Source organism: Triticum urartu, chromosome 3A (assembly GCF_056163025.1).
Source record: "Triticum urartu cultivar PI428250 chromosome 3A, HENAU_Tu73, whole genome shotgun sequence".
Lineage (NCBI taxonomy): Eukaryota > Viridiplantae > Streptophyta > Magnoliopsida > Poales > Poaceae > Triticum > Triticum urartu.
In genome coordinates this window covers 743,328,700-743,400,788 of record NC_141875.1, presented here as the reverse complement: position 1 = coordinate 743,400,788, position 72,089 = coordinate 743,328,700, and the positions used below count along the sequence as shown (strand labels likewise).

Here is a 72,089-nt window from a genome sequence, read left to right as displayed (position 1 = left end):
CCAATCATTTCAGGATTCTTTTCATCACTAGCTAGCTTGTACGTACTACGAACAGTGACTATTCCATTTTTTCGGCTGCCAAGCAATACAATCATCCCGATCTTAGCTTGGGAGTCGAATTCAGAAAATATCAGTCGCATCTTCATGTGTAAAAATGTGTGTTGTTCTTTCCTCCTTGCAAGTATGTTTTTCTTGGTCTATCAATTCCACTACCAAACGGACTCACAAGATTGTCAGACTTTTATGAATTTTAATATTTCTCCTCAGAATCCAATTGTCTCTCCAGTAACGAACGCTTTTTCTATTCTTAAGAAGTTCCAACCAACGCATGATGCCCTGCCAACTCGGCAGGCACTATGAATAAATGCCGTGTCAAGTAGATTAGCCCCATGGTAGTATTTTGCCTTAAGTACTTCCGCAAATAAATTGTCCGGATATGTAACAAGTCGTCAAGCTTTCGTAGCAAGGAGACACTGGTAAAAAACTTTAATTTCCTTGAGACCCATACCTCCTTGATTTTTGCGTCGTGTGAGTTTCTCCCAGCTCAATCAATGAATACGTTGGCGGTCATTATCATCTCCCCACCAGAAAATATGTTGTCATGTGCATCAAATCCTCGCAAAGGCTTGCTAAAATCTTAAAAACACTCATTCCAAAGGTGGGGATCACTTGCACCAAAGATTTAATTAGTGTCTCCTTGGCACCAATCATTCATTATTTTCCTTTCTTTCTTGTAGGTTGACTTGAATTTACCCTTAACTATGCTCCCTGCTGGAACTAGCAAGCCCAAATATTTATCCTCAAAACTAACTGTCACCACATATAGAATATTTATTACCTCCTGACCATCCTCTTGAGAGTGTTTGTTTCGTCAAAGTATAGAACATTTGCATGTACTGATCACTTGGCCCTTGGCTATCTCATAATTGCTCAGAATGTGCTTCGCCTTGCTTGCTTGATCGTTGTTTGTTTTAAGAAATAATAAGCTATCATCTGCAAAAATAACAAGTGTGAAATACCAGGGTTTGACGGGAAAAAATTTAGCTCTTCTATTTCATCCACTTCAAGCAGGCGTCCAAGAACATCTGCTACAAAATGAAAGAGATATGGCGAGAGTGGATCACCCTATCTCAAAACACTCGCAGGGGAAAAACTCGACAGCAGGTTCCCACTAAAATGGACCTAATATTTCACTAACTTGACACACCTCATGATCTATTGCTTCCATTTATCAGCATGGACTAACCCTCTCATTGCCCCATCAAGATATTTCTAGTGGACCCTCTCATAAGCTTTTCTGAGGTCTAATTTATTAGCCCAAAACTTACCTTTTGCATCCAAGCTTTTCTGAATATGATGTATACATTGTGAGGCAATCAAAGCATTATCTATGATCATTCCCCCTAGTATGAACGTGCTTTGAGTTTGGTCATGGTGTAGTGGTCACATCCTATTTACCACACATTTTGAGGCAATTTTGTAAAGTATGTTACATAAGCTGATAGGTCTATTGTCCTTAAGACAACTTGGGATTTCCTTCTTCTGATAATATGACCGTATTATTAACGCCCTCCCACATGACTCCTGTTTTAGAAAACTCTTCTGGCCTGGATCACCTCTTCTTTCAGAATATCCCAATGCTCAGGTTAATGATTTTTTGTTGTTAAGATCTTATAGTTTTTTCACTCTTAAGTTCATGATTTTTTGTTAAGGTCTTGCAATCTTTTGTTGGTTCACTTATTAATAAATGGCATTGGCTAGATGTTCATCGACTGAAAAAACATTAGGGTTGATCACTTTCTTTTTGTGAAGATGAGAAAGGGCCCCGGGCCGGCCACGGTCAGGTGTGGTGCTAACACCATATCTGGACAAGTATGTATACTACTATACTACGAGTACATGCAGAACTTTAAACCGTAAGATTCAATGTGTGCTAGGCCCGATTAATGCCTACTGGTGGGACTAATGCGTTGGTCGGTGGTTCTGGGAGTTTTATCATGACTCGATTGATGAACTAAAGCATGAATACATGATTGAACTGGCAAAGTAGCAATCAACATTTTTCCAACAAAAGTCCTCAGAAAACTATCAAACACTAATTTCAAAATCCCGGAACGTCGAAACCAATGCAAAGTCATGATTTTGTCAAAAAGCAGAGAGCGTGAATATGACCAGTGATTCACACCAGAGAACAAGGACGATAGGACAGGGCGACTGGACTAGTATGCAGAAATCGCTGAAAAAGAAGTGCAACTATGTGATGAAAGTTGACTTACAAAAAATAATTACATAATTTAGGTGGATTTACAAAAAAATTACATAATAATTTTTAATGCAGAATTAAAACTGATATTCATTTTGAAGCAAATTTTATTGCAGCGGGTGAAATAAGCACCCTCGCTATGGTCATCTCTCATTCTTGAAAAGAATCAGTTAGTTTTTTATTCAGGTTGAACTTTTCGAACACGTAATATTTTAATAATCTCTGCTGCGACTAGGAACGGTTCATGCCTTTGGCACTAGCTGCAGCTATGCCACCACCTCCCGTCAAAATGTGGAATGCAGTGCATGTTTGTTACATCTCACCTCAGGCATGGGTGTGTCCACCACAATGAGTCTTTCATGATACATGCATAGGAGTACTCCAAGTACATGCATGCAACAATTGCTAAACGGGAAAAAACAAAAGTCAAAGAAAATAGAAAATAAGCACTTCAAGAAGAAACGAACTAGAAAACAAGAAGCGCACAAAATGCACAAAATTTACACAGATATTGCAGATTTTATCATATTTAATCATAAGTATAGTACTGGAATTTCTGCTAAAAGATGTGATCTATGATGTAATGAATTAGTGGCATTGGTATTACCCGTTAAGGGGAAAGAAAAGGTAAAAAAATAAAGTGAAAAGAATATTCATAAGAAGGAAATGAGCAGCATTGGTATTATCCCTTAAGAAGAAAGAAAATAAAATAAAAACTACAACCAAATCTAAATAATGAAGTTTTGAAGAAAGAATAAATTAGTGGCATTGGTACTACTATTTAAGAATAAATAAAACAATAAAATTATATACAAGAACAAACATATAATAGTAAAAATTTCACAAAAAGGAGGTTTCCTAAGAACAAATGAATTAGTGGTGCTAGTAGTACCATTGAAGAAGAAAGAAAGAGAAAGAAAAACAACAAATGCAAATAATGAAGTCTTCTAAGAAAGAATAAATTAGTGGCATTTGTATTGTGATTTGAAAAGAAAGAAAGTGAGAAAGAATAAAAACAAATACTAAAAAATGCGCACAGTTTACAGAGAAATTGCGCTTTTTATGATAGGCAAGAATAATGATATAATAGTAGAACTTTTGCAAAAACTAAGTTTCCTAAGAAAGAATGAATTAGAGGCATTCTTGTTTCACTTAAAATGTAATAAAGGCTAAAGTGAAATAAACAATAACATTACCCTTTATGAAGAAAGAAAGAAAATGAAAAGGAGCAAATAAATATTGAAATAAATTATAGAAAATTTACAAAATAAATTGTTCTTTTGTATAATATACAAGAACATGCATATAATAGTGGATTTTTAGCAAAAAAAATTATAAGAACGACTGAAGTACTGAGTTTGGGGTTACCCTAAAGAAGAAACTGATTCCACTATACAATTGATCTGGATGTGCACTTGACTCGCTAGGGATGACGATGTTGGACTCCAGATGTAGGGCTTGAGCATCTTGGGAGCCTTGAACTCGATTTTGGAGCGAGCGAAAGGAGAGGTCTGGTTGACGTGGTGTTTTCAGGCAGTACAAGTACAGGTGCATTTCATTATACATTCAGTGTGTTCCATCAATGTTACCAGAAAAATGAGGCCAGCCTCATTTTTAGGAAATCGTGGATAATTTTTTTTAACATATGGTTTAGCCTAAAAAGTTTTGATATACATGAACATTGTATTCACATGAATGGACGAAAAAGCGCGGAAGCCGGTGTTATTTATTTAGAAACATCTCCTAAAAATAAACTTGAATGTGTTGAAGGAATTGTTTTGGAAAGTTTGAGAAACTGAAAAAAACCTCAAAAGGACTGGGAAAATATCATTGGAGACCATCTCCATTACTCCTCCCATGCGTACCAATGTTAGATGACTCCTTTCGAGCATATTGACCTTGAATAGACAGAAATAATTTCTTTTTTTAAGCGCCCGCATCACCGATATTATTTTCAAGGGAGTTGGCTACTCATTCGGTTGTATCTGTCTTCTGTTTCAATGTTCAAGCAAGAAAGGAGACTGCACCTTCAAGTTGTTCTTTATTTTCCATTAGCTTGTGTGCTTATAAACTGGGTTGTGTTGCAAGCTATGCTTCTGTATTGTTCCACCATTGGTCTTTCTTTCTTTGTTAGTTTAATGGAAATTTTATTGTTGGTTGTATGGATGGACAGTTGATGCCTTTGATAATTAAAAGTTGGCCTCATCCCGAGCCTTCGTCCTGAAAAATGATTTTGGCGAGACAGAAACTACTACTGGTTCAATTGGCGGCATTCTTGTTTCTCTCTCTTCTTCTCACTTCTCCACAACCACAAGTGTGATCCACAACTTCTCCATCTTAACAACCACTTCCATCCTAGCCTTGAAATAACCTCTTCTTCTAAAATCAGATGGCCGAGCATCCCAACACAATTTTTATAGTAAAATTTCCTCCATCATGAAAAATGGCACGGAGTTATTTCTTCATGAGCCTAAAAGACGAATCATAACTAAGTACTACTCCTCTCTCCCATGACCTTCTGACACAAGAAAATATAATTTTTTATTCATGGATCTCTAACAGGAGCGCGTACCATAGCTTTGACACATAGCAGACCCATTCATGGCACAAGAAATCTTCAATGCTTTGTGGCAATGAACACAAATGCTAAACACGGTCTGGATGGTTTTGGTCCTCGCTTGTACAAAAATATCAGTGCCACCACAAAAGCTAAGATCCTTGATCTCTTCTTAAACTATGTGAAACTAATCAAATAAAAATAGAGAAAGTCATCATAGAAATAATATTTCTATTGTTCGATGATGTATTGCGTGTAGATTTTTAGAAAAGTCAAACTTTGCAAACTTTAACAAAGTTTATAGAGAAAATATTTATATCTACAATACCAAATATATTAAATATGAAACTACATCTATTGATATATGTTTGACATTCTAGATGTAAATGTTTTTCTCCACAAAATTGCTCACGGTTTGTGAGGTTTGACTTTCCAAAAAGTCTATATGCACTACATTATGAAACGGAGAGTGTATGTATAACTTACTGTCTTATTTTATCCAATTTTATTACTGTTAATTGGTTCATTTCTTGACGTGTTTACATCCTAGTATGTCTTAAACCATTGACCTTGATTGAAGTAAATGCCTCCTCAGCAATTCTGAGTACATATTGGCCAATTCCTGCACATGTATTCTCTTCAAGGCTGCAGCTCATAACATGTACATACCGTGGAATCTGTAGGCCCGACTTTCCTGTATAAATACATGTTGTAGGTGTTAATGACGACAAATGCCCGCTTGCCAGACCGTCGATGGGTCAGGGCCTCATCGGGCCATTTTAGTGGTGGATGGTAATTCCCTCAGCTGAGTTTGATTGGAAGAAGTCGTCCCGCAGGTACTCGTACAGCTTGGCATGCACCTCAAATGGTACTCCAGTATGGATTTTCCAATCTGAGACGTCTTATGTGATATCACCTGGTGTAGCGCTCTGTCAACCTCATCTCATGGTGCATATATTGTTTTCGGCTTGCTGGTTGTTCCAGCGATTCAATTAAGCTTCACAATGTTAGCGTTGTTTCTTGTTGATTCAAAGGCATGGTAGAAGATGTAGATCTCTACTGCCACGGTGAAACTATGGCTCTCTTTCACTCACGATGGAAGAGGAATAAACCAAAGAAATCAACATTGTTAGGATTCAGTAGTAACATTATATGTACGTACATGTGGATTCAGATCGATAATTCATGTATCCGTCGCAAGTGCACGGTGCGGCAAGACGGTTGCTATGAACGGACTCAATACGGCTCATGGATGTAGGGAATGAATTTGCATGCAGCAAGCGGCAGTGTCCGATGATTTTTATTCCCTTTTTTCATGAAGATTTTCATTCCTTTGAGACATGATGTATTAGTTAGAGTCGTACGTGTTTGTCATATGTTGAGCTTGAGACCCACCAGATGTTTAATTTATATGATGTTTTAGTTTTTTTTTTGGAGCATCGACATGATGTACTCCACTCGGAGTCTGTTAGATGTGTTGAGTCTAAGATCCACCAGATGTTTTAGTTACATAGATTGAACGGGCATGATTTTTAAATTTCAAAAGGGCCACCAGATCAAGGCTAGTATTTTCTAGTTAATGTACGATTTTCTCGCATTGTCTTTTTTATCTTCGTAATGTGCTTATAGTGCATATATATAGATGTTCATATAGCATGCTGGGGTGTCACGTTGAGCCTAACGTTTGCATGGTCTAAGGGATGATTGTCTGTGAATAAAATCAACCTAATGTAATTAAGATTCTGTTCCACGAAAGAAAAAAATCAAACACCAAAGATTTTGCACATCGATCTCTGTATAATGATGCCAGCTCGGATATCTGTATTTCATTAAATGCCCGCAGCCAGCGACAGTACAATACAGTTTTAGCCATTAATTATTTGACAAAAAAGAAACGACATAAAATTTGACTAAAGATTGCATCCAGATGTAACTAGACGACAATACATGGACACAGGAAGCCGGCGTTCGTTTCCATCCCGGCAGGGAGCTACGGCGAGGGAGGCATCGCCATAAGCAACTCCTGTATCTCCATCCACATGTCATCGTCGAATCCGGGCGGCTGAGGAATCGCCATCTGCCTCTGATCCATATCGATCCCCGCGGCGAACCCCGGCGGCGGAGGCATCTCCTGCATATTCATCCCAGCGGCGACCCCCTGAGCCGAAGGCAGCTCCATCACAATCTGCTGCTGCACCTGCATATTGATCCCGGCGGCGATCCCCTGAGACGGAGGCAGCTCCATTACAACCTGCTGCTGAATATCGATCCCGGCGTGGACCCACTGAGCCGAAGGCACTGTCTGCTGCTGCATATCCATCCCGGCGGCGACCACCTGAGACGGAGGCAGCGCCGCCATCACCATCTGCTGCATGTCCATCCCGGCCTCGAACCCCTGCTCCTGTGGCGGAGGCACCAGAAACTGAAACTCCATCCCGTCGTTGGCGGTGCCGCTGCTGCTACCAAACTCGAACGTGCTGCCACCGAAGATCGTTGGCGCGGCCACCTGCGCCATGCGGCTCACGTCGAGGTGCATCGCCTCGAGGAGAACATCGTTGGCGCGGTCGGAGACGACTTCCTTCACCTGCATCAGCGCAGCAAAGAAGGCCGCCATGTCCTCGTCCCCAATGTCACCAACGTTGGGGCCGAACCAAGCTGCTATCTGGTCCCCCGCGGCGCGCTCCTTCGCCATGGCTTCCTCAGTGCGCTCGGCCCGCTTCTTCGCCTCAACCAGCTCCGTGCCCAGCTCGGCGAATTCCTGGTGCAGCTTCTCTAGTTTCTTGTCTTCGCCGGCAGCACCCTCCGCCGCGCCGGCCCAAGCACCCTCCCCCGCGCCCTCGCCAGCACCCTCCCCCGCCAGCAAGCGGTCGTCGGCAGCGACCTTCCCCCTCGCGCCAGCCCCCGCACCCTGCCCCGCCAGGAAACGTTCCACGACGGAGTCAATCGAAGGGTGGCCGAAGTAGAAGACGTTGCCGCCCGGCGAGAAGGCGAGGGCGGCCACCTCGGCGCCGGTCAGGACCGCCAGATCGCTGGCCTTCTTGAAGAACCCCGCGCGGCGCTTGGAGTAGCAGACGTGCCGCGCATCCTTTTGCTCGATCCGGCGGACGACGGTCTTCTTCCGGCCGCTGTCGCGTCTCCGGTTGGGCGCCACCATTGCTCGCTCGCTTGCTGGCTGGCGTCAGAAAGGGAGGAAGAGGAGAGGAGGTGAGGAGTGTGTGGCTACGTCCCAGGCTCGGGTGGTTTATATAGCAATCGGAGCCACGTACACTAAAACTCGTGATAGCCCATGAGATTGGATTCGATATGCGCTGAGCTGTATACATTAAAACTCACGCGTCAAAGATAACTACGTACTCCATGACGTACATCAGTAAGTAATTCGTTCGAACCAAAAAAAAAAGATCGAACGTGACAATAAAAAAAAGATCTTTCCTAGCAATGACTTGACAACAATATGTCCATGTACGTCAAAAAAAACATGACTTGACAACAATATGTCCATGTATATATTGTTTGACGCACAATAGCTAGCATTCCTAACAATGTACTCCGGGGCACATTATATTTACCTAAAAAAAATTGTAGTTGGGAAATTATTTATCTTTTTCCGGGGCACATTTGTTACAAGACAAAAAATGTATATACGTGCCTCCGATAACCATTAAAAAATGGCATACACGGCGGCACGTCTACGCGCTCGCCACATCAATCACCCTCAAATATATGTTAGCGTGATATTTCCCATTAATTATTTCCTATTTGTCTGGGTGAACCCTTTCAAATATATTAAAACAATTACACTATGTTTACGATGCAAAAAAAAAAAACACACTATGTTTAGCAGAGTGTATGTTTGGCCATGTCAAAACAAACCGAGCTGATGAAGCACTTTTTTATTGTTATAAATGGAGCACCAGTACAACGAGATTGCATATTTAGAGATATTATAACCGAGTACTCTTCCAGCCCTCTCACACCATTATCGTTTTCGACGGTCAGATCTACAAATTTTGGACTTTTTTGGTCGTTCGATGCACCTTCGACCCCACTAAGGGGGTGGTAGACGCCCTGGGACGATGTTCCCGTAACAAAATCGGCGACCTGCTGCTGTTTGGGCCAGTTGGGCCTATATCATCCAATTTCTCTCGGTCAATTTGTTGTAAAAAAAAACACAATCATGCGAGCAGCAAAAGGGGTAGGTTTGCGCTTCATCAGTCTGGATTCGCGCCTCGTCGTCCGTGCGACTTCTGCCGAGAGGGTTCTCGGGGCGATGCCAGGGTGATGTAATGAGAGAAGCGACCATCGCTATAGATTGAAGTCCAGCCGTTACAGGACTTCAATGACGCGTGATCCACGCCACTCACCTGCGGTGGATAATTATAGATCAGTTACCATGTCGATTTCGCGTCCATAGACTCCTCCATCCGGCTGTTCCAACTCCACCCCTTTTGTTCTTTCATCTTCTCCTCTTTCCCTTCTACCAGATCATTCTCCAACAAATTTGGAATTCATATTGTATTGATGTTGGTTTTCTACTCTCAAGTCCCAACTGAATGCAGAGTGCTCTCTGTACAGAATATAGATTGATGAGCTTTTTTTTTTGCGAGTGAGATTGATGAGCTATGGAGAGGCGACGACCATGGCGGGTGTGCGGCCACAATGGCAGCCGTGGTGGCGACTTGGCCAATGAAGCTGAAGAGAGTCAAGGAGATGTGGGCCTGAGCCGCCGGTGGTGGCCGTGGCTCCCGCATAAGGAGCTCCTTCACAACCCATGTCACCTTCTCGCTGCAAGTCCGATCTGTCTTCCAACCTGGATATTGTGCAAATTCATCCATGTCGAACCCTGATTGAACCATGAGGTGTCTTGTCCAGAATTAATGTATCTGTTTCAGATTCTAGAGGATGCAAGGGAGTAGGAGATTAGCACAACATGAAAAATTAGTAACCTCTTCGTTTTCTAATTATCTATGAAGAGTGTATGAACGATAGGGCATCACAAATGCTTGATAATTGTTCTCTGGTTGTTCCAAATTTTTGTGGGACTTATAGTGGATATAGGGGCTGTTTGACATATGAAAATCCATCCCCTGTAACTTCCAGGTTATACCTTCCCCTCTTCTGCTTTCAAATTAGCTCTTCAGGTTAGCACACGTTGATGTTATTTAGATCTGGTAGCCACAGTGGATCATTTGAGGGGTGCCGGAACTACATTTACTTTTTCAATGCATTTCTTTTCTTTTCATGCTATTACTGGATCCTAATGACACCATCATTCAGGCTACGTAAGGAAATTCTTAGTGTGCCAGTGAACATGAAGCAGCTGAGCATTCATGTGCTGCTTTCGAGTGTTATCAATAGTCCACCAAAATAGCTTCTAAGCTAATTCAGGTACACATGCAAATTTGATGCAATGTGAGAGGAGGGGGAATATTGGTTTGGTTGACTTGCATATACTTTAATACTAGCAAGATGCCCATGCGTTGCACGGAACATCACGATGCATTTGTATGAGTAGTTTACCTTGTGGGAGAGGGGTGTGGGTATCATTTTGCAAAATTACCATAGTTTCCTTCCTATCCATCAGATATAATTCGGACATCCTATATTGCGGGATGACAGGCACACCGTCATCACCAACTCTGTTTTTTTATAAGAGTAGAGACAAAACATGCAATATGCAGTTCAGATATTGATGAATAATAAAGACTATTGGTGTTCCTTATGAAGCAGATGCACAAATAACATTCCTAATTTTAAATAAGCCTGCTGGTGTTGTAATTGTCAAGGATTCATATTTCACACCATTTGCCATCTCTAGAGTAAACGCACTCCTACAAATCTCTGGCTTCGGCATGTTGTATAATCTTTATTTTCAGTCCTTTGGTTGGTTATGAAGTCCCAATAGTTAATTCTCTTTTTTGATAACTCAGACTTGCATTTGACATATCGCATAATATTCGGAAATCAATGCGAAACAAGCTTAAGAGTCTTGATAAGGTAAAACATGCCTTATCGGTGTCTATTGGGCATACTACCTTCACCATTTCATGGAAAAAACATAAAAGTGTGTCGCACTGCCGTCCTACAACATAAGGTAGTCATAAGAAAGGACAATATGTGCTACGCACAAGCAAAATAAATAGTTCTAGAAATGAATACAGCAGCCAAACAAAAAGTTGGTTGATCAAACTTTTACATCTTATCAGTTATTCGACATATATGAATTGTGTGTTGCAGCAGCTCCTTACCTAAAAATAAAATTAAAAATATATGTAGGATCTCCTGTACCATTATATTGTCAAAATGGATGGGTGCGGCAACATGCTCCTCTGTTCTTTTCCTGCAGTTTTCTTTACCTTTCTGGAGTTTAAGCAATTGAAAGGAAAACCAATTGCTTGCTGGAGTCAGCGAATTATATAGCACAATATACTATATGATCCATGAGCGTCTTAAATTTATGTTGCTATTATCACCAATGGGGGGTTTACTCTTGCTCATTGTAGTGATTATTTTGCTCCAGATCATGTGGTCAATTTTCATGTATATATAGGTACACATGAAATGCAGCACATAGGAGAGAATAACATGTTGCTTCATTAAGCATTAGCTCACAGTGTGTGTGTAATGCAGACATAGTGCATGCTGTTTTTTTAGGTCAGACATCGCATCTAGAAGTTATGGAGTATGGTGTTGCTTGTACTGAAATCTCTGTATATATCATTTTTTTAGTTGGATACCAGCTCCGGTTTCTGAGAATGTGAAGCATCACAATTTCCTTCAAGTATTATGGTTGGGTGCATTCTGTCCTCCAAGGTTGTAAGCCGTAACAAAACTTAGTTGTTACGATGGCAAGATTTTGGAAATCCAAATATCTGATATTTCAGTTCCTATTGTTGAAGCTTGCTCTTGTGAGTTTTTTTGTTTGCAGATTGTTTAACAATAACCATTCGACCTTCTTGCTTTTCTTTACTTTTAACCTATAATAGAAGCGATGGTACTATTCTAACCATATTCCAAGGCATCAGCAACGAACATTTCATAGTACAAATAGACCGGCGCAGCAGCGCGCGCCAACGATGATCTAGTATGCATCCAGATTGAACATCCAGATCATCACCTAGATGCATGATGCGTATAAAGAGAGATGGCAGAGCAGCACTGTCATGTTATGGCAAAATAATTGGAGAGAGACCATTCTCAAAGCTAAATTTCCTAGGTTGTTCTCTTATCCTATTCAAGAAGAAGTCACACAAGCCTACCAGGAATACCAAAAATTGATGTTATTGCTCCAACAGTACAACTCAATGTGAAATCTGATAAATGGACATACCCATGGAAAGCACCTAGTTATTCATCTCTACTGTTACGACGGAGTGTGTTCCGTCGCCCCCTCCCACCCGGGAGTTCGTTCCGTCGGCTCCACCTCCGACCCAGTTTTTTCCTCCCACGTTGTCGTCCCCCCTTTGGTTTTTTGTTAGTTTTTTGTTAACCCCAACCGTGTGAAGTGTAATTTAAACATTAGCATTGTACACGTCGTCGAAAATGATCCCTAACCTTTGAATCCCTGAAATCGGTACCCTGTCTTCTTTAATTCCGGTCATTTGTAACCTTGAGGCCGCATCCAAACAGGATTTCCCTTAGGTCGGGATAGCCGAGTCAGCTACTGCATGTGGAAAAAGTCAATCCACCTAGGACAGCCTCTACTCTCACTGATCAGATGGACCCACGTATCATCTCCATCTTCTCTAGCTGTCTTGATACGGAATGTAGGTGGCCGGCGAACCGCCGAGCGTTCGGCGACAACCTCGGCCTGTACCGCTGTACAGCACGGCTGCGTGTCGCTACCACCACAGCAAGGGCGAGCCAAGCGTTGACGGCGGGTTGGAGGAGCAGCTGCGCGTGTCCGCTAAGGTTCCCGCCAAAGGTGGCTGCTGCACGGTGTAAATGACGATGCTCTGTACGCTGCTGCGCCAGTGGCGGCGTCGACCAAGCAAGAAGGATTTTGAGCACCACATGGCCCTGCTGGGAGGTCTTGTTGGAACTCGCTGTCAGGATCGATCATATCAAACCATGACGAACACACACACACACACAAAACTTATAGCCAGGAGCTTGTATTGTCCCCTTTGTTTTTCTCTTTATTTCTTTTCTTCTTTTTCTCAATGATACAACCTCACGCTAGAAGCTGGGTATATATAAGACAAGCTAACCGAACTAGACGTACTTGCTTTGAGTCCAATCCGGACTCAGCCAGCCAAACTAATCTACGACTTGGACACGTACTAACCTGTTACTACAAGAACTAGTACGCACATGATCAGGGACTCCTAGTTGCTTGTATGTATACCACTAGGACACGTCCAATAGCTATACTCCTAAATACGAACCAATCTGTGGTTGGATGGTTAGAGGAATAGTGGTATCCCTAGCCCATCAGGGTTCAAGTCCTGGTGCTCGCATTATTCCTGAATTTATTTTAAGATTTTCGGCGATGCGCTTTCAGTGGGAGGAGACGTTTCCCTCAACGACGAGGCGCCTACGGTGACTTTGTAAATCTCAAGATGATATGCCGACTCGGTCTATCCGAGGTGCTCATAGGGGTAGGGTGTATGTAGTGCATTCATAGGGGTGAGTGTATGCGCGTATGTATGAGGGCTTGCATCTGTACTGATGTTCAAAAAAAAAAGATATACTCCTAATTAACTAGCATACTAGTACATGAACTCACGTACTAAGTGCCATCTTCTAACTTGACTCAAGATTATTGCTAACATTCTCTCTCTAATCTTGACACTTTGTCTTTGGTGCTCTTCTGATCTTGGCTGATTGACGATCATCCTTTGTCAACTCATCTACTTGCACGATGACAAGTCAAATTGATGGCCTTGATTGCTCAACAATCTCTTCCCAATTTTAACTTGATGAATTTACGGACCAATCCAATATGACTTGGACTACCCAACCTCTTTAGTAACCCGTGGAATACATCGCCCGGTGGACTTCACCATCCACCCTAACGCGATACATGCTGACTCCTTGTGGATCACACCACCCTGTGCACTAAACCATGCACTCCAGCCTCATGTAGAGACATGGCCCAAACCAATACCGCACAAAATAGAAACAAAAAAACTAATTGGAATAATCTAAATCAAATAGATACTTTCCTAAAACCCGTCTTGCATTAATTCAACAAACTCAAATAATATCAATCTTACCAAAATCTCAACTAAATCAAAAAAGTTTTGCATTCTCCTACCCATACTTTCACCAAATTAAACGTTATCAAAATTGATGTAAGGTATATGTTCGACAAGATTGATACTGAACCAATAGAGTACACAACCATTGCAACACACGTGCAATTAGCTAGTCTATTCAGATGTACAAGGTCCTTAAACATGATCTCCCAGACCATGAGTGCTCGGATGCTCAGAAATAAAAAAAAACTGTATGGCTTCTATTGCAAGATAGACCCAGTTCAAAAAAAATTCCTCTGAAGAGACTATACTACACCTTTTCTGTGACTACACGTTTGCTCTAGCCTTCTGGGACACCGATTGCTTCTCCAGAAAGATATGCTTTTGACCAGGATTACTCTACCCTGCAACTTTTCTCTAACTATTATAAGGGATACTGGAATATCTGGATACAAAGAAATTCGAAAATAATCAAGAACGAATCACCCAGTATAACTTCTGGTCGATTTCTTCTGAAGAATAACTTGCTACTAATATCTCATCAAATTAAGAGCATGCATGTGACAGAATTCAAAAACTGGATTGATCTTCATGTCGGCTAAAACCATTATTTAACATAATGGATTTGACTACAACTTAAATTGGTTGAGCCTCATGCTTTGTTTTGTATTATTCCTTTTAACTTTTGTATATACAATTTTTATACACGATACAAATAACATAGAACAAATTTTCTATGGTTCTGGCTTCAAAAGAAAGCCTTGATGCCTGGGGTGAATGATACGATGGACACCTAGGAGCCACACAGCATGGCCAACTCGCTCACCTGCTTGAATAACCCGGCCCGGCGCTTGGAGAAGCATACCTGCCCCAGCTCCTTGCGCTCGGACCACTGGGGATCTCCTGTCGCCGCCATGATTGGCCACCTAACATCATGTGCTCGCTCAGTTGCTCGGAGAAACGAATTAGAGCAAAGGAGGTAGATCATTGTCTCGGCGTCAGGGCCTCTAGCTTATATATCCACTGAGATCCTGGAGGCAATGCACTATTAGATAGTACATTAAAAGGACGATTGTATCTCCTTTGCACATGGCCAGACGATTTAAGCACTCTTCTCATATATAGTTTTCACATGTATGATAATAACTCAACAGTCTTCAGTGTTTCAGTGAAATTTTGACATAATTTTCATGCAAATTTTGTAATATTGCTATTCTAAGTAAGCTCATCTCAACATTGTCAAAGACTGACCATGATGATAGGTTCCGAGGTTTCGAAATCTTAACTCTAAAGAACGACGAACTTGATAGACGGTAATGAACCAACAATTTTTTCATAAATTAACTAGCTTGATTACACTTAGTCGATTGCTAGCTGGAGGCTCCTATCATGGTACAATAACAATAAAATAAAGTTGTTACAGAATATTTATGTGGTAGGGTGCTTCGCCACCAACAATGGACAAAGAAAGAACTACAAAGAGTATTTTAGGGAGGAAATATTATTGTTAAGGTGTTTCAGCACCCTATAACGTAAAAGCAAGAGGACAAACTTAGACAGAACTCCCTAGGTTGCTCTTTTAGGGAACGTAGTAGAAAACAAAAAAAATTGCACCTACGTGCACCCAAGATCAATATGAAGATGCATTACGGGTTGGGATCACGATCGTTACCATCACCGAGTTGCAGCGGAAGTAGAACATGTCAGTGTAGATCATACTTGGAATGCCTCCAACTGTCGATGAATGCTCCCGCGAACCGTCCATGAACAGTCCCTTGAACCAAAGACCGAAAGCATGTCCTCCCTACTTGGTTGCAAGCGTGCAGCGTTCTCGATTAGAGCTAACTAGTCGTCAACCCATACATCCCCACGGGCAACATTTATTTTGTTTGGCATTTTTGGCTTTAGAATTTTCCTAGAATTAAATCTCAGAACCAAATCCCCAATGGTTAAATTATATCTTACAATAATTAATTAGCACACGCTCAAAGAATACTTGAAATATATGTTTATATTATGTTATACCACACCGATTTTAGGAGCTTAATTTTAATATTGCATCAAAAATCATAAATGTCTCATTAGTCACCCTGTCTATACAAAATGACAGTTCATCGCCAATATTACACATTGTGGTATGATTCCTTTGATTCAATTACCATTGTTCTATCCGTAAGTACATATATACTCAAGTTATACATCTGGAGAAGTTTCACATTATTAAACATATTTTTATCACATATCACTTGGATTCACATATCACATGGTAGAAAAATCTAGCCGCAGGGATAAAATGATCTGCATTCCTTAATAATACTTCCCATTATAACCAGATAAGCTAGAAAATATTGTCGTGCAAAATTTATTTTACCACCATGAATTAACATGCATGTTTGAGTTGCTTGCGTTTCCTAGGAAGAAAACCACAGAATTCTTTTGGATGGCCTTCTTCTTGGGTTACTTAATCCATCACAATGCCATGCAAATTGGGGTAATAACAATATTTTGTACTGCAGAAATACGCAGTCAGCATGCCCATAAAACAAATTGTATTCTTACCCCTGCATAATTTGTGTAGGGTGGCAATAAAAACTAACCAGCAAAAAGACTAATTAATTCAGCAAAGAAGCAGCGATCAACTCAAATTTTGCCCTGGATCGGAGTCAGTATCAACATTCTGCCAATCAAAAGAGCAAGTTAGTTTTAAAACAACACAATGATATATTATCTATTACGAACTTCTAGATTTAATAATGGAGCGCCCCTACATAAAATATGATGATTATACAATTCTTATTTTCTTCAAATTAATATAATATAAGCTTGTAGACAGAAGAAAATAATTCGAACATTTGACTCAGGGCAATCAATTATATTAACATGATTTTCTGCGCATTCAAGCAAGGCTTGCAGCTCTGTCAGGTATATAAGAATTTTAGACATGTTAAATAAAAGAAAACCTAGTCATACGAATTTAGATAGAAAAATTTGAAAAATCTCCATTGCCAATTGCAAACAACACAATATTTCAGCCAAACATCAAATCTTGGGGCACGCATACTCTACTGCATGCTCAAACAGAAATTGGCTTGAACCGTGCATGCAAAATGCCAACAGAAAATTATGATTTCTGTTATCTATTGGATGCTTACGAGATTCACTATCCTCTAAATAGCTTGGTCCTCCACAAAAGATGTTCCTGCTGGGGAACAGGGGCGGAGCCACTGGGGGGGCGAGCGGGGGCCAGACCCCCCCCTATCGCTCGGGCACCCCCATCGATTTTCAAAGGGGGCTGGCTGTAGAACTTTTGTTAACTTGCGATCTAGTACTGGATCATCAAAGTAATAAGCATATTGATACAAGTAATCAAGCCTCAAGTTGGGAAAAGGCCCAAGCCTAGGAAGCAACCCACGTTGGCCCGTTAGTTAGATGGAAATGTACGTACTTTTGGACCGGATGCATCTGCACCTAGGGACCTGCACCTACAGATCTACTGGATGATCGATTAGTCCTTGCTTGACTGCCAGCCGTCGCCCCCATGCGCTAGGGCATCGCCAGCGTCCGGCGGCGTAGCGCGTGTTCGTCGACTATCGCCCCTGTGTGATAGGGCATCACCAGCGTCCAGCGGTGAAGCCGTGAAGGGTGTGTTCGTCGATCGTCGCCCCTCGCCAGCCGTCACCTGCAGCCTAGCTATCAGTCTATGCGCCAATATTATGATATCCCCGTGCCAGGAGATTCAGCTTTCACAATCAGGACACCCGGATCTAAGGTAATCATATTCATATTACGTTTCTTCTGTGGGATATCACATGTTATTACTTATTACTACTATTACAAGATCTGCATAAAATTCCTAGATGCTAGATGCTATTCGTCTGGATGGGTATAAATTATGTATTGGCTATATATATACATAATAACAACATCATCATATTTTGTTTATATACAAACTGCCGATAAAATATTCTGGCACAAATAGAAATTACAGAACAAGTTTGAATCCAAAGTACAATATGAGATTCTGAATTTGTTCCATGTGTTTTTTGGTGTTAGTGCTCATCCAAACTAATAAAAATCTACATGTTTTCTAAGTGGAAAATATATACTATCTCGTGTTTCTTTTGTGTGGTCACTAAATTAGAAATATATATATGATCAATGTCTTATTCGCCCCCCCCCCCCCCCCCCCTATGTTCAAATCCTGGCTCCGCCCCTGCTGGGGAATAGACTGGGAACCCATAGCCTGCTCCTTGTCCTGGTACGGGGTGCTCTATCGTTCTACGGTCAGATGTTCAGAACATGGTTGCGATCCACAACTGGATGACGTCAAAACTCAAGTTCTATCACGGCCAGAGGCATAGTTTTGTGCTAGTTGGGGCATGAGTCGAGGACTATTGATGGTGCTAACCTGCTAGTGAATTGGACAAAAAACATTAGATTAAAGATTCTTCTGATGATCTAATTTCTTCATCTTCATGAACTGAAAAGAATAAAAAATGGATCTTCCTATCTCCTCTTCACAAAGACATGCAAACACATGCTTCTAAATCCATGGAACTTTTAAGTAGTACTTGAGTATAGAAATACCAGAGCGAACATGGTTATTTAAACCACAAAGATCATGCGCGAACATGCAGCTGGTCGTCTGTATGTGTGATTCAAACACTACACACGGCATGCAGATGTTAACTATGTCATGGCATGGTTCACCATATTGGTGTTGTGTCCTATTTAGATTAATAATTTTGTAAGTACCTAGCTAATTAACCAATCTCCCTGAAGGTATCTTGATACTTCTGGTTGTGCTGTGCGGACACATCCATTACGAAACAATCAGTGATTCAAAAGAATGAGGGCATATGGAGGAGTTGTGAGCTGACCTGCTAGCCTTCGCCTGTAGCAGAGCGCTAGCCGTCGCCATCGTCAGATAGAGGGTTGCTGAGACACTTGAGTAGCGCTACCCTTAGTTGTGCTCCCTCCAACTCAATATCCATCACTCCATGACATACCCAGCACACCAGGGAAGTTTTGGAATCAAATCTCTGGAGAACACTCTCAAAGGGCACAATAAAAACTGATTGGGAACACAATGACAAAGATATAGCTGATTAGCCCTAGTTGTGCTCCCTCTGATCTACATGGCATATCCAAAGAGCATACTAGAGAAGATCTAGAATCGAATCCCTGTAGAGCACTCTCAACGGACACCATAAAAAACTGACAGTGAACACAATGAAAAATATACGGCCAATTCAATTACAAAAAACTAAAAAAGAACAATTTTAAGGAAAGTAGTGATCGTAGACGAACCTGAACTACATGATAAATCCAGTGAGTACACCAGATCTATGCTCCAACTCACTTGTTGCAATTTGAGAGGCAGATGGATTGAATGGGGGAAACCACATAGCTGATGGTGTACCCCCAACATATATAGCCGAAGAGAAGCAGCGGCGTGTTGAATCCCTGCAGGTATTTGACACACTGAGAGACCGGCAAGACTGAGAATGAGTCGGAAACGCACCGTATCAAGACGGTGTTCGCATGGAACTCTGCGTTGGCTTTGATGAAGTACGTGGATCAGCTTGGATAGGGATGGTGGAGCAGCCTCTAGAGAAGATGAGATTGCAGACTCGTCTAGGAAAAAAATCGTGCACTTCAGGGCCGACGTACTGCATCACGACGACGTTCGGCTGAACCTCATTAGGTTGTTCATGTATGCAGGTGGATCGGCTTGAACAACCATGGAGATCGCAGCCTTTGCCTAGGGCAGATTTAGTGTTAGCTGAGCCTATGACAGATAAGGATCATAAGATCGTACACTTCAGGCTACGATTGTATAGGTTTCCATAGATCGTTACAATGTTTTTTTTTCTTTTAGAATCGAGAGATAGAATTGTGGGCCTTTTAGCCAGTTTTTTTTTCTAAGTTGAGAAAAGTACTATAGGTGGATCTAGAGCGTAATAATATGGACCCATCAGATTAACAGAATCGAGAGATAGAATTGTGGGCCGTTTAGCCATGTTTTTTTTCTAAGTTGAGAAAATACTATACGTAGATCTAGACCGTAATAATACGGACCCACCGGATTAACGGCTCCTAATTACTGATTAACGTGGTAATTTTTGGGAGTCTATAATTAGTATAGGTATAGATAGATAGATAGATAGATAGATAGATAGATAGATAGATTGTAGCTAGAGAATTAGAGCGAGGAGATTAGAACCACACTGGGCTTCTAACTATCAGGATTAGAGGATCTAGGTCTAGCTCGAATTAGCTCAACTAGGATCAACTAGAACTATAACTAGTGGGAACTAGAGGAGGCTCCAAACATGTATGTCCAAAGACAAAAATCCTCTACTATATATAGGTTGGAGGAGAGGGGAGGAGGCGCAAGAAGGGGGAAGCTTTCCCTTCCCCCTTGGCATGCCAAAGACGGGGAAACACCGTCCAATTCAGTCCCCCCTTCCTTCCCTAAGTGGAAAAGCGGGCTCCTCCCTACTAGGCATAAGTGGCCCAAGTAGCTTTCCACTACTTGGCCTTTTTGCCCCGTTGGTATTAAATTAAATATAAAAGCCCTCTAACAATTATTAGATTCTTTTATTTATAATTTAACATCACCGAAAACATTTTCCACCTAAATATTACGCATCGGGAGTACCCCAATAAACACTGAAACCCTTCCAGTGACCTGATGACCCACATGTCGGTTTCAAAACTAGCGGATCTCGGGTAGGGGGTCCCGAACTGTGTGTCTAAGGTGGATGGTAACAGGAGGCGGGGGACACAATGTTTACCCAGGTTCGGGCCCTCTCGACGGAGGTAATACCCTACTTCCTGCTTGATTGATCTTGATGATATGAGTATTAGAAGAGTTGATCTACCACGAGATCGTAGAGGCTAAACCCTAGAAGCTAGCCTATGATTATGATTATTGTTGTCCGACGGACTAAACCCTCCAGTTTATATAGACACCAGAGGGGGCTAGGGTTACACAGAGTCGGTTACAAGGGAGGAGATCTACATATCCGAATTGCCAAGCTTGCCTTCCACGCAAAGGAGAGTCCGTCAATCTTGTATCTTCATAGCCCAACAATCCGGCCAAAGTATATAGTCCGGCAGTCCGAGGACCCCCTAATCCAGGACTCCCTCAGTAGCCCCTGAACAAGGCTTCAATGACGATGAGTCCGGCGCGCAGATTGTCTTCGGCATTGCAAGGCGGGTTCCTCCTCTGAATACTCCATAGAAGATTTCAAACACAAGGATAGTGTTCGGCTCTGCAAAAAAAATCCACACGCCACCGTAGAGAGTATAATATTTCCACAAATCTAATCTGCTGACAACTGTTCATAGCGTGACATCACGCCATGGACCGGTCATTATTCAAACCGTTTTTCTCAACCAGCTACTACACATATTGCGAGGCGGTTTTCTCGGCACGTCTTGTCGAAGCAGTGATCGTGTCCCCTTATCACGGGATTCTCATCAATACGGGTGTGGGTAACCCAATCGCGCCTGCTGGTATGACTCCTCGATTTTAGGCAAGTTTCGAACGGCCACGTGGAGGACGCTTGAAATTCATCCTCTTTATAAAGGGGCCAAGGCCTGTCCTTTTCTTCTCGCGCTCGATCCTTCCCTTCCCCCACCTCGAATTCCAACACCCAAGGCTCAGGCTAAGCGCTTCGGACCTTCAATCATGTCCGGATCCAACCTTCAAGGCCGGTGGATGGCCTCTTCCGTCACAAAGGAGGACATCAAGAAGCTAAGAGAAGCCAGGTATCTCACCGCCGAAATTTCGCACAGGCTGCCTGCTCAAGGGCAGGTCATCCCCACTCCCGAACCCAACGACAGTGTCGTATTTGTTTCCCACTTCCTCCGAGGGCTAGGCTTCAGTCTTGATCCCTTTGTTAGAGGGCTTATGTTCTATTACGGGCTCGACTTCCATGATCTAGCTCCAGATTCCATCCTTCACATCTCGTCGTTTATCGTCGTGTGTGAGGCCTTCCTCCCCATCAGCCCGCACTTCGGCTTATGTCTTAAGACCTTCAATGTGAAGCCGAAGATGATCGATGGGTGACACGCAGAATGCGGAGGTGCCATAATAAGTAAAGGCATCGATGCTCCATGGCCAAAGGGTTCCTTCCCGGAGATGTCCGACTTATGGCAACGGGAGTGGTTTTACATCACAGCTCCCCGAAGTACTAAGTGGGTGGCTGCCCCCGCCTTCCCTTCGGGCCCCCGCCACAACTGGCGTCATGGGTCAACAAGGGGCTGGACTGGGGGTCAATTAATGATGTGCTGACATTGCAGAGTCGCATCTGAGATATCCTCAAGAGAGATGTCAGCCTTGTCAAGGTAATGCAAGTCATGCTAGTTCGTCGGGTCCTGCCATGCCAACGTCGACCTCTCTGTATGTGGGAGTTCAACCCTGAAGAACCGCGGACTATTCAGCAATTCTTTGGCGTGACGCTCCAAGGGATGTATGGATTGTTATTCGGATCACGAATAAAGTGTCCGGACACCACCGAGGATGCGGGTCCAAACTTCAATCGTTCATATACCCACGTAAGTAATTCTACGACCGAACACGCCATCTTTTCGTTTGTCATAACATCATTCTGAAAAAACTGCTCTTGGCCAGGACTGGATAAGAAAGGCGAAGATGATCAGGTGTTCGGCCCCCCTTCCCGAAGGCTCACCGGATCATGTACTAGCCAGGATGCTTGAGCTCGCACCTTATCAAGTGCCATCAGGGGAAGATAAAGGGAGGAATAAAGAAGCCGAAAGCGAGCCTCACGCATTACTCATCTAAACCTGGGGAATTTGTGTCTCTGCGAAGGAGGATAACCGGGGAGAAGAATCTAAAATTCCCTCTCCCAAAGGAAAGAAGAGGACCGCCTCTGAAGACTTGGAAACGAGGGTTTCCAAACGAGTGAAGAAACCTTCACCAGGGGGCCCTACCCCGGAGGGCATCCTTACCGCACAATGCCCACAAGGGGATTAGCACTCCACTGAGCTGTAAGTGGACCAGAGTACTTTTGGTAAATATATCCTTCTTCATCTCCGAGAACAATAACAGAGACGTATGTCTTGTAGTTCAGATCGTAGCCCTTCTCGACAGAGTTTGTCTTCGGGGGATCTTCTTCCGGAGATGATGGAGAGCAAAACGCCTCCCCCTGTCTCCCCGCCTCATGAGGCGGACGACCCCGAGGTGTCGCCACGGAGGATTTCTCCTGATCCGCCAAGGCCGGAAGGTAACCCTTCAGCCACCCAAAGTCCGGAGTATTCGGCTCCTAAGGGGAGCAACAGAAAGAGTTCGGGACTGTCCGGTGCACGACCGGACGTACTGATGGGTCTTCTGGAGCAAGCGGCTATCTCAGAGGCGCATCGTACATTAATGGGTAAGGTGGTTGAAAGGATTTCATCCGCCAAAAGTGGGTTGCATGAAGCTTTTATGAGCCTGCTAAAAGGCTTTGAGGTACGAAAAGTAATATATATTTTTGACGGTACCGCACACGCTAGGTGTGCCCTATATAGATAGTAGCCCCTGAGACTCTGGTTGCTGTCTAGAGGCGGCAAACAAAGGATCATAGTCCCAGGTAATGATCATGCTGTTCACATGTGCAGGCGGCTGAGGGTCTGGTGGCTGGCCAGACTGGTGAGTTTGCCGAACTGAGGCGGCAGCTTGATATGGCAGATGCCGACATCGTGCTTGTGAACAAGCGGCTTGACGAGGCACGGGGTATATATTCTCCGGTGGTCAACAGATATTAAGAGGAGCATGATGCTAGTATCTATAACATCCTGTGACTGCAGATGGAGCTGCCGCCGTGGAGACCCTTCGGGCGGAGCTTGCCCGAGCCAAGGAACAAGCCAGCAGAAGTGATGCGGCCACCCTAAAGGTGGCCGAAGAGTTAAGAGCCGAACGGGCTGCTCATCGCCAGAGCGAAGATAAAATAGCCAAGATGGCTGTTGAGCTGAAGGATGCTGCCGCCCGGTATGAGCTTCTTGAAAAGGAAAGCCAAGCAAAAACGGTGGAACTGAAGAAAGCCATGATAGTAGCCAAGGAAACCCGCTCTAAAATCATAGCGGCGAAGGAGGAGCTTCGTCAAGCCGGAGATATCACGGCTGGGAAGCCCTTTTTGTTGCGGACGAAGTTTGGAGATCCGAAGTATGCCCCTCTGGATCAATTATGGAGTGTTGCAGATGCGTACTTGGACTTGGCAAGGAGTGTTGCTGATGCAACTGAGTTTTTCAAAGATCAAAAAGATCATGAAGTGGAAAAGTTGTTCTGGTCGCAGTTCAGTGCTCCAACGCGTCCGCTGCTGTTAAATGAGCAAATGGCCGAGTGGGCTGAGCTCCATAGGTTTGTCCGGGCTTGCCATGAGGCCTGTCGTGGATCATCTTTGGCTAGAAGGACCAAGGCCGAATAGTTATTTTGGTTTAGTGCAACGATTCCTTGGTGCCGTGCCGCATATCGACGCTGTAAAGAGGAAGGCGTGCATAAAGGGTGCGCGGATGGCTCTTGCCCGTGTTAAGACATATTGGGCAGAGATGGATGCCACCGCTATTGCAACCCGGGGTCTGGCCGTAGGCCAGTTCTCGGCTGAGCACTATTTTGAAGAAGTCCTAGAAGGCGCTCGTTTAATAGAGGCTCGGTTCTCAAAGAGTATCATGTTCGAGTGAGATGTATCCCAATTGTAAAAACAATGCTATTTGAATTATAAAGGCTGTGTTTATACTTTTGCCTAAAAGTATTATGATGCCTCTTGTGCGGCCGTTTATGTAGGTATATAACCTAAAAGTATGCAGTCGTCGGCTTCAGCCCCCATGCATATAATGCGGGGGTGTTCGGAAAAGCGCGTATTCACACTTGATCCAATGTCTTGGTCCATTAAGGAGGTGTTAGCGCGGCGAAGAAGGCAATCGGACTATATCGCTTTAACACATTCACTTAGCCATAGGAGTTTGACAGTGGGGCTACTATATAGCCCCTGGTACTTCCGCGCTTATACGAATATGGTGCGCATACATACTTGACCGGGAAACCGGTCCTTCGTTAATGCGGAGGGATCGCGAAGATTCCGCTAAGTCCTCGAGTGGTTGACCAGTCTCGCGCTTTATCATGACAGTCAGTTTTCGGCTTTCTCTACTGAGGTGCTCATCCAGATGAACCAGGGCACAACCGCAGTAGTTCTCCCGGTGCCACCTTAGCCGATAGAGAGGAACGTAAGGTAGCAAAACACGGGAGCCGGGCAAACCCAACTATTGACCAAAGATATGATTCAGAGCTGATGCATATAAGGCCAAACTCGCGACGCCGAACACTCCCTAAGGTATTCGGTCTTTACAACGTATACTGGGCTGAGTAACGCCCTCGATAATAAGCCCTGAATTTCCAAGTACGTCGAGGTGGTCCGAGCTATCCCAATCCCATCCCTTCTCGCGCATCATGGAGTCCGAGCTCGACAGGGAAATGGCGCGGCAGCAGAGGCAAGGACCGCGGCGGAGCAAGAGGCTTGACACGGAGGAGGCTGACGGTGACGAGTTGCGGCAGCGCTTCGGCGGGGCACGGAAGTGCGGCGGCAGTGCGAGAGGAGAAGGTCGAAAATGGCAACGGAGAGGAGGGCGCGCGTGCTCCGATGCTCCCCCTTCCCCCTACTTATATCCCCTGGGCTATGAAGCCGAGGGGGTGGGGCGTGGGATCATGGGATTAACTGCGCCCACGACCCCACGTCCCCACAATTATTGCGCGAGTTACTGCGCGCAGTTACTCCGCAGGGAATCACAACGGTCTGCCTCGGCCGCAGCGGATCCGCCCGCGCGCCGAGGCCCGGTTGTGGTGGGCCCGGCCTGCTGTCACGTCCCATCGCGTGCGTGGGCTGGCAGGCTGGCCCGGATAGCTGGCGTCGTGTGCGTGCTCGCAACGGGAGGCGGGCTAGAGGCTTAGAAGGCACGCGACCTGATTCCCGCCTCGACATTTCAATGTCACCAGACAAATCCGCCTGGTCATGGCCGACTCCCAGCGGGCGGCATACCAGAAGACGGATGAAGCATTCAGCAAGAGCACTCGGAGAAGGAAGCTGCTAAGGCACCTCGACTTGTCAACCGCGACGCTTCACCAGCTTCAGGGACTACTGTCGGAGTAATGGGCCACGGGTAGCCTAACCCGAGTCCCTGAGCATTTCAAGACATCCGGCCGGCTACGCCCCTCAAGCGTCAAGGATGAAGCGCCGCCTTCTGGTGGCCAGCTGGCTTAAGCGGTCGACTGCAAGAGGGCGGCCAAGCACCAGAAGACGGCCCGACTCCCAGGTCCCAAAGGGAGGCCAGCTCCTGGCAGGCGGCCCACGGTGCCCTCAAAGTCTGCGCCCCCATAAAGAAGACAAGACAGGATGTGGCTACAGTGTAGCCCATCACCCCCATATCCAGGGCAGGGCGCTGCCACAGTGTCCCGTACCGGCCGAGATCTCCGCACGGCGCGGCAGTGTTGCCAATCCACCCTTGACGTCACCCCTGTCAAGTGGAACCCTATTCCCATGACGGCCTGTCGGTACGACCTTAAGGCGGCGGGCCCTACTAGGCAGCGAGAGCCCAGAGGGCAGCAGCACCTGACCAGTCGGACCCGAGGGAGGCCGGCCTCTAGCAGGGGGGCCACTCTTCCCTCGGAGTCCACGCACCATTAACCAGGCGAGACACGGTGTGGCTACAGTGATCTCCCACCAGACGGCGAGACTGTAGCCCCCCCCCCCCCCCGACCAAGCATGCGTCATTAGCATTACGACTAGAGTAACAAGCAGCAAGCCAGACACGTAAGCGGCGGAGGCCGCCTGTCGGCTCCGTACCAGACCAGCCGGCAGGGCCCACCAGGCGGCGGGCCCCAGCGGCCGGCGGAGGAGCCGGCGATAGGAGACACTGACAGTCCAGCCCTACACCCGGCCAGATTACAATTGTACCCCGGGGGTAGGCCTATATTAAACTCCTAGGGCACCCATGCAAGGGGTTCCCAACCTGTTAGACCTAGACACCCACGTAGAGAGAGGAGAGAGCTAGCCCTGCTTTCTTCTGCCTCTAGCATACAACTCGAGGAGCACCGTTGTACTCGCTAGTGCCTTAGCGATCATGCGAAGACCCCGCAGAGCAGGACTAGGGGTGTTATCTCATAGGACAGCCCCAAACCTGGGTAAGATTCACCGGTGTGCATGTCTTCACCTCATCCCATTTCCTGGCACTGGCGACGTCCTACTAGCCCCCATCATGATTAGCCATCCTTTGGCATATGTCGCACCAAACCCGCGACAATCAACCCCAAAGTTCACCTTATGGTAGGAAGTGACTATGATAATCTAATGGTCTAAGGAACTAAAACACTTGCTAACACTATGTGCTATAACAATTAATTTAAAACGATATTATGTCAAAGTATAACATACAAGTTTGTGTCGATTCAATATATGATCGTTCTTCTAACGTCATACTTTCAATGTTGTTTTAGTACTATTGTTAAACTTAGCGATATACTAAGATCCCTAGAATATGATCACCAACAACACTTGAGCCAGTCTTACAGGCAAGACTAGGTACCTATTCTTTACCGCTTACAATTCCACATGTGCATATGAGTTTTCCACTCAATTGCATATTCCAGGATCATACCAACCATAGAATGAAATATAAACTCTTAATTATGAACACGGACATGTAGTAATACAATATTATTTCCTCTACGACATATTTCCAATAGTCTTCCACTTGCACTAGAGTCAATAATCTAGTTAGCACATTTTCTTTTACACCAATGTCAATCTGGTGTTTGTCCATGCTTTGCTTGTGGTATAACCTTCGTCTTATCGGACCTTGACAAATTCAGATCCGTTTGTATCATTTTCATATTTATGCTTATTCCGCAAGAATTCATAATTTATGTGAAACAAGCTTTGTATGTATTGAATCACTGGCAGAACCATTGATTCCTTAGATTGAGCTATGGAACCACTAATGAGAACAGTGTTCTATTTGCACAATCATCTAGAAAACATATCAAGATCGTAAATGAACCTTTGATTCATCACCCTCTATTGTTGTTTTCTAAAGCAATGATATACTCAGCCTTCCGTTATAGAATTGAGCACAATAACTTTCTTTGACCAATTACAACTTACTGTGCCACCATTAATCATTTAGTTGAAACCAAAAATCCCTTGGAGCACTGATAAAGATTTTATCAATGTACTTACTTTCAACAAGCCTGTATCGATGTAACTTCTTACAACAATCTCTTCATCTTCTCCCTATACGAGAAACATGTCATTAGTACTTAACGACATTTTGTCTATGCAATTATTTGCTTTTGTGTGTGTAGATGATGTTCACAAGGCTTTGCATGATTCTCCTAGTGGATTGATACCTTGGTTCTCATTGAGGGAAATTATTATCTTTATTGTGCTGTGTCTCCTCTCTTTGGTGAAAAAGCCAACGCAGCTCACATGTAGCAGCAGACACAATGAAAATGTCAAAGAAAATCTCCCCATGGAACTTCTCCCAGGAAAGAATACGGAGCCAATCCGATTCAGATTCAGAGTCCAGCTAATGTTGAGACATGTCCAACATAAAATACAAACTGGGTAGTGTGAAATTAGATGTTCAGTTATTTAATCAATGCCTAACTCACAAAGGAGAGATGTCAGGTTGTTGGCAATGTTGTAATTTATCCTCTTTAACACATTTTCGGCATTTAGCTCATCCAAGAAATAAGTCATGTTCATGTGAAACCTTATTTTCCATAACCTGGCTCTATCCCAAGTCTATCTGTGGGCGGACCCCCGAGCAAGTGGACGATTCCTCGTCTAGCAAGGTTGGCCCTGCAGCGCACTCCACTGACAAGTCCTTAAATGACTGTTCATACTACCCAGGTGCCCGGCGCAGGGCTATGCCTAGGGCTATCATCACGACCACCTGAAGGGCATGCAATAAGATGGGACACTGGCATGGACGAAAGAGAACAAAGAGCAGTGTGGCGCGTCATGTCGGGGAAAGCATTCGAGCACCTGAGAAGGTACAGTGTCAGCTCAGCTACTACCAGGCATCACGAGCAAGTGGATTAATCGAACCGACTATCGTTTAGTATATTTCTTTGTTGCATTCTACCGACCAAGTGTTGTGCGCCCCACGCCGATATAAAATCCCTTGTGTTCATCATTTTTCTGCCTGCCTTAGAGTGTTGATTGTCTAGGCATTTTAGCCCCTGGCCGAACTCATAAATACAAGGTATCCTTGATCCCTGGTGTCCAGAGAACATACTCCGACATTTGTCGCGCCGGGTAGGCAGCTGAGGCCAAGTTAAGAAGCACCACCGATCCAGGAACACTCCCCCCCCCCTCCCCTCCCCGGGGCGTCAACTCATTTTGTGTTAGAGTACTCCCGTGTCCGTCTTGCATGTATGTGTGTCCATGTGGAATTCTAAGCCTAGTCTGTTTGGGTCTAGCCTGGTACTATATATACATGACCACCCCGTGTAATCTGATCATCCAGAAAAAGATCAATAAAGATAAAAAATCTCAGGAGCGACACACCTCTGTTGCAATCGAAAAATAGTCCTGATCAGCTTTTGTCATTCGCGACGTTCTACGTGGGTTCCGCCGAAGTCGATCGATCCGGCCAGTTACAAGCTAGCAAGACGCCTTGGTGGCACTGTAGATCCAAAGCCAGCTGCTTGTGTGCTTGCACGTACGCACGTGTAGCTCATCGGTGATTTGGTCTAGCGATCAAAAGCGAACAATTGGTATCAGAGCCTCGATGATCTACGATGACGAACAGTGACGCTGACTCAGTCAAGTCCGGCAACGGCGGTTTCAAGGGGAACAAGACCGGCAACGGCGGTTCCAAGGCGAACAAAAACGGCGACAAGGTGAAAAAGGGCGGGAAGTCAGCGACTAGTGGTGGCGGAACGGGCGGCGCCAACGTGCAGGCGCATCGCAACATCCCCATCCAATACCCGATGCTCACCGACGCCAACTATGGCGTGTGGGCGGTCAAGATGACGATTATTCTTCGAACCCTTCGAGTGTGGGAGGCCATTATGGACGACGATGTCGACCAGGAGTGCGACGAAGGTGCCATGGCCACCATAGCCAAGTCTATGCCAGATTCCGTGCTGATGACATTGGCGGAGTTCGAAACAGTAAGAGAGGCGTGGAATATATACATGACCATCACGTGTAATCTGATCAGCCAGAAAAAGATCAATGAAGATAAAAAAGCTCAGGAGCGACACACCCCTGTTGCAATCGAAAAATAGTCCCGATCAGCTTTTGTCGTTCGCGACGTTCTACGTGGGTTCCGTAGAAGTCGATCGATCCGGCCAGTTACGAGCTAGCAAGACGCCTTGGTGGCACCGTAGATCCATAGCCAGCTACTTGTGTGCTTGCGCGTACGCACGTGTAGCTCATCGGTTATTTGGTCTAGCGATCAAAAGTAAACAATTGGTATCTAGAGCTTCGACGATTTATGATGACAGACAGTGACGCTGAGTCAGTCAAGTCCGGCAACGGCGGCTCCAAGGGGAACAAGACCGGTAACGGCAGTTCCAAGGCGAACAAAAACGGCGACAAGGTGAAAAAGGGCCGGAAGTCAGCGACTAGTGGTGGCGGAACGGGAGGCGCCAACGTGTAGGCGCATCACAACATCCCCATCCAGTACCCGATGCTCACCGATGCCAATTATGGCGTGTGGGCGGTCAAGATGAAGATTATTCTCCGAACCCTTCGAGTGTGGGAGGCCATTATGGACGACGATATCGACCAGGAGTGCGACGAAGGTGCCATGGCCACCATAGCCAAGTCTATGCCAGATTCCGTGCTGATGACATTGGCGGAGTTCGAAACAGTAAGAGAGGCGTGGAATATATACATGACCACCACGTGTAATCTGATCAGCCAGAAAAAGATCAATGAAGATAAAAAAGCTCACGAGCGACACACCCCTGTTGCAATCGAAAAATAGTCCCGATCAGCTTTTGTCGTTCGCGACGTTCTACGTGGGTTCCGTAGAAGTCGATCGATCCGGCCAGTTACGAGCTAGCAAGACGCCTTGGTGGCACCGTAGATCCATAGCCAGCTACTTGTGTGCTTGCGCGTACGCACGTGTAGCTCATCGGTTATTTGGTCTAGTGATCAAAAGCAAACAATTGGTATCTAGAGCTTCGACGATTTATGATGACAGACAGTGACGCTGAGTCAGTCAAGTCCGGCAACGGCGGCTCCAAGGGAAACAAGCCCGGTAACGGCAGTTCCAAGGCGAACAAGAACGGCGACAAGATGAAAAACGACGTGAAGTCAGCGACTAGTGGTGGCGGAACGGGAGGGGCCAATATGCAGGCGCATCACAACATCCCCATCCAGTACCCGATGCTCACCGACGCCAATTATAGTGTGTGGGCGGTCAAGATGAAGATTATTCTCCGAACCCTTCGAGTGTGGGAGGCCATTACGAACGATGATGTCGATCAGGAGTGCGACGAAGGTGCCATGGCCGCCATAGCCCAGTCTGTGCCAGATTCCGTACTGATGATATTGGCGGAGTTCGAAACAACAAGAGAGGCGTGGAATATATACATGACCACCCCGTGTAATCTGATCAGCTAGAAAAAGATCAATGAGGATAAAAAAGCTCAGGAGCGACACACCCCTGTTGCAATCGAAAAATAGTGCCGATCAGCTTTTGTCGTTCGCGACATTCTACGTGGGTTCCGTAGAAGTCGATCGATCCGGCCAGTTACGAGCTAGCAAGACGCCTTGGTGGCACTGTAGATCCATAGCCAGCTGCTTGTGTGCTTGCACGTACGCACGTGTAGCTCATTGGTTATTTGGTCTAGCGATTAAAAGCCAACAATTGGTATCTAAAGCCTCGACGATCTACGATGACGGATAGTAACGCTGAGTCGGTCAAGTCCGGCAACGGCGGCTCGAAGGGGAACAAGTCCGACAACGGCGGTTCCAAGGCGAACAAGAACGGCGACAAGGTGAAAAACGGCGGGAAGTCAGCGACTAGTGGTGGCGGAACGGGAGGCGCCAACGTGCAGGCGCATCGCAACATCCCCATCCAGTACCCGATGCTCACCGACGCCAACTATGGCGTGTGGGCGGTAAAGATAAAGATTATTCTCCGAACCCTTCGAGTGTGGGAGGCCATTACGGACGATGATGTCGATCAGGAGTGCGACAAAGGTGCCATGGCCGTCATAGTCCAGTCTGTGCCAGATTCCGTGCTGATGATATTGGCGGAGTTCGAGACAGCAAGAGAGGCGTGGAATATATACATGACCACCCCGTGTAATGTGATCAGCCAGAAAGAGATCAATGAAGATAAAAAAGCTCAGGAGCGGCACTCCCCTGTTGCAATCGAAAAATAGTCCCGATCAGCTTTTGTCGTTCGCGACGTTCTACGTGGGTTCCGCCGAAGTCGATCGATCCGGCCAGTTATGAGCTAGCAAGACGCCTTGGTGGCACTGTAGATCCAAAGCTAGCTGCTTGTGTGCTTGCACGTACGCACGTGTAGCTCATCGGTTATTTGGTCTAGCGATCAAAAGCCAACAATTGGTACCTAGAGCCTCGGCGATCTACGATGACGGACAGTGATGCTGAGTCAGTCAAGTCCAGCAACGACGGTTCCAAGGGGAACAAGTTCGACAACGGCGGTTCCAAGGTGAACAAGAACGGTGACAAGGTGAAAAAGGGCGGCAAGTCAGCGACTAGTGATGGCGGAACGGGCGGCGCCAACGTGCAGGCGCATTGCAACATCCCCATCCAGTACCCGATGCTCACCGACGCCAACTATGGCGTGTGGGCGGTCAAGATCAAGATTATTCTCCGAACCCTTCGAGTGTGGGAGGCCATTACGGACGACGATGTCGACCAGGAGTGCGACGAAGGTGCCATGGCCGCCATAGCCCAGTCTGTGCCAGATTCCGTGCTGATGACATTGGCGGAGTTCGAGACAGCAAGAGAGGCGTGGAACGCACTCAAAGAGATGAGGATTGGAGAAGATCGCGTCACGAAGGCTCGGGCACAAGTGCTGAAGCGCCAATTTCACAAGTTGCAGATGGAGGAAACTGAATCGGTGAACAACTATGCCATGCGTCCGACTACTTTGGTGGGAGAGATCCGCGCGCTTGGTGCAAAGCTCGACGAGACCGAGATTGTGGAGAAGTTTTTTAGTTCAGTGACTGATAAATTCATGTACATCATCGGCACGCTCGAGCAGCTTTACGACATCGACGACATGACCATAACGGAGGCGATCGGACGCTTGCGGACATGGGAAGAGAATGCTCGTGGTTGTCGAAAGGGCAATGGAGGAGGTAGTGACCAACTCATGTACTCGCGCGTAGATTGGGAGTCCGCAAGTAGCAAAGGAAGGCCAACGTTGGCGAAGGCTCAAGCAACGCGAAGCGCGGCGGACAAACCGAAGAAGGCAAAGGAAAAGGCAAGCCACAAGGTCGTGGTAAGGCGGACCGATCTAAAGAGCGGAAGCCACGGAACTTGGATATGTCCGAGGTCAAGTTCTATAAATGCAACGAGATGGGTCACTTTGCGAAGGATTGTCCGGAGCCTAACAAGCGGGAGATCAAGGCAAATTTGGCAAAGAAGGAAGATGAACGTCCAGGTCTTCTGATGGCCGAAGTTTGTGATCTCGTCTAAACAGCGGTTGTGAAACCAAATCGGAAGGTGCTACTTCATGAGAAAAAGGTAACACCAAAGTTATCCGGGAGCCAAAACGTGTCGTGGTATCTCGACACGGGTGCCAGTAACCACATGACAGGGTGCAAGGAGAAGTTCCTCGAATATGATGTTCAAGGCTCGGTCAAGTTCGGTGATGGTTCAAATGTGGAGATTTGCAGGCAAGGTTCTGTCCTCTTTGAGGGTCTCACAGGAGAACATCGCATACTCATCGGAGTGTACTACATCCCACGGCTGCGCAACAACATCATCTCTGTCGGGAAACTTGACTAGAATGGATGCAAGGTGAATATTGAGAACGGAGTGATGACGATCTTCGACAACCTCCGAAACGTGCTAGCGCGTGTGAATCGCACGCGGAACAAGCTCTATATCCACAACCATGATCAATCTCAACCGGAGTGTTGGCTCGCCAAGAGTGATGATGATTCGTGGTTATGGCATGCTAGATTTGGACACGTTAACTTCTACGCTTTGAAGAAGATGTCGAAGATGGAGATGGTATCTGGGATGCCGTTTATCGACCATGTTGATCGAGTATGTGATGGGTGCTTGGTTGGAAAACAGCACCGCAGGCCGTTCCCTGCTCAGTCTACCTATCGTGCAAGTGATGCGATTGAGCTGCTTCATGGTGATCTATGTGGCCCTATCACCCCAGTAACTCACGGAGGAAAAAAGTATTTCTTCCTAGTGGTAAATGACTACTCGAGATATATGTGGGTCGTTCTCCTACGATCTAAAGATGAGGCGTATGAAGCGTTCAAGAAGCTAAAGGCTGCAACGGAGATGGAACACAAGCAGAAGGTTCGCGCTCTACGGGCAGATCGCGGCGGAGAGTTTACGTCAAACAGTTCAACGACTACTGCGAGAAGATTGACATAAAGAGGTTCCTCACGGCACCTTATACGCCGCAGCAGAACGGGGTTGTCGAAAGGAGCAATCGAACCGTCATTGACATGGCGAGAAGTTTACTGAAGAGCAAGAACTTGCCGGGGACTTTTTGGGGAGAAGCTATCTCGACGGCCGTCTATCTTCTCAACAGGGCTCCAACGAAGGCAGTGATCGGCAAGACTCCGTATGAAGCAATTTACGGACGGAAGCCGAATGTGTGTCATCTACGGACGTTTGGGTGTGTGGCACATGTGAAGATGGCGGAGCCGCATCTCTCAAAGCTTGCCGATCACAGCACCAAGATGGTGTTCATCGGATACAAGAGGAGTTCCGGCACCAAGGCATACCGCTTCTATGATACACGAACCAAGCGTCTACGGATTTCACGCGACGTCGTGTTTGAAGAAAACCAAGCGTGGAATTGAAGCGCAACAGCCAACGATGCTCCAAACGGTAACAACTTCACAGTTGAATTTCCAACTGATGATGATGCAGGGGAGGACGTCCAGGTGGTTGGCAAGACGCCCAACCAAGGTGACCACAATGGTAGTGATCATCATGGTGCCGACACGAACGACGACGCGCATGGGTCGCAAGGTGATAGCGACAACGCCGCGCAAGACACGGGTGAAGATCTCGGCAACCACATCGACAACGAGGCGCATAGTGACGATGACAATCAAGATGATGGTCACGATCACGACGACTACGCCGATGACGTGGATGCCAACGACCCGCCATCTACCATGCCCGAGACTCAACCATTTTTCTCAAGTGCATCGACACCGACACAATTTGTGTCGCCTCCTTCGCAAGCCACAACGGATTCTTCCGGGCCTCGTCGCTACAAGACCCTCAAGAAATTCTACAAGTACGCAAAGCCAGTTACGCTTGAGTACTCCGATTTGTGTTTACTCGGAGTTGAGGAGCCGACGAACTTCGTAGAGGCGAGCAAAAGTTCAAGTTGGATGCACACCATGAATGAGGATATGAAGGCGATCGAGAGCAATGGCACGTTGACTTTGGTAACCCGACCTCCGAACCAAAAGGCCATAGGTTTGAAGTGGGTTTACAAGTTTAAGAAGGACACGAAGGGTGCCATTGTGAAGTACAAGGCAAGACTCGTTGCAAAGGGCTACGTACAACGTTAAGGAGTTGACTATGAGGAGGTGTTTGCACCGGTTGCTCGAATCGAGACGGTGAGAGTGCTCCTAGCTTTGGCAGCACAAAAGGATTGGAAGGTTCATCATATGGATGTGAAATCCGCTTTCCTCAACGGCGACCTCAAAGAAGAAGTGTACGTGGAACAATCCCTCGGCTACAAGAAGAAATGCGAAGAAGGGAAAGTTTACAAGGTCAAGAAGGCACTTTATGGGTTGAAGCAAGCGCTAAGAGCTTGGAACTCAATGTTAGACCGAAGTTTGGTCTCGCACAGGTTCAAAAGATGTCTCCTCGAGGATGCAAAAGACAGTCAACTAAGCATCAAAGTACAGGTGAAGGTTGAAGACATGACCAGCGAGAAGAGTTGTCGTCAAGCTATGGATGAGCCGACAACAAGAAAGACGATCTCTGAAATGCTACTAGAAACGGCAAAAGCAATGCCGAGGATAAAAATTACGAGCTAGCAAGACGCCTTGGTGGCACTGTAGATCCAAAGCCAGCTGCTTGTGTGCTTGCACGTACGCACGAGTAGCTCATCGGTGATTTGGTCTAGCGATCAAAAGCCAACATTTTGGAGATGTCACACACGGCCTCCTTGAGGGTGGCGTAGGCTTTACTGAGTCACCCACCTACCCCTGTGTAGGAACGACCCCTCGTGGGCTCATGGCTCAGGGAAGTGGAAGAGAAGATGAGCTTGGCCTGACAGCATTCAGTCGGCAGCGCAACCCGTACTCCTTCAAGGCCAAGGTGACCCCGGTCGGTGGATTCGGTGGCCTCCCCTAGCTAGCCTGTCGGGGATGGCCGGCGCGTGGCTAACCCCAACCTCCCGGCCCCGTGGGAGGGTAAGCACACCTTGGAAAGTACCCAGTTTTGGGACAATGGGTAGGGGCACTTGGGTCATGCCGGACAGGGAACAACCATATCAGGACTCCCTGGATTCCCCACGCTCTCTTTACAGGACCACCACCCAGAGCTCTTCCAGTGGTTGAGGTCACACCCCTCTATCGGGCGGGTTGTCAAGCGCTCTCCCTTGACCTCTGTTAGTTGGTGTGGCATCCAAAATTACATCATGATGCTGAGTACGATGGGGTCCAAGATCTAACAGAATACCTCCAGCTTTACACGACGGCCTTGCATGCCACTGGAGGGTCGGATTCTGCCATGACGATGACAAGAACAACTACCGAACTGAGTCGCTAGATTTTGACGTTGCTAAATTCATGTTACCTTACAATGTTAACCTTGGTCGCCCAGCCATGGGTAAATTTATGGTGGCATCCCACTACGTCTATATGACGATCAAAATAACATGACCAAAAGGGCCTATATGTGTCCTTTCTCACCTCCCCGATGGCGTGATATGCGCTGAAAAGATGTACCTGGCTGCTATCACCAAGGAAGGGATTACCAGGAATGAGGAGCCCACTCTCCCAAGCCCTTGAAGGTCAAGGATCTTCACGGAGGCTGCTGTCACCACAAAAAAATATCCCCCTCGGGGATGATCCTAGCCAAGTCATTAAGATTTGGGACCAACTCGATCCCAAATTGGAAAGCGTACTCATCTCCTTCCATTGGCTAATGCCAACGTGTTTGCTTGGTAACCGTCGGATATGTCCGGGCTCTCCAGGCAGGTGATCTAGCACTACTTATGCTTATGTTCGGGAGGAAGACCCGTTAAGCAAAAAATTCAGCGCCAGGCGCCTGACCAGCAGAAGTTTATACAACAAGAGGTCGAAAGGCTACAAAAGGCAGGCTTCATCCGGGAAGTTATGCACCCTGACTGGATAGCCAACCTCGTGGTAGTCCCCAAAGCTAATGGAGATGTGAGAATGTATATAGACTTCAGTGATATAAACAAGGCATGCCCCAAAGACCCATACCCTTTGCCACACATCGATCAGATTGTGGACTCCACTTCCAGGTGCGATTTTCTATGCTTATTAGATGCCTATTCAAGGTATCACCAAGTCCGAATGGTAGAGGGGTGTGATGAGAAAACAATCTTTGTCACACCTGTGGGGACTTTCTGCTACGTATGCATGCCTTTCGGACTGAAAAACATGGGCTCAATGTACGAACGCACCATGAGAATTTTCTTAGCCCTCAGATCAGGCGTAATGTGGAAGCCTATGTCAATGACTTGGTAGTCAAGACGCGGGATAAATCTACACACTTGGAAGGTTTGGCCGAAACCTTCGGTAGCCTACAAAAATGTGCATGAAGCTCAATCCCAGCAAGTGCATATTCGTTGTCCCATCCTAAAAGTTGCTAGGATTCCTGGTATTCAACAGAGAAATCGAGGTTAACCCAAAAAAGATAAAAGCCATCGAGAAGATGAGGACACCTGCTCATCTTAAAGATGTGCATCACCTTGCTGGTTGCAGGCGGCGTTGGGATGATTTGTCTCCAAGCTAGGAGAGAAGGCTCTACCCCTATTCACACTCCTCAAGAGGACCAGTCCATTCCGGTGGACCCCAGAAGCAGAGCAGGCCCTCCAGCAAATGAAAGTATATCTGACTTCACCGCCTGTCATAGTGTCTCCCGAACCCCGACAACCATTGCTCTTGTATATCTCTTCGACCCCCCATGTTGTGAGTGCGCCATTGGTTGTCAAGCAGGAGGTCCTCCAGGTCCAAGAGGGACCTATGGAACAGGATGTAGAAAAATGGTTTGTCCAGTGACTTGTGTACTTTGTGACCAAGGTGCTACATGATGCGGAGATCCGGCATCCCACTATCTAGAATATGTTATATGCCATAATTATCGCCTCTCAAAAGTTATGACACTATTTCCAGGCCCACCCACTATCGGTACTATCCTCCTTTACCTTGGACCTATCCTCTCAAACTGGAGGCCACAGGACGCATCGTCGAGTGCGCTGCGGAACTGGCAGAATTTGAGATGCTATAGTGGAATAACAATAGAAAAGCTCCCCATGTAAACCAGGCCTAGCTTGCAATATTGAGGCAATCTGATTCCGATTCGAAGCCCATGTGACGTTGAGACATGTCCAACATGAAATGTATTGGGCAGTGGAAAATTTTATATTCATTAATAACCTTGTCATAAAGAAAACATGACAGGTTGTTGCCATTGTTGTAACTTCTCATCTCTAACATATTGATGGTGTTTAGCATATTGGATAAAACAAGGCAAGAAAAATACTTATGTTACATATCCTCTTTATATTTCCAAATATATATGAAGTGTTTAGGTGGGCTGATGTCTTCAATAAGAATTTGTAATATTTACTTGATGTTGTAATGCACCCAACGATCTGATGAATCATTATGGTTCTGGTCAGATGAATTGATGGCATGAATACATTCTATCAAAATATGTAATTCACTCGTGGATCCTTATGATACGGGTTATTGTGCATATGAAATAAATCAACCTCAACTTGGCTTAGGTAGAAATGACATGTGCATCAGTGACATGTGAGTTCAAATAGGGGAACGACTCTGCTAGAAGTGAATTGTTCCATTTACCAAGCTACAGAGATTCATATCCTGTGTTACCCAATGTACATGTACATATCCCCCAAAAATAATAGTAAGAGTATACTATTCTCAAATCATATTCATTCTGTGAAAATTTCTCCTTGCGTACATAAATGCATGCCCAAGCTGTAGAGAGCCAAATATGAGCAACAATAGTGTAAGTGTGGGTCACTGATTAATCGAGGCAACCCGGCAAAACCATCATACATATGAAATATCTTCTCATGCATATTAGTGCTTGCTAGTTCAATAAATGACATAATCAGGTTGTAATTGGAATAGATCTAGATAAACAATAATTGTAAATAATGTGTTATTATATTTCACATTAGGATATCCATTACTAAATTATTCATGGGGGTCCTTTTAGTTTGTACTCCCTCCGTTCCAAAATAGATGACCCAACTTTATACTAAAATTAGTACAAAGTTGGGTCATCTATTTTGGAACGGAGGGAGTAGGTTGATAAACATGAAGCAATGATACCACGTCGAGTGACAACCAGTTTCATGTGATGCATAATATTGGAGTAAGATTCTATAAATTTCTTCGACTGATTGAATGTGCATATATATATGTGATTATTTATTCTTGGCCATGGCCCTTTCTTTTATGTAGCTAGTCTTTCGCTATTAATATATGCATCCGGCCCAAACATTAAAATGTTGATAAGTTGCTCATGCTTATCTTATTGTATATCAATTGAAGTCATTAAGTCAAACATGGGAATATTTCACCTTTCTTCCATGAAGGTGAGACTAAAATACGACAAACGTGAGAGTACCCCCACCGCCACCCCCACCCAACATGAGGCCACCGCTTCGGCGTGCATAGACCATCCACCCAACCAGGGGCAATCGAGGCCTCGCTGCCACCCTCACTGGTAGCCACATAGGCTCTTCTAGTGGATGCCCTCTAGCCGACAATAAGAAGAGGGTTGGAGGAGCGTGCGACAATGACAAAATCCTAATCACCCTTGAATGGCATGCAGAGAGTGATGCGAGGGTGAATCGCATGATGAAACTATCAATTTCTTCTCTATGCTATGGTTGATCTTACGCCATATCCTCATCTCGGTGATATCTAGTCAAGCTGGTAGAAAGGACTTTTTTAGCTTCGAGTGTTATGAATACCTGATCCATATGCTAGTTACTCCAATTCAGTATCTCACTTTCCAATGTAAATCAATGTAACTAGCATCGAGTGTTGCCGAGATTTGTGAAATGTTCTGTCACTCACCCTCGTCATAACTTGTTATTCTCTGGTGGTGCACATGTCATTGTTTTCTCTGACAGTAGTTTGTCTAGAGAATGTTATCCTATTTAATTTTTCTGCATTAGTCAATAATATACAACAAAAATTACAGGAGAAACATTGTAGCCAGAATGTGCAGCTTGATATAACACATTCAGATTTATGAAAAAAATCAATATATCAAACTTTATATATATGTGTGAATCATTTTATTTATCCACATCATAAAAGATTTATCTAGGATGTATTTTGCAAAAGATAAAAAACTCGTATTCTCGACCGGCATGATAAAACTGCATGTATAATTATTATCACAAATTGACAACTTTCTTGGATTTTTTTATGTTTATGATTGGTTGGCGATCTTTGCATCTGTCCCACTGACATTTTTGTTGATTTTTGTGGCTGTTTCGCTATGTAATTTGCGAATGTTTTTTCTATAGCATTTTTTTCCTTGGGTAATGTTGCCTTCATATTACTGTTGGCCTTGCGGAGTTTCTATAGACCTTATGCAAAATTATGTACTCCCTCCGTTTCTTTTTACTCTGAATATGAGCTTGTCTCAAGTCAAACTCTTCAATGTTTGACTAACTTTTATACAAAAATAATAAATACAAAATTGACATCATTAGATCCTTTTTTGAATAAATTTGTCATATTATATTTATTTGGTATTGTAGATCTTGATATTTTTCCTATAAATATATTCAAGCTTCACAAAATTTGGCTTCGGACAAATATAATAAATGGAGTAAAAACAACAGAGGGAGAACATATATGCCTTTCCTTGTCTATATGTGCCTCATAGATGCAAACCCAAATGGCTAATTTCTCGACGCCTATGTATGCGATCCTTTTTGTGTGTGACCGTATGCATATGCATACAGCATACATGCATGTACTGGACTCGGGATCTGACTGAGTTTGGATCTCAGTACGGGAAGCCGGCGTTCGGTTGATGGAGCCCCTGCTGCACTGTCTCCTTCCCGGCAGGGAACTCCGGAGGCGGCAGCATCACATTAAGCCATTGGTCTATCTACATGTCTAGCCCTGCGTCGAACCCCGGCGGCTTAGGCATCGTCATCTGCATCTGCTCCATATCCATCCCGGCGGCCAACCCTGGCGGCGGAGGCGTCTCCTGCATATCCATCCCGGCGGCGACCACCTGAGACGGAGGCAGCGCCGCCATCACCATCTGCTGCATATCCATCGCGGCCTCGAACCCCTGCTCCTGTGGCGAAGGCAGCAGAAACCAGGGCCAGCCCTGGGCCATGGCGAAGAGTGCGACCGCCTAGGGCCCAGCCCGAGCAGGGGCCCATATCCTGTAATGTATGTGTACTATATGATGTAGAAGGAAAAAAGAAGAAGCAGCGATGGCAGCAGGCCCAGCCATTCTGTTACGCGCATGTTGCTCTTTCTGAGAACGCCGCCGTCACCTCCTCTCGTTTCTTCTCCCAGTCTCTTTTCTTCAATAGTTCAACTTTTCCCCAATTAATTGACCCAAGTTCCCAAAGGCCGGCGCTACAAACGATGCTAGCCAATGGATTGTTTCGTTGTATTATTAGTCCTTCATTATTTGATGGGTTCCTCAACCTGGTTCTTCCATCTTTTAAGTACTCTGTGGCGATAAAGCCTCGATGGGCATCGGCGAGGACTAACGCGGCGAACCAGCCACACACCACCCCGATGCTCGAGGCGTTGAGGGCAGCGCAGGCCGCAGCGTGTTCCAGCGACCGGTGAGAAGCTGGCCGTGGCGAGGCGAGGGGCCAAACCATGAAGTTTCTGAGTTTTAGACTGCACGTAGAAACTGGAACTCCATCCCGTCGTTGGCGGTGCCGCTGCTGCTACCGAACTCGAAGGTGCTGCCACTGAAGATCTGGGGCGGCGGCGGCGGGCCCACCTCCGCCATGTGGCTCATGTGGGAGTGCATCGCCTCGAGGAGAACCTGGTTGGCGCGATCGGAGACAACGCCCTTCACCTGCATCAGCGCCGCAAAGAAGGTCGCCATGTCCTTGTCCCTAGGGCTGGACGTACGAACGGGCTTTTTAACTCGGCTCGAAGCTCATTCTAGCTCGGCCCGATTGGGCTCGGCCCGACAAGTGAAAAGGACGAGCCGAGCTGGAAATATAGGCCCGTTCCGCGACCAAGCCGAGCCTGTTTTTGCTCGGTCCAGCTCGGTGGCCCGTTTCGTAACGCACTCAAATTTTAAGATTCCACAGCCAGCGCTACACAAGCAGGCTAAGCCCAATACGAAGCGAACCCCTTTTCCCTGACCTACACGAGCAGCATGCACCCATGCACCACATCCTGCACCATCCCCGCCGCCGCCGCCGCCGCCGCACACATCGGTCGCTATCAGTCGCTCCCAGCCTCCTTCCTTACAATCTCTTCTTCTTCCCAACACCATCCATTGATCTGCCATTCTCTTTCCAAGTAAGAAAAGGAGGGGGTGACGTTGCGGCGGCGCTGGGCAACATGCCGCAGGGGCAGGACAACGCGACCCCGCTGGACGCTGCGCCCACGCATGCCGTCGTCGACGCGCACGCACGCAGGCATGACATCGCCACCGAGCGCACGCACGCACGCCGGTGCTCGCGCGCTACCCATCCTCGTCCTTCTCTGCTCCTAGTCCTCCCCAACGTCGGCCGTTGCGTCCCCGCCTTATCCTCAAAGCCGCGCCGCCACTTCCATGCCGCCACACTGCCCACATCGCTCGCCGTCCCGTCACGCACACACCATGCTCTGCTCTGGCTCGCCGCTGGCCACTCATGCACACAGCAGTACAGCATGCACCAAGACTTCTCTGTCCACTCACGAGCCGCTCGGGCTGGACCGAGTCAGTGCAAAAACGAGCCGAGCCACCCAAATGCAGCTCGTTGGTTTCACGAGCCTAGCCGACAGGGCCGAGCCGGCAAAATCCGAGGCCCTGTGCCAAACTCGAAAATGGGCCTTACCTCACCAAATCCTTGATTTTATTTTGTTTCTTTCTACGCTTTTGGTAACCAGATTCATGTTCTCTAATCAAAGACATGACTTGGATCATGCAATACGAGACGCTTAATAGATGAAAAAATTAATAGCTAGAAGATTTTTGCAGAACTAAATAGCAGATGTAAATCGCAACTCACAATCAAGGCCTCACGTGCTCGCCGGTTATCAAAGCTACGACGCTTAAGAAATTGGAGATCGGAAGATGGCTTGAACCTTCCATTCCTTCATGTCCTCCCTGCCGTGCTGCCGTTCGTGGTCCTGCTCTCCTGGAGGAGACCGAAGAATGGATATAACCTACAATTTAGCTTAACTCGGCCGCCGGAGGAGAAAATCAAGAGATTGGCTTTGTTCGTCTCAATGGATCGCTGGATTTTTTTTCTTAGGCAGATCGATCACTTTTTTTGAGAGAAGGCAGATCGATCGCTGGAAGATCGATCGCTGGATGAGGCGCACGTCCCAATTGGGGCCTGTTTCACCCAGAGGAAAGACGGAAGGAGGCCCGTGTACAAAGGATAAAAGACCCAGCCAATTGGACTTTGCCTAGCCGTGCGTACAAAATCTGAGGCCCCTGAAAACTGGGGGCCCTGTGCCGGCGCACAGGTTGCACCTCCATGGGCTCGGGCCTGCTAGCTGAGCCGAGCCGCTCCAGAGCGAGCTAAACTGTGGCTCGGACCTAACTCGGCTCGGCTCGGCTCGTGTCTAGCCCTACTTGTCCCCCATGTCGCCCACGATTCGGGTCGAACCAAGCCTCTATATGCCCCCCCCCCCCACATAACGCTATTTCGCCATGGCCTTGTCCGTGCGCCCGGTCCAGCTTTTCGAGCTTCTTATCTTCACCGGCAGCGCCCTTCCCCGCGCCCTTCCCAGCACCCTCCCCCGCCAGCAAGCGGTCGTTGGCAGCGCCCTCCTCCCTCGCGCCAGCCCCAGCAGCCTCCCCCGCCAGGAAGCGTTCCACGACGGAGTCGACCGAGGGGTGGCCGAAGGAGATGGCCCTGCAGCGGGGAGAGAAGGCGAGGGCGGCCACCTGGGCGCCGGTCAAGACCGACAGATCGGTGGCCTTTGTGAAGAACCCCACGCGGCGCTTGGAGTAGCAGACGTACCGGGCATCCTCCTGCTCGATCCAGCCGATACCGGTCTTCTTCAGGCCGCTGCCACCTCTCCGGTTGGTTGGCGCCATTGCTCGCTTGCTCGGTGGCTAGCCTCAGAGAAAGGGAGGAAGAGGAGTGGTTGTGGGTGTGGCTTCGTCTCGGGGTCGGGGGGGGGGGGGGGGGGGTTTATATAGATATGATTGGGTATGCGCTGAGCTGTATACATTAAACTCACGCGTCAAAGGATAACTACGTACAACGTATTATTTAGAAGGGAAACGTTTCGAGCCAGCAGACCGGCCGAACTTTCCGCCGGTTTCCTACGCCATGCTGGCGCTCGCGCCCATGAAAACAAACGTTCCCCGCGACCAAGTGTACATGGGTGGGCCCGCGCACGAAACTGCTTTTTTCCTTTCCTCTTTTCTTCAACCCCCAGCCGGCGACGAAGTGCTACCACCGGCCAGCGAGATGTTGCAACATTGCTCTACGGGACGGCGAGGAGCACAGGAAGGGCGTGAGGCGGAGCTCGCCGCCGTCGGCCTCCATCCCACGCGCCAGATCCTCGACGGCCTCGTCCACGGCCGGGAGCTACTGCTCCATCCCCTGCCCGCGCGGCCACCATGACCGCCGCCGCGACGCACATTTTGCTCGGAACTGAGCCGGTGAGCCTAGTAGATGTGGAGCAGCCACGGCGGAGCCTTGCATGATGGTTTGCTACGAGCGACTGTTATTTGGGGAGTGCACGCGATGCTGCTGTTCTGCCGCCCATGGCCGGTGCTGCCAAGGGCGCCATATGCCGGCGAACAAGCAGAAGCCGACGTGCTGCACGGGAATGCTTCAACCGGCTACGACAAAGCTGTTAACGGCACTGGTCGAAGCTGCAACCAGAGACATAAATTGCTACATGCGCCATTATTTCTGCAGGGACAAGATAAAACAGGTGTTACAACCGGTGCACATAGGAGCTACAACCGTCAAAGCCAAATGCTATGACCGGTGACAATTTTGCTGGAACCAGAGAGAGAATGAGTTTCGATGGACATGCATCAGAGCTGCAACCAGTACTGAAAAATGCTACATCCGGCAACCAAAAAAGCTACATCCGGCTTTAGAAAAAGCTTCAACTAGATATGGGGTAGCTCGAGGTCGGCCACCGCGCAGCGCAAAAAGCTGCAACCGGTGACGAGAAAAGCTACAACCCGCTTCTAGAAAAGCTTCAAACAGAAAACGGCTAACTAGTAACGGCGGCCGGCGAAGATGAAGCTGTGTGGCCGTGCTACAATGGGCGCATGGCGAGCTACGACACGGCCGGTGGTGATGCTGGAACCATCACCTGGATATGCTACATTGTTTTTGTGTTGGAACCGGCATTTTTCTTTTTGCTACGACCGTGTGTGGTTTTTTTGCTACTACCGTCCACAATTTTTACTACATCCATTTTCTCACGACGGCCAGATGCCGGTGGTGGGTTTCTGTGAATTCCGGCGGCGAGATCCAGCACGCGGGGTGGGGGGGGGGGCGAATGCTGCAGCCGGTCGTCGGCGAGCTGCTAGGGGCTCGCGGCGGGCTGCAACCTCGACCGGCTGTAACCATGGCCGCACGTTGCTGCATCCATGGAGGTTTCAGAAACACACGAAGACGACATAGGTGAGGGGCGGGCGACCAGCGACGAGGGCGTCCACCGTCGGCGACCGACGGCGAGGGCGACCGGTGGTGAGGAGGCGAGGCGAGGCGGTCGGCGCGTGCTGGGGCGTCGACGCACGAGGGGACCGTCCTTTTCCCGTGTGGGAGGTTGAAGAAGGAGGTGAGGGAAGGAATGGATCTGACGCTGCAGGGGACCAGATCTGACGGCCGGGGCTGGACCGGCCCAACTGTTGGGCCGGTGCACCGGCGCAGATCACTGCCCTATTTAGAAACTATTCCTTCGCACCCCAAAAGAAAGCGTTCCTTCTTTTTTTCGTATGCGATTTTTTTTCGTATGTGATTTGGTTTGCGCTAAGCTGAATCGATCGGGACGTGACCCCAAAGTATTGTTGGACGCACAAAAGCAAGTGCTCCTTTTTTTTCCTTCTTTGAGGATTAAAAGCAAGCGTGCCTTCGTCCGGAATTACTTGTCATAGATATGGATATATCTACATGTATTTTAGTTCTAGATATATCCCTTCCGATTCATTTTTATGACAAGTAATTCGGGACGAAGAAAGTAGTAGTTGGGAAATAATGTATTTTTTTCTTGGGTATACATTTGATACAACATATGGAATATATATCCGTGCCTCGAATCACCTTCAAAATGGCATACCTACACCACCCGGTGGTACCATCTCGCGCGCACAACATCAATAACCATCATTTCTACATTAGCATGAAATTCTCCAATTAATAATTTCATTCTCGTCTGGGTGAACACTTTCAATTATATTAAAACAATATTGCATTATGTTTAGCAGAGTGTATGTTTGGCTATGTGAAAACAAACCGAGGTGATGAAGCACTTATTTATATTGTTATAAATGGAGCATATATATGAACAACGAGATTGCATATAGGCATCCAGATATGTCGATGGGTCGTCAGCTAAATGCATGATGCATATAACGAGACATGGATAAAAGATCACTTCAATGGATCCTGCGCTATCTGACACAATGTACAACCCCAAGAAGAATGCAATTGATTTCATGGAGGTGGACAGGAACTCCCGTAAGCATTTGAACCTGGATCCAATGGCGAATGGTGCAGCCGGGGCTCCTGTTGGTCTTCTTGCTAATACGGATGGAAAAGGAGGTGACCTTGCTGTGGAGGAGCTGTCAACTAGTTCTAATGGTAAACGCACCAAGACGGACAAGAGTGGAGACAATGACAATTTATCTGGGGACTCCCGGGATGGGAGCCGCATGACCCAATGAGTCTACTATGTTGGAACTGCCGGGGGGTGGGGAACCGCCGGACAGTTCGTGAGGTGTTGGCCCTCCCAATAACCAACATCCCCAAGTTTCTCTTTCTATGTGAGACAAGGAAAACTAAAGAGAAGATGGAGAAGCTTAAATGGAGGCTGGGCTTAAAGGGTTTCTGTGGTGTTAGTAGTAAGGGAAGAAGTGGTGGTTTGGCCCTTTTTTGGGACGAATCGTTAATGGTGACTGTATTGGATAGTTGTGCACGCTACATTGATGTGCAGGTGACGGACAATGGTACTGATGTCAGCTGGCGAGATACCTTTGCGTGTACGGCGAACCACGGGCGGAAAATTGTCATTTAATGTGGGATCATCTCTCTCAATTACGTGCTATCTCCCAAGGTCTGTGGTTTGTTTGTTGAGACTTCAATGAGGCTATGTGGCAGCATGAACATCTTTCACGCTGGACGAGATCAGAAAATCAAATGTTGGCATTCCGGGATTGCTTGGAAGTATGTCAATTGGAGGATCTTGGGTTCTCTGGATTTCCCTATACATATGGTAATGCTCAACCACTCAACCCAGTGATAGAAATGTCCAGGTGAGGCTAGACCGGGTGGTTCCAAGACGAGGCGTGGCGTGATTAATTTCCGTTGGCCAAGGTGGTTCACCTAGCCTCGCCATGCTCAGATCATTGTCCGGTCTGTCGTGGAATTGTCACGGTAGATGTCCTAGTGTGAGGACTTAGTCGTGGAGCCATCGCAATAAGGTTAGCTTAAAGGGGTTAATTAGGACACATGACACGAGGAGTTTATACCGGTTTGGCCCCTTACGGTGAAGGTAAAAGCCTAGTCCAGTTGTATGTGGTATTGCTAGGGTTTCGATGAGCAGGGACCGAATACGCTTGACCCGGCTCTCGATCTGTTGTTTCTTGTCCTAAGCAGCCGCTAGGTCGTCCCCTTATATACACGGGTTGACGCCCTGCAGCCCTTAGAGTCCCGACCGGATTATACAACGTATCCGGCTCAGTGACCTTTCTCATATGCCTTACAATACAAGTTTACATACATGGTGGTTTACAATCATGGGCCTTAAGCCGCTTTCGGGTCTGGGCCCTCTACCAAGCCTATCTATGAACCGCCATATGATCTTGGGCTTCATTTGAGATGGATCGTCATAGGGATGACCCGGCCCCTCCTGGGCGGGTCACACCTAATAGTTATATCCCCAACATTAAGCCCTAGGTTGATTTGAACTTGTTCATGTCAATCTTCAAGACTTAAAAAATCCCTCCATATCCGCTGCAAAAACCTTGTAACCCTCCATGACGTCATCTCCAAGAATTTCGGAAACCCGCCATGATGTCATCTTTAACGGATCTTTATCTTAATGTCTTTCTGAAAATCGAGGCATCCAATTAGTTGGATAACCATCATTTGGCCCCCTCGTCTTTCGCGCCTGCCTGTTTCCCTGACTCCTTATAAATAGGACCATAAGGTCATCTTTCCATTCCTCTCCTTCACCTTTCTTCCTCCTTGCAACACATCGTCGCACACGAACCTTGCCGCCGTCGACCTCCGTCCTCACCCTCAACTTCGGCTGCTGCATCACCCTGAGTAAACCAGAAAACAGCGGCACCACTCCGCTGTTCTAACGGCATCAGTAAGTCTTCCTTCCTGCTTCACAGATCTGTCATTAGGTTTTGTCGGTGTTCATCAGTGTTCGTCAGTCTTCGTCATCGTCCTTCTTTCTCTTTGTTTAGATCCATAGGTTAGATCCAAAAACCATAGGAAACTTGCATGGTAGTAGTTTTAGCACTTGTTTTAACACTAGAATATATCCCCACCGCGACATATCTCCTCTAAGGCACCTTTGCTTTTCCACTATCACGAATTTATTTCCTTTTTTATGAACAACGGTAGATCCAAATTTGTAATCTCAATCTGCGAAATTTGTTTGTCAAAATACTTAGCAAATTTTGCTTTCCGCAACTCTTGAATATCTTAGTCATGGCGGCTTACTCTGCCGGCTTATCTTTACTTCACATATCATTAGCCCTTGCTTAAGCCGCTATTATAAACATGTACTGTAATTGTTAACTTGCAATCCCACCAACTGACTTGAGCCGACAAATTATATCCTTTTAGATTGTCCTTTCATCATGCCGCCGAAGACGATGACCACTTGTAACTGGGTTCCTTCCACAGTCACCGAGAGCACTTTTAAGGATTTTGTCACTGTTAGATATTTACCAGAGAAAAGTGTCATGCATTATCATGCTCCTGACCCGGCTGAAGGGAGACCTTAGCCAAAGGACGGTGAAATTATTGTCTTCACTAATCATATGACCCGGGGATGTTCTGCACTTTTTCAAACTTCATCCGCAAGATATCGGACCCAATTCCGTATCAAACATCTGTAACTTCCAGGTTTTTTGTGAGGTATACCATCAAGAAGAACCTAGTGTTGAGCTCTTCAGTGAATACTTCTACCTGAACTGCCAGAACGAGTATACCAATGGTCCCAGCCTGGAACTTGGCGGGATTTCAATTCAACGCAGACGAGATGCCATCTTCCCTCAAGTAGTCCTGCCAAGCCATCCCAAGGACTGGAATCAAACATGGTTCTACTATAAAGATATCTCGCCATCTGATGAAAATCTGATGCCAGGTTATCGTGCTGAGAGTCTCGACGCCAAATACCAACTCCTTGATAAACATACCCCTACCGAACGCAAGAAACTTGTCCCTACAATCAGAAGAGTTCAAGCCTTGCTAGGAAATGGCTTAACCGGAGTCGACCTAATCAACTGCTGGGTCGCATGGCGGATCATACCTTTAAGCCGCCGACCCGGTTTGATGTATTCATACACCGGCGGAACTGATGACCCCTTACGTCAGAGCACTCTGCGTCTGACTGAAGATGCCATCGTTGAGATGGCAACCACGCTTGTCAATAGCAAATATGAAGACTACAGTTTAGTGGGTTTGAACCCTTTCTGCTGTTGGGGATCGTAGCACGAATTTAAAATTTTATACGCATCACCAAGATCAATCTATGGAGTCATCTAGCAACAAGGGGAAGAGGAGTGCATCTACATACCCTTGTAGATCGCGGGCGGAAGCGTTCAAGAGAACGGGGTTGATAGATTCGTACTCGTCGTGATCCAAGCCAGGTGGAGGCGCCCCCACCCCCTTAGGGTTTCCAACCCTAGGCGCAAGGGAGGCCCAAGGGGGGCGCACCAGCCCACCAGGGGTGGGTTCCCTTCCCACTTCAGCCCATGGGGCCCTTCGGGATAGGTGGCCCCACCCGGTGGACCCCCGGGACCCTTCCGGTGGTCCCGGTACAATACCGGTGACCCCCGAAACTTTCCCGGTGGCCGAAACTGTACTTCCCATATATAAAATCTTTACCTCCCGACCATTCTGGAACTCCTCGTGACGTCCGAGATCTCATCTGGGACTCCGAACAACTTTTGGGTTACCGCATACTAATATCTCTACAACCGTAGCGTCACCGAACCTTAAGTGTGTAGACCCTACGGGTTCGAGAACCATGCAGACATGACCGAGACAACTCTCCGGCCAATAACCAACAGCGGGATCTGGATACCCATGTTGGCTCCCACATGTTCCACGATGATCTCATCGGATGAACCACGATGTCGTGGATTCAACCAATCCCACATTCAATTCCCTTTGTCAATCGGTACGTTACTTGCCCGAGATTCCATCGTCGGTATCCCAATACCTCGTTCAATATCGTTACCGGCAAGTCACTTTACTCGTTTCGTAACACATCATCCCATGACCAACTCTTAGTCACAATGAGCTCATTACGATGATGTCTTACCGAGTGGGCCCAGAGATACCTCTCCGTCATACGGAGTGACAAATCCCAATCTCGATTCGTGCCAGCCCAACAGACACTTCCGGAGACACCCGTAGTGCACCTTTATAGTCACCCAGTTACGTTGTGACGTTTGGCACACCCAAATTATTCCTACAGTATCCGGGAGTTGCACAATCTCATGGTCTAAGGAAAGGATACTTGACATTAGAAAAGCTCTAGCAGACGAACTACACGATCTTGTGCTATGCTTAGGATTGGGTCTTGTCCATCACATCATTCTCCTAATGATGTGATCCCGTTATCAATGATATCTAATGTCCATAGTTAGGAAACCATGACTATCTTTTGATCAACGAGCTAGTCAACTAGAGGGTCACTAGGGACATGTTGTGGTCTATGTATTCACACATGTATTACGATTTCCGGATAACACAATTATAGTATGAACAATAGACAATTATCATGAACAAGGAAATATAATAATAACTATTTTATTATTGCCTCTAGGGCATATTTTCAACAGTCTCCCACTTGCACTAGAGTCAATAATCTAGTTACATTATGATGAACCGAACACCCATAGAGTTCTGGTGTTGATCATGTTTTGCTCGAGGAAGAGGTTTAGTCAATGGATCTGCGACATTTAGGTCCGTATGCACTTTACAAATATCTATGTCTCCATTTTGAACATTTTCACGAATGGAGTTGAAGCGACGCTTGATATGCCTGGTCTTCCTGTGAAACCTGGGCTCCTTGGCAAGGGCAATAGCTCCAGTGTTGTCACAGAAGAGAGTCATCGGGCCCGACACATTGGGAATAACTCCTAGGTCGGTAATGAACTCCTTCACCCAGATTGCTTCTTGTGCTGCCTCCGAGGTTGCCACGTACTCCGCTTCACATGTAGATCCCGCCACGACGCTTTGCTTGCAACTGCACTAGCTGACTCCCCCACCATTCAAAATATACACGTATCCGGTTTGTGACTTAGAGTCATCCAGATCTGTGCCGAAGCTAGCATCGACGTAACCCTTTACGACGAGCTCTTCGTCACCTCCATAGACGAGAAACATATCCTTAGTCCTTTTCAGGTACTTCAGGATATTCTTAACCACCGTCCAGTGTTTCATGCCGGGATTACTTTGGTACCTTCCTACCAAACTTACGGCAAGGTTTACATCAGGTCTGGTACACAGCATGGCATACATAATAGACCCTATGGCTGAGGCATAGGGGACGACACTCATCTTTTCTCCATCTTCTGTCGTGGTCGGGCATTGAGCCGTGCTCAATCTCATACCTTGCAATATAGGCAAGAACTCCTTCTTGGACTGATCCATATTGAACTTCTTCAATATCTTGTCGAGGTACGTACTTTGTGAAAGACCAATGAGGCGTCTCGATCTATCTCTATAGATCTTGATGCCTAATATATAAGCAGCTTCTCCAAGGTCCTTCATTGAAAAACACTTGTTCAAGTAGGCCTTTATGCTTTCCAAGAATTCTATATCATTTCCCATCAATAGTATGTCATCCACATATAATATGAGAAATGCTATAGAGCTCCCACTCACTTTCTTGTAAACACAGGCTTCTCCATAAGTCTGCGTAAACCCAAACGCTTTGATCATCTCATCAAATCGAATGTTCCAACTCCGAGATGCTTGCACCAGCCCATAGGTTGAGCGTTGGAGCTTGCACACCTTGTCAGCATTCTTAGGATCGACAAAACCTTCCGGCTGCATCATATACAATTCTTCCTTAAGGAAACCATTAAGGAATGTCGTTTTGACGTCCATTTGCCATATCTCATAATCATAGAATGCGGCAATTGCTAACATGATTCGGACGGACTTCAGCTTCACTATGGGTGAGAAAGTCTCATCGTAGACAACCCCTTGAACTTGTCGATAACCCTTAGCGACAAGCCGAGCCTTATAGATGGTCACATTACCATCCGCGTCTGTCTTATTCTTAAAGATCCATTTATTTTCTATGGCTCGCCGATCATCGGGCAAGTCAGTCAAAGTCCATACTTCGTTTTCATACAGGGATCCTATCTCAGATTTCATGGCTTCCAGCCATTTGTCGGAATCTGGGCCCACCATCGCTTCTTCATAGTTCGAAGGTTCACCATTGTCTAACAACATGATTTCCAGGACAGGTTTGCCATACCACTCTGGTGCGGAACGTGTCCTTGTGGACCTTCGAAGTTCAGTAGCAACTTGATCTGAAGTTTCATGATCATCATCATTAACTTCCTCCCTAGTCGGTGCAGGAACCTCAGGAACATTTTCTTGAGCTGCGCCACTCTCCGGTTCAAGAGGCAATACTTCATCAAGTTCTACTTTCCTCCCACTTACTTCTTTCGAGAGAAACTCTTTCTCTAGAAAGGATCCATTCGTGGCAACAAAGGTCTTGCCTTCGGATCTGAGGTAGAAGGTATACCCAATAGTTTCTTTAGGGTATCCTATGAAGACACAATTTTTCAATTTGGGTTCGAGCTTTTCAGGTTGAAGTTTCTTGACATAAGCATCGCATTCCCAAACTTTCAGAAACGACAGCTTAGGTTTCTTGCCAAACCACAATTCATATGGGGTTGTCTCAACGGATTTCAACGGAGCCCTCTTTAAAGTGACTGCGGAAGTCTTTATAGCATAACCCCAAAATGATAGCGGTAGATCGGTAAGAGACATCATAGATCGTACCATATCCAATAGGGTGCGATTACGACATTCGGACACACCATTACACTGTGGTGTTCCAGGCGGCGTGAGTTGTGAAACTATTCCACATTTCCTTAAGTGCGTGCCAAATTCGTAACTGAAATATTCTCCCCCACAATCTGATCGTAAGAACTTGATTTTCCTGTCACGTTGATTCTCAACCTCACTCTGAAATTCCTTGAACTTTTCAAAGGTCTCAGACGTGTGTTTCATTAAGTAGACATACCCATATCTACTTAAGTCATCAGTGAGGGTGAGGACATAACGATAGCCACCGCGAGCCTCAACGCTCATTGGACCGCACACATCAGTATGTATGATTTCCAATAAGTTGGTTGCTCGCTCTATTGTTCCGAAGAATGGAGTCTTGGTCATTTTGCCCATGAGGCATGGTTCGCACGTGTCAAATGATTCATAATCAAGAGACTCCAAAAGTCCATCTGCATGGAGTTTCTTCATGCGTTTGACACTAATGTGACCAAGGCGGCAGTGCCACAAGTATGTGGGACTATCATTATCAACCTTACATCTTTTGGCATTCACACTATGAATATGTGTAACATCACGTTCGAGATTAAATAAGAATAAACCATTGACCAGCGGGGCATGACCATAAAACAAGTCTCTCATATAAATAGAACAACCATTATTCTCATATTTAAATGAGTAGCCATCTCGCATTAAACGAGATCCAGATACAATTTTATGCTCAAAGCTAGTACTAAATAACAATTATTGAGGTTTAAAACTAATCTCGTAGGTAAATGTAGAGGTAGCGTGCCGACGGCGATCACATCGACCTTGCAACCATTCCCGACGCGCATCGTCACCTTGTCCTTCGCCAGTCTCCGTTTATTCCGCAGTTCCTGTTTTGAGTTACAAATATGAGCAACTGCACCGGTATCAAATACCCAGGAGCTACTACGAGCGCTGGTTAGGTACACATCAATAACATGCATATCACATATACCTTTTGTATTGTCGGCCTTCTTATCCGCTTGGGGCAGTTCCGCTTCCAGTAACCGTTTCCCTTGCAATAAAAGCACTCAGTCTCAGGCTTGGGTCCATTCTTTGACTTCTTCCCGGCAGCTTGCTTACTGGGCGCGGCAACTCCCTTGCCGTCCTTCTTGAAGTTCTTTTTACCCTTGCCTTTCTTGAACTTAGTGGTTTTATTCACCATCAACACTTGTTGTTCCTTTTTGATTTCCACCTCCGCTGATTTCAGCATTGAATATACCTCGGGAATGGTCTTTTCCATCCCCTGCATATTGAAGTTCATCACAAAGCTCTTGTAGCTAGGTGGGAGTGACTGAAGGATTCTGTCAACGACCGCATCATCCGGGAGATTAACTCCCAGCTGAGACAAGCGGTTGTGCAACTCAGACATTTTGAGTATGTGCTCGCTGACAGAACTGTTCTCCTCCATCTTACAACTGTAGAACTTGTCGGAGACTTCATATCTCTCGATCCGGGCATGATCTTGGAAAACCATTTTCAGCTCTTGGAACATCTCATATGCTCCGTGTTGCTTAAAACGCTTTTGGAGCCCCGGTTCTAAGCTGTAAAGCATGTCTCACTGAACCAGGGAGTAATCATCACTACGCGTATGCCAAGCGTTCATAACGTCTTGTTCTGCAGGCAAAACAGGTGCTTCACCTAGCGGTGCATCAAGGACATATGCTTTCCTGGCAGCTATGAGGATAATCCTCAGGTTACGGACCCAGTCCGTGTAGTTGCTGCCATCGTCTTTCAGCTTGGTTTTCTCTATAAACGCATTGAAGTTGAGGGCAACATTAGCGTGGGCCATTTGATCTACAAGACATATTGCAAAGATTTTTAGACTATGTTCATGATAATTAAGTTCATCTAATCAAATTATTAAATGAGCTCCCACTCAGATAGACATCCCTCTAGTTATCTAAGTGATACATGATCCGAGTCAACTAGGCCGTGTCCGATCATCACGTGAGACGGACTAGTCATCATCGGTGAACATTTTCATGTTGAACGTATCTTCTATACGACTCATGTTCGACCTTTCGGTCTTCCGTGCTCCGAGGGCATGTTTGTGCATGCTAGGCTCATCAAGTCAACCTAAGTGTATTGAGTGTGTAAATCTGGCTTACACCCGTTGTATGCGAACGTTAGAACCTATCACACCCGATCATCACGTGGTGCTTCGGAACAACGGACCTTAGCAACAGTGCACAGTTAGGGGGAACACTTTCTTGAAATTATTGCGAGGGATCATCTTATTTATGCTACCGTCGTTCTAAGCAAATAAGATGTAAAACATGATAAACATCACATGCAATCAAATAGTGACATGATATGGCCAATATCATTTTTCTCCTTTTGATCTCCATCTTCGGGGCGCCATGATCATTATCGTCATCGGCATGACACCATGACCTCCATCATCATGATCTCCATCATCGTGTCTTCATGAAGTTGTCTCGCCAACTATTACTTCTACTCCCTCCGTCACGGTTTAGAAGGCGCACATGGAAATTCTCTGGGACCTAGGTGGTTATCTATTGGTTGTGGGATGGGCTAAAAAATAGCATTCACACTACGCATGCATATAGAAATAGTATATCGAAGTACTAATTAGCTACTAGAAATAAATGCAATGCGCCCTAAACCTTGTTTATTGTGGAAACGCACGCAAATTTAACTGTGCCTTCTAAACCGTGACGGAGGAAGTACTACTATGGCTAACGGTTAGCAATAAAGTAAAGTAATTACATGACATTTATGTTGACACGCAGGTTATAAATAAATATAGACAACTCCTATGGCTCCTGCCGGTTGTCATACTCATCGACATGCAAGTCATGATTCCTATTACAAGAACATGATCAATCTCATACATCACATATATCATTCATCACATCCTTTTGGCAATATCACATCACACGACACATGCTGCAAAAACAAGTTAGACGTCCTCTAATTGTTGTTGCAAGTTTTACGTGGCTGCTATAGGTTTCTAGCAAGAACGTTCTTACCTACGTCAAAAACCACAACGTGATATGCCAATTTCTATTTACCCTTCATAAGGACCCTTTTCATCGAATCCGATCCGACTAAAGTGGGAGAGACAGACACTCGCTAGCCACCTTATGCAACTAGTGCAAGTCAGTCGGTGGAACCAGTCTCACGTAAGCGTACGTGTAAGGTCGGTTCGGGCCGCTTCATCCCACGATGCCGCCGAATCAAGATAAGACTAGTAACGGCAAGTAAATTGACAAAATCAACGCCCACAACAACTTGTGTTCTACTCGTGCATAGAAACTACGCATAGACCTAGCTCATGATGCCACTGTTGGGGATCGTAGCACAAATTTAAAATTTTCTACGCATCACCAAGATCAATCTATGGAGTCATCTAGCAACGAGGGGAAGAGGAGTGCATCTACATACCCTTGTAGATCGCGAGCGGAAGCGTTCAAGAGAACGGGGTTGATGGAGTCGTACTCGTCGTGATCCAAATCACCGATGACCGAGCGCCGAACGGACGGCACCTCCGCGTTCAACACACGTACGGTTGGGAGAGACGTCTCCTCCTTCTTGATCCAGCAAGCGAAGGAGAGGTTGATGGAGATCCAGCAGCACGATGGCGTGGTGGTGGAAGTAGCGGGATCCCGGCAGGGCTTCGCCAAGCGCAAGCGGGGAGGAAGAGGTGTCACGGGAGGGAGGGAGGCGCCAGGGACTTGGGTTCGGCTGCCCTCCCTCCCCTCCACTATATATAGGGGGCCTGGGGGGTCGCCGGCCCCTAGAGATCCCATCTAATGGGGGGGCGGCGGCCTAGGGGGTGGCTTGGCCCCCAAGCCAGGTGGAGGCGCCCCCACCCCCTTAGGGTTTCCAACCCTAGGCGCAAGGGAGGCCCAAGAGGGGCGCACCAGCCCACCAGGGGCGGGTTCCCTTCCCACTTCAGCCCATGGGGCCCTTCGGGATAGGTGGCCCCACCCGGTGGACCCCCGGGACCCTTCCGGTAGTCCCGGTACAATACCGGTGACCCCCGAAACTTTCCCGGTGGCCGAAACTGGACTTCCTATATATAAATCTTTACCCCCGGACCATTCCGGAACTCCTTGTGACGTTTGGGATCTCATCCGGGACTCCGAACAACTTACGGGTTACCGCATACTAATATCTCTACAACCCTAGCGTCACTTAACCTTAAGTGTGTAGACCCTACGGGTTCGGGAACCATGCAGACATGACCGAGACAACTCTCCGGCCAATAACCAACAGCGGGATCTGGATACCCATGTTGGCTCCCATATGTTCCACGATGATCTCATCGGATGAACCACGATGTCGAGGATTCAATCAATCCCGCATTCAATTCCCTTTGTCAATCGGTACATTATTTACCCGAGATTCGATCGTCGGTATCCCAATACCTCGTTCAATCTCGTTACCGGCAAGTCACTTTACTCGTTCCGTAACACATCATCCCGTGACCAACTCTTAGTCACATTGAGCTCATTACGATGATTTCTTACCGAGTGGGCCTAGAGATACCTCTCCGTCATACGGAGTGACAAATCCCAATCTCGATTCTTGCCAACCCAACAGACACTTTCGGAGATACCCGTAGTGCACATTTATAGTCACCCAGTTACGTTGTGACGTTTGGCACACCCAAAGTATTCCTACAGTATCCGGGAGTTGCACAATCTCATGGTCTAAGGAAAGGATACTTGACATTAGAAAAGCTCTAGCAGATGAACTACACGATCTTGTGCTATGCTTAGGATTGGGTCTTGTCCATCACATCATTCTCCTAATGATGTGATCCCGTTATCAATGACATCTAATGTCCATAGTCAGGAAACCATGACTATCTATTGATCAACGAGCTAGTCATCTAGAGGCTCACTAGGGACATGTTGTGGTCTATGTACACACATGTATTACGATTTCCGGATAACACAATTATAGCATGAACAATAGACAATTATCATGAACAAGGAAATATAATAATAACCATTTTATTATTGCCTCTAGGGCATATTTCCAACATCTGCAAGCTTAACCCAGCGCTAGAGGTAAATGTTTTGACTTTCTTTTTCCCTCAGCAGTTAAGTATTGCATGAACTTCAGCATATTATCCTTCCACAGGCTAAATCTGAGATAACACAATTATATCATGAATAATAGACAATTATCATGAACAAGGAAATATAATAATAACCATGTTATTATTGCCTCTAGGGCATATTTCCAACATCTGCAAGTTTAACCCGGCGCTAGAGGTAAATGTTTTGACTTTATTTTTCCCTCAGCAGTTAAGCATTGCATGAACTTCAGCATATTATCCTTCCACAGGCTAAATCTGATTTCTGGAAGGCCAAATATGACCATGAGGCTGCCAAAAAGGCTAAAGCTGCTGCGAGAGCCACCAAAAATACCGTTAGGAAGTCTAAGAAGAAACCAACTACCTCTAAATTACTTAAGCTGGATGATACCTCCGAGTCGGAGGTAGCCCTTGACTCTCTTAGCCTATTTTTTAACAACCTTATTGACACTGACTATTACCAGGATGACACGGGGGCCAGCTAGGCTGTCGAAGAAGAGGTAACTATTATTTGCTCCGACTCAGAACCTTTACCAAGGTAGAAACTTCGGCGGGTAACCCGGAAAGTAAGGTTTTCACACCCCTTGGCTTATTTAGATCATCATTTTCTTTTGAAATGATAGCAACATGAGAGCCGCCGCCAGACCCGGACCGGTGGAGATGATGATTTATCCTCCGGCTTACCGAACACTCCCCGGAAACGCCAAAATGAGGTTCTTTTTAACCTTAACCCTTATATTTACCAACAAGTTACTTTTATTACTCACTCAATTTTGATTTCATCCTTGCAGGAGATTTCCCGTTCTTCCTCTAGCGACTCATCACAAACTCAACTGCCGGCTTTCAAGACCGCCACCAGGTAAAGATAATTATCTTTCTTCTGCACCTTTATATCTTTATCATTATACTGACTTACCCAAAATTCTCGTTAGCGGTCAAGGGAAGCCCAAAAAAGCAAAGGTGACAAGACCAGCCAAAGATCCAAAAACTGCTGAACCGGGTCAGCCAACCCTTGTACTGGAACACTCTGAAGCACCGGAAGATCCTGCTGTCAATGCTCGACTGGATTTACCTGAGCCGTCTGTTGACGAAACCATTCTTGATCCATCAACTGTTGAACCGTCAAGCTCAGCTAATCGATCCTGCTGTCACGGCGATGATGTTTTAATCACTGGCACCAGATTCATTGAACCACGGAATCCAACTGTACTAGCGAGACACTCTGCCAAACAGGAAGTCATGGAAAGACGGAAAGTGAGGTTCGATGTCTCCCACTATGCTCAATTGAGTAATAGTAAATTGCTATCTGGTTATCTCAGTCAAGTGCACTCCAGCCATGATTTAGAAATTGAGATGGTCAAACAGATGCACCAAAAGTATGAGGTACGTTCTCCGGCTTATATAAGTTATATATCCTGCCAGCCCCCCAAGTCTTCTGCTTATAAACTTGAATGATCTGTAGACTTGAGATGTTTATAAGCTTCTATTCTAGACTTCCTCCAAGTCCAGTTAAAAACTTTAAACCGGATTCTGATGACAGCACAATTTTGCATCTGTAGTCCCCAAGGGCCGGCTTAATCAGGATGAATGAGCCAGTCCTATTAGTCATTATGTAAGAGACAAAAACTTAACTTCATATCCCTCATGAGTCGGCTGGGTCTATCAATAGCACACCCGGCTCATCTTTAACAAGAAAACAAGCAATATGCATTAGCCTCCAAGTGCCAAGTGGTATTGCGTGCAAAGAACTTGGGATTTTTTAGGAAAGAACCATTTCCTTTGAAAAATTTCGCTGATAGACATTAGCCCCCAAGTGCCGAGTGTTTTTGCTTGCAAAGCACTTGGGACTTGTTTTATGTAACCTGCCATGAAACTTAACGAACTTATGTTGTATACATGCTGCGACCACAGAACTGGAAGCTCAATTATCCGAACCCAAGACCCGGCTGGCGGCTCAGGAGACTGAGACAAAGAAGGTTGAATCCAAATTCCAGTTGAGTGTGTCTGAAGCAGAAAAACTGAAGAGCAGCTTTACTGCGGAGAAAGAGGCTTGGGCCAATGAGAAGACTGCCTTGACGCAGCGTGCTAAGAAAGCTGAAGCGGCTCTGGAAGAGGTTACTGCTAAACTCACCGGTTTAAAGAACCATGTGTCTCAGATGGTTTCTGCAATCTTCGGTAAGTCACCTTGTTACTTACTCAAAGTGAGTATTTGTCATCATAATATAAGCCGCCACTTAACCAATTATGTAAACTTTACAGGTCCCAGGTGTAGTGTAACGCAGTAGAAAACAAAAAAATTCCGACCTACGCACCAGCCCAGGACCACTATGGAGACTGCATACATGGTTTGATCTTTTTCGTTACCAACTCGTAGCGCAGCGGAAGTAGAGTCGATGACGAACGGCGGTGCAGATCCCCGCAGGTAGGATTTACAACCTCCCAACCGCGAGGATGTATACCCTCATCCGCCCCATGGACAGCCCTCCGGGAGGCGGTCGGACAGTCCCTCGGATGGTGTCGCGGACAGCCCTTCGGGAGGACCCTCAAAACTCGGACAGTCACTCGGATAGCCCTTCTGGAGGACTCACAGCACTCGGACCGTCACTTGGACAGCCCTTCGGGAGGCACTCTCAAAACATCCCCTCGGGCAAAAGGATCGAAACTACGACCTCTCTACGGGGTTGCACACATACGGTGTCATCTATCCGGCAGGGCTTCGCCGTCCAGAACTAGTTCCTGCCAGAATCCAGACAGCCTTTCAGCTCTAAGAAACTATTTCGCTGGGAGGGAGAGAGAGCCAGATCATGCATGGCATTTGTATGAGAGCCAGAGTGTGTCTTTAGGCAGCCCCCTCCACCCCTATTTATAGGCCAAGCCCAAGGGTGGCTTCTCCAGGAAGCCAAAGGGGATAATACCAAAAGGCCCTCAAGGTGGCTTCTCCAAGAAGCCAAGCAAAAAGCACTTTCACTATTCACGATGACATTTTTCAGTGTCCGTTCGAACTGAAAATATTTATGTGGGCTCAGAACATTTCCCGTACCCACTAAAATAATTTTCATCGCGTTCCGAACCAATTTCGGTTTAGTGAATTTCATCTGCGAAAAGCAAACAAGAATGCGTTTTCACTATTCATGAAGACAATTTTTCGCATCCATTAAATCCGAAAATATTTCTGTGGGTCTTAGAAAAATTCCAGTACCCACTAAAATGATTTTGGATTCATTCCGAAACAATTTCAGATTAGTGAATTTCATCTGCGAAAAGCAACCAAACCGGTACCGATAGCTCCGGAACAATTCCAGCTTTTATCCCGGAAAATTCCAGAAAGTTTCCAGAATGACTCTGGCACCCTCCAAGAATTATCAGGCATGTGCCGAAACCAATTTGACTTAATAGTATATCCTGAAACAACTTTTCGGATTCACCAAAACTCATCCGATGACCCCTCTCTGCGGAACTTTTCCGCTCTCGAAACTTTTTCGGTGATTTTCTCTCAAACTCCATGTCTAGTATTCAGCAGATAGATGACCCTTAAGCATGTGACCCTATAGGTTCGGTGAAGCATAGACATGACCGGAACACTTTCCGATCAATGATCAACATTGGAGCCATGCACACCCACATTGACCCCTATACCCACATGAATGAATATTCGAGCGAAACTCCAGTTGCCGTGTGCTATTCCTGTTGCTTCGTGATATGTTACAAATACCCGAAGTGAGACATTTTGGCATCCCCGTGGATCAACAACTTGTCCACTATGCCAGTTACCTCGTTACTGGTATTGTTCTCTTTTCTCGTTCCCGTGTTCCGGCATCCCCGTAACACCGAGAGGGCCCAGAGATATCTCTCCATCGTCGAAGGAGCAAATCCCAATCTTGAGCTATCAAGTTACTTGACATACTTTTCCATGAACCCGTAAGCCGCCGTGATAGCACCCATTTACGGATGACGTTTAACAAACCCCAAAGTTCACGAAGCAAGCATCAAGAAACTCAATACTCTCATGGTCTAAGGAATCATGCAAACGTTAACCATCTCTGTGTTATGTACCATTAACTTGTGACGAATGAATCTCATAGCATAACATCAATCTGGGTCGATTCAACACAAATGTTCTCTTAACATTGTGCCCTAAAAGTTGTTGGCATAGACATGCCCATGATCAGGAAACTAGAAGCACCATGCAACACTTGAGATAGTCTTAGAGGCCAGTCTAAGAATACTTCTTACCGTTTATTATTCCACACGTGCACATGAGTCTTCCTCCTAGCCTCGTGTTATTGCAGACTCGAGAACCATAGTAGTTATAGCATGGAACATAAACATAATTATGAACTTGGAGATAAATAATATCATTTATTATTGCCTCTAGGGCATATCTCCTACACTAGGAGTAGCAATCTGAGGCGCGATACACTGGTAAAGCTCAAGGCGGTTTACACGCTTGTTGAACAATTGTACACTGGAGCTCAGCGAACTCTTTCCACTATCTCCCCCGCGAATCAAGGGCCGAATCTATTAATTGATGTCTTGAAGAAGTTGTCCATCTTGCACACTAGGTTCCAAGAAATCAAGCGATCTTGTGCTAGAGCCGGAGCTGTGACAGCTTTAAGCTATGCCAAAGCCTGGGTACCGGAATTAGACCCGGCGGACGTAGCCAGTGGATATCCCAGTCTCAAGGAAGATGGAACTCCTTTCGACCAACAAGACTTTGCTGCTTGTGTCAAGGAGATTCACCGTCATGCTACAATCATCACCGAAGAGACCAACCTCACCAAATATCACCCGGGTTATGATGCAGATAACCAGAAGATGCCGACTCCTTCATATAAAGTGATGGATTTAATTCCTCCCATTCGTAAGCACAGTTTCGCCCCTGATATCGATCCGTCTGATCTGATTGATGATGAAGCTGAATTCATCGCCATATGTGGCTTTGACTGGTCCAAACCCAACTTCTAGAAGGTGGAGGAGGAGGACGAACTGGCAAGGGATGAGTCACAACCTTCAAGTCAGCCAGGCCAAGATTCGTGAACCGGGGCCGGTTTATTGTCTGCTCGTTGCGATGTTTAAAAACAATCATCTTTTTGGGAACCAGGCGCCTTGTAATAGGCTAGCGTTAAAACTTCTTGTTCTATTGTGCCATCGTGCATATTGTGCTGTTCCTGACACTATTTATCCGCTATGCGAAGATATGCCATATATGCTTGATGATATTATCAATTTTAACTCTGTTCCTGCATACAATAGGTGAAAAGTGTCCTGGCGGTTTACCGCTGGACGGGTTATAAGGCCCCAATATAATCTTATCATGATTTGTAATCAAGACTGGACTAAATAGTAATCATATATGATTAAAAATATGTCATACCTGTGATATTTGATCACACCTATTAGTTTACCAAGTCAGTGCAATAAAGGCAGTAACCCAAGACTTTGGACACTGGTAATTATCAGAGATTGTCGGCTTATAAATAAAGCCGGACCGGGTTAATAAACACCGGATATTATCTTTATTTCATACTGGCGACTTATAGTCGAAGACCAGGCCAGGTTAATGAACACCGGTTAATGTCATATATGACTCCGACGGCATTCTAAGCCTTATTGGTTTTCAACCATGCATTACCATGTCACAAGAAAAAAATCTCAAAAAGACGTTCAAATCAAACAATAGAAAATCCAAGGCTTTCATAGGCCGCAAAGCCAAAATATCTTCTTCAATGAAACTAGCATTAGCCATTGGAAGGTACGCGCTTTTTGTGAGCCGGCACTCACATTACCCAGTCGACATTTTAACCCAGATAAGTTCAGTTCTTATTTAAAGATAGACTTATCAGGAGTACTTGGGGTCAGAGTAGTATCGTGCATCACAGGCCGATTTATCCAAGTTTCAAGGAAGGCGGCTTTATCATCCTGAGCTTCTCCTTGCTTTCCGCAAACCGTGCCCTCACATGACAAACCGGCGTTTTAACCTTAACGAGTTCAGGGTCTTGTTTAAAAGATTGACTGTTAAGCGTTTGGCGGGTCAATCAGGATTACCTGATGGAGAAGCATCTGGCATACAGGCAGGATAACCTGGGGTTTTAGGTGAATACACCTGGCTTCCAAGCCTGGCTTTTATAGCCTATTGCAAGGTTATGAACTCGTTGTTCTTTAGAACGAACTAGCAAAAGGCCCGTGCGTTGCAACGGGAAAATATATATCATAATCTCCAATGGCTTTGACCACATTTTATTGCATCAACGAAATACACTATCACTCACAATTTCATGAAATCATGAACAATTTTCAAATCAGGAATTTTTTAAAACCATGAGCATATTTGAAATCGTGAGCATTTTTCAAATTAATGTACACTTTTACAAATTCTCAAACATTTTCTAAAATTAAGAAAAAATGGATTCATGAACATTTTATACTATTTGCAAACATTTTTCCTAAAAATTGTGATCATTTTTCTAAACAATCTTTAAAATTGGCGAACATTTCTAGAATCAACGAACAATTTTTTTGGAAATTGTTGGAAGAATTTTTGAAATTCAAGAACATTTTTTGTATTTAACGATTTTTTTAAAATGCATGCACATTTTATGAATGAATAAACTATTTTGTAAGTCAGGGATAGTTTTTAGTTAACAGAAACGACTAATAGCACGGTTGAAAACTAATCATGTTTTGGTCAAATTACATATATAAATTATTAAAAGAACACCAGGAGGACTTAATACTGGATCCAAGTTGGGCCGAAATAGTCCGTACTTTATTAGTAGGTAGGTATAGATAAGGAGTGCGGAAATAGTAAGTTTAATTCCAATTTTACAGTTAAGTTTAGTGAATCAGACACCCAAGCTCTAGATAAACTTGTTTGAATTTTTCTAATCCATATACCTAGTTTCCATCTAAGACTAATTGGAGTTTACGTTAGCAGCATGAAATCACTCTTCCATGGCAAACTCACAATTTTGTTTTACACGGCCGTGTATTGTCTACACATGCTGATATATGAGCACAAGCACGCAGTGTAAAATGTGAATGCACGCACACTGTACTACATTGATGAAGTTTCTGCGTTGGTGAACAATTTGTTACCTCTGTGTTAGATGGTCCTGCACTCCGGCGAACAAATTGTGTTTGAATGTATTGTGGCTTCAAATATAGCATATCACGGAGAGTTTCTGCATTGGTGAACTAATATTCTACCTATCACATTATTGGAGAGAAAATGTGCACACTTTCTGATTGGTTCCGCCAGATCACAAGCTCTGCATCGATTGATTCCTTCCGGCCGGAAGGCACATATGAGTATATGACATATCCATCCAGCTGCTTGTCTGCTTGTCCATGGTGGGTGGAACAGGCTCTCGATCTGGACGCTCCCAATGCTGATTTCCACTGCCGCGATTCCCCAACCTAGCCCTCCCCACAGCCGCGATTCCCCAACCTAGCCATGGACGCCGGCCCCGAGCTGGAGCTGGAGCTGGAGTACGATAAGACGGGCGTCCTGCGCGTGCACGAGAGCGGCCGTCCTTGACCCGTGTCCAACATCCACGCCCGCATCTCTACCTCCCCTCCACCGTCGCTTCGGAGCCCGGCAAGAAGTTCCCCGTCGTCATCTTATTCCACGGTGGTGCGTTCTTCGTCCACACCATCGCGTCTCCGCTCTACCACAGGTAACTGCGCCTCCCTCGCTGCAGCCGTCCCCGCCGTCGTCGTCTCAGTCGCCTACCGTCTCGCCCCGGAGTACCCCATCCCAGCCGCATATGACGGCGCCGAGCCCTGGCTCGCAGCGCACGACGACGCCTGCCGCGTCGTCCTCAAGGGCGGCAGCGCCGGCGCCAACATGGTGCACGCCACGGCGATACGGCTGGGGAAAGAGCGCATCGATGGCTACAACGATAAGGTCAGCGGCGTGGCGCTTCTGAACACCTACTTCTGGGGGAAAGAGCTGGTGGGCGGGAAGCCCACCGACGCCGGGTACTGCGGCCGCTTCGACCATGCGTGTCCCCTGACATGCGTGGGAGGTCATCTGCAGCAGCAAGTTCGGCTCTGACCACCCGTACATCGAACCGGCAACGTCTACGGAGGAGTGGAGGCAGCTTGGGAGCGGCGGCCTGCTGGTCAACACAGCGGAGCACTGCTGGTTCGTGGAGAGGGTGTGCGCGTACGCGGAGGATGTTGTTGCCGCTCTCTCTCTCACACCGGACGAAGGTGGAAGAAGGAGCACACTTTTTTCCCGGTAACCAACACCTCGGCGCCCAAGCATCTTTTTTATATTCAGCACACAGGCTACACCACTCGAGCTCCACGAATCACAGGAACTCACATCACTACACGCGGCTACATTTTGCTCTAGCCCCTGTCTCTTGGCCGCACAGCCGAGTACACTATATAGTACAATCACACACAGGCGAGTGGCCACACACACCACTAACTCACGCACGCATGCATCACACCGGGCACTACCACATGACCCGGCCACTAACCCACTAGCTACATGCATGCAACTAGATAACAACTTTATCCATGCACTCTAGAACTCGGCAGCTTCACCGGACGCCCCGCTCGTAACAGCCAGGGGACTCGGCTGCCAACGGAACCACGTACGTCAAGATTAGTTCTAACAGAGGAGATCAAGGCGCGCGGGTGGGACGCCGAGCTGGAGTTCCACGAGTCTAAGGGCGAGGGTTATGTCGTGACTCCGAGAACGCCGTCAAGGAGCTCGCCGCGTCGCCTTGGTGGCGGATTTCGTCGTTTCTGTCTTTCTATCCCATCGAGTGGAACGTCTTTTTGGGAATCCATCTAGCTTAAGTGGAAGGGTTGGTTGATCAATAATGCTAAACATACAAAGAGTTATACGTAATTACATGCTGATTAGGATTTTTTCCATCTACTGTCCAATCATAAACTTGCCCCCCGTGATGTTCAGGGGATGGGCCGCCTCGCCACCTATTGACCAATCAAATTAACCCTGTTTGTAAAAACTTGTAACTTGTTTATACGTGTAGAATTACTCTTGATTGATCTATTCTAGTTAGAACGCTAGCTGGGCTTGGGCCGGTTTATCGGATCGAGTTAGCCTGGGCTAATGAAAGATCCATCGCCAGGGATTCCTAAAAAACGAACCGATCGCTAGACCGATCAAGTCAGACCAATCAGCAGGGTAGATCTACTTTTAAATCTCGTCCATCAATCTATGTGATTAACATAAAATCAACGGATATAATAGGGTGACTTATGAAGAACTATGAAAGCCTCCATCCTTTAATATTAGGTAAAGAAGAGACCTCAAGCAATATGTTGAGCTGTGCTTAAGGGGTACCAATGTTTGAGTTGTGCTTTTGCAACAGACTCTCTTTGGCCCCTTTAACCTGGGTAGTATGCCCCCAAGTTTTTATGTGGCCTATAAGCCAGATCAAAGGGCAATTATAACTTTGCTGTATAAAGCAGAAGCCCCCATGTGACCAAAAACTCATCATGTAAAGAGGAAAAAACGATAGAGGCCCTGCTTTAGCAGGGATGCCGGCTTTATTATATCGATCATAATATATACATTGTCGAAATATGTACATTGGAAGAGCCAGTGGCTCAAGTGTAGTAAGGCCTAAGGTGAGCAATATTCCAGGGCCGGTGGGTCTCTTCCTTCGACGTGCGTGAGTCCTTGTGGTCTCGAACATCGATAAGGTAATATGACCCGTTGTATAAATTCTTGCTGACTACAAAGGGTCCTTCCCAAGGTGGGGATAACTTGTGCATATCAGTCTGATCCTGCATAAGCCGGAGCACCAGGTCGCCTTCTAGGAAAGTTCTGGTTTTAACCCGGCGGCTATGATAACGGCACAGATCTTGCTGGTAAATCGCCGAACGAGCCGCTGTGATGTCACGCTCCTCATCCAACAGGCACTAGTAGAAAACAGGACTTTGGTCACGGGGCAATATTCACATTACTCTCAGTTCAGGCACGAACCGGGACTAATGTGAGCATTGGTCCCGGTTTGTGCGGCTAAGGCATTAGTCCCGGTTCACCTGAGCCCTTTAGTCCCGGTTTGTGTCTCAAACCGGGACTAAAGATTAGACCTTTAGTCCTGGTTTGAGACACGAACCGGGACTAATGGGTGCGATGCCCTTTAGTCCCGGTTTGAGACACAAACCGGGACTAAAGGTCCCATTTTCAAACTCTACCCCCCCCCCCCCCCCCCCCGTGGTGGATCGCCTTTTTTGTTTTGAAAAAATCAAAAGAAAATGATAAAAACTTAAAAAAATAAAATCCTTCGAGAGGTAGTTCTATTACTACATCTACTAGTTAGGAAAATTTAAAAACTTAAATTTGGACATGTTTTGCAAAAACTGTAGAGAAAATGTAAAACGGCTATAACTTTTGCATACGATGTCGGAAAAAAACGTATAATATATCAAAATGTTCGGAACGAAAATCCGCATCCGATGGAAATCGCCTACGGCCTGTTTGCAAATTTTTAGAATCCTCAAATTCTAAAAGAAAAAAAAGTTATGCTCAAATTTCAGTTTTTTTGAATTTTTGTTAAATCTAGTCAAACTATGGTCAAACTACTTATTCTAGAAGTATTAGTGTTACTAAATAATTATTCAATAATATTAGTGTTACTAAATAATTATTTTAGTTTTTTTGAATTTTGGTCAACTATGGTCAAACTACTTATTCAAGAAATATTAATGTTACTAAATAATTATTGATTTTTAGAACAATAGTTTCAAACTCAAACAGTGAAATGTGTGACTTCATGCTCAAGCTAAATTCCTGAGGGTTAATAGGATTGACATCTTACTATTGTCAGGAAAACAACAAGTGCAGACTTGGAAACGAGGGAGAATAGAACCCGGAAGTTAAGCGTGCTCAGGCTGGAGTAGTGAGAGGATTGGTGACCATTCGGGAAGTTACATGATTTGGAATGATGAGGGGTGATTAGAGATTAGAGGTTAAAATAATTCAGAAATTTGAAATTCAAAAAAAAAATCAAATTTTTTTTAGTACCGGTTGGTGTTACCAACCAGGACTAAAGGTGGACCTCCAGGCAGTGGCCACGTGGAGGGCCTTTAGTTCCGGTTCAAGTTAGAACCGGGACTAAAGGGGGAGGCTTTAGTACCGACCCTTTAGTCCCGGTTCCAGAACCGGGACTAAAAGGCCCTTATGAACCGGGACTAAAGGCCCTTTTTCTACTAGTGAGGTCAAGTGCTTCTTGACGTGCTCTTTCATTGTCAGCTTCAACATAAGCCGCCACACGAGGTGAGTCATGACAGATGTCACTAGGGAGAACTTCCTCTGCTCCGTAAACCATGAAGAAGGGTGTATATCCCGTAGATATGTTTTGGGTGGTATTGATGCTCCACAACACAAAAGGTAACTCCTCCACCCAACAACCTGGCGTCCTCTACAGGGGAACCATAAGACGGGGTTTGATGCCTTTGAAGATCTCTTGGTTTGCTCTCTCAGCTTGAACATTGGATTGGGGGTGAGCCACTAACGATACATCGAGCCAGATATGCTCACATTGACAAAATTCTTCCATAGCACCGTTAGAGAGATTAGTGCCATTGTCTATTATAATGTTGTGTGGAGAGCCAAAGCGGAAGATCACCTTTTTCATGAATTGAACCGTCATTGCTGCATCACACTTACTGACTGGCTCTGCCTCTACCCACTTAGTGAACTTATCAACCGCCACCAAAAGGTGGGTCTTCTTGTCCTTGGATCTTTTGAAAGGTCAAACCATATCAAGCCCCCAAACTGCAAACGGCCAAGTAATTGGAATCATCCTCAATTCTTGAGCTGGCACATGGGCTCGTCGTGCAAATTTCTGACATCCATCACACCTGCTGACGGGGTCCTCCGTATCAACATGAGCTGTTAGCCAATAGAACCCATGACAGAAAGCTTTAGCCACAAGGGATTTTGAACTGGCGTGATGAACACAATCTCTTTCATGAATCTCTCGTAAGATCTCACAGCCCTCTTCTGGAGAAACACAACGTTGAAACGCCCCTGTGACACTACGATGGTGTAACTCTCCATTAACAATTGTCATTGACTTAGATCGTCGGGTTATCTGCCTAAGTAAGGTTTCATCCTCAGGTAACTCGCCCCGGGTCATATAAGCCAAAATAAGGAATTTTCCAATCCGAAATTACATGGAGAGCCGGCACCAACTGAGCCTGCGGGTCAGGTATAGCCAAATCCTCCTCTGTAGGTAACTTGACCGACGGGTTATGCAAAACATCAAGAAAAACATTAGGCGGCACCGATTTGCGTTGAGAACCCAACCGGCTCAAAGCGTCTGCCGCTTCGTTTTTCCTCCGATCAACATGCTCAACTTGATAACCCTTGAAATGACCAGCAATAACGTCCACCTCTCGCCGATAAGCCGCCATGAGTGGATCCGTAGAATCCCAAGTACTAGAGACTTGCTGAGTCACCAAGTCTGAGTCGCCGAAGCACCTAACCCGGCTTAAATTCATCTCCTTAGCCATCCGAAGACCGTGGAGTAAGGCCTCATACTCAGCTCCATTGTTAGTACAAGGAAACATCAAACGAAGAACATAACCGAATTTATCACCTCGAGGGGAAGCAAGAATAACTCCAGCCCGCGAGCCCTCCAATTGCATAGACCCATCAAAGTGAATAGTCCAATACGTGTTATCTGGCTTTTCCTCAGGCATCTGCAGCTCTGTCCAATCATTGATGAAGTCCATCAGCGCCTGAGAGTTGATGGCCGTGCGAGGTACATATTTTAACCCGTGAGGTCCAAGCTCAATAGCCCACTTAGCAACCCGGCCAGTTCCTTCTCTGTTTTGGATGATATCTCCCAAAGGAGCAGAACTCACCACATTAATGGGATGTCCCAGAAA

At 46.1% G+C, this 72,089-nt stretch overlaps 2 protein-coding genes and 2 pseudogenes across 2 annotated transcripts; 2 read left to right on the top strand and 2 right to left on the bottom strand.

Annotated features, from left to right (window-relative positions):
• Positions 1-6,662: 6,662 nt before the first annotated feature.
• On the bottom strand, positions 6,663-8,011 carry LOC125549577 (uncharacterized). Its single transcript, XM_048712955.2, has one exon. The coding sequence runs from the start codon at positions 7,972-7,974 to the stop codon at positions 6,811-6,813; it is 1,164 nt and encodes a 387-aa protein (XP_048568912.2). The 5' UTR covers positions 7,975-8,011; the 3' UTR covers positions 6,663-6,810.
• Positions 8,012-34,248: 26,237 nt separating this feature from the next.
• On the top strand, positions 34,249-35,798 carry LOC147982563 (uncharacterized). Its single transcript, XM_087516348.1, has 3 exons — positions 34,249-34,560; positions 34,629-34,821; positions 35,143-35,798. Exons 1-3 carry the CDS (start codon positions 34,249-34,251, stop codon positions 35,796-35,798), a joined length of 1,161 nt encoding a protein of 386 aa, XP_087372474.1.
• A 5,698-nt stretch (positions 35,799-41,496) lies between these two features.
• LOC125547395 (uncharacterized) lies at positions 41,497-44,733 on the bottom strand (annotated as a pseudogene).
• Positions 44,734-47,777: 3,044 nt separating this feature from the next.
• LOC125547394 (putative carboxylesterase 12) lies at positions 47,778-68,163 on the top strand (annotated as a pseudogene).
• Positions 68,164-72,089: the final 3,926 nt, after the last annotated feature.

Excerpts from the sequence above, each read along its gene's own strand:
- LOC125549577 (XM_048712955.2), bottom strand. The coding sequence starts at position 7,974 with ATGGTGGCGCCCAACCGGAGACGCGACAGCGGCCGGAAGAAGACCGTC.
- LOC147982563 (XM_087516348.1), top strand. The coding sequence starts at position 34,249 with ATGGAGATGGTATCTGGGATGCCGTTTATCGACCATGTTGATCGAGTA. Across the intron at positions 34,561-34,628 it reads AGATGGAACACAAGCAGAAG|ATTGACATAAAGAGGTTCCT; the intron begins GTTCGCGCTCTA and ends TACTGCGAGAAG. Across the intron at positions 34,822-35,142 it reads TCCAACGAAGGCAGTGATCG|GGGAGGACGTCCAGGTGGTT; the intron begins GCAAGACTCCGT and ends ATGATGATGCAG.